Source organism: Aegilops tauschii, chromosome 4 (genome assembly GCF_002575655.3).
Source record: "Aegilops tauschii subsp. strangulata cultivar AL8/78 chromosome 4, Aet v6.0, whole genome shotgun sequence".
Lineage (NCBI taxonomy): Eukaryota > Viridiplantae > Streptophyta > Magnoliopsida > Poales > Poaceae > Aegilops > Aegilops tauschii.
The window spans coordinates 158,147,503-158,219,591 of NC_053038.3; positions in this window are offsets into that span (position 1 = coordinate 158,147,503).

Below are 72,089 nucleotides of genomic sequence, written 5' to 3' on the forward strand. Positions count from 1 at the left end.
CCACTGTCTTGCCGATCTGTTTCTCGAGGCATGTTTGGATCATGTGCTGGTAGGTGGCGCCGGCGTTCTTGAGTCTGAAAGGCATGGTGTTGAAGCAAAATGACCCGTATGGTGTGATGAATGCAGTTGCGGCTTGATCAGACTCCTTCATTTTGATTTGATGGTATCCGGAATATGCATCAAGGAAGCACAGTGAGTCGTGTCCTGCGGTACCATCGATGATTTGATCAATGCGAGGGAGGGGGAAGGTATCCTTAGGGCAAGCCTTGTTAAGGTCTTTGAAATCGACGCACAGGCGCCATGATTTATCCTTCTTTGGTACCATTACCAAGTTTGCCAGCCAGTCCGGATGTTGGATATCTCTGATGAATCCGGCCTCGATGAGTTTGGCTAGCTCTTCCCCCATAGCTTGTCATTTGGGTTCGGAAAAGCGCCGCAGTGTTTGTTTGACCGGTTTGTATCCCATTAGTATGTTGAGGCTGTGTTCGACCAACTCGCGCGGGATTCCTGGCATATTTGAGGGGTGCTAGGCGAATATATCCTAGTTTTCGCGCAAGAAGTCTCGTAGTGTGGCATCAACTGTGGGGCTGAGTTGCGCTCCGATAGATGCTGTCTCCTTCGGGTATGTTGGATGGACCTGAAATTTGACTGTTTCTTCTGCTTGCTTGAAGGAAGTAGATTTGGGTCGTTTTTGCATGAACACATCGTCCCTATCCACAGTGGAGCGTAGAGCGGTTAGTTTTTCGGCCAATGGCCTCAGATAATGCCTCGAGGGCCAAGGAAGCGATTTTGTTCTCGGCGCGGAGTGCTGTATTTGGATCGCTGACGAGGGTGATTATTCCATTAGGCCCGGGCATTTTTAGCTTCATATACCCATAATGAGGTATGGCTTGAAAGCGCACGAAGGCCTCTCGCCCTAACAGGGTGTGGTATCCACTGTTGAAAGGGGCCACCTGGAAAGTTATTTCTTCGGACCGATAGTTCTCCGGCATGCCGAATACCACATCAAGTGTAATTTTTCCCGCACATCGTGCTTCCCGACTTGGAATGATACCTCGAAAGGTTGTGGTGCTTCTCTCGATGCGGCTCCTGTCTATTCCCATCTTGTGGAGCGTGTCCTCATAAATGAGGTTTAGTCCGCTGCCGCCGTCAATGAGGACTTTTGTAAGTCAGAAACCGTCCATGATGGGACTGAGGACTAACGCGGCTGGCGCTCGGTCTGTTCTGTATTTAGGTTCGTCACTGACGTTAAAGGTTATGGCCGTGTCGCTCCAGGGGTCAATTGCGGCGACCTGGCAGACTTCGGCGAGATCGCGTAGTGCCCTTTTATGCTTATTGTTTGAAGCGATTGTCTCGAAGACCGTCAATACTCTTGTGTCGTCGTTTTCTGGAGGGTGCTGTTCTGGGGTATCCTTGATAAGGATGTCCTCGCCGCTCTTGGCTACCTGCCGAAGTATCCAACATGCTCTAAGGCCGTGGGTTGCCACGGTGTCTGGCGTAGCATAATGGGTTTATGTTTTTGGACTGTTGGGCTGGGCGTGCCACGGGAGTGCGTCCTCTTCACTCTTATGAGGAGTTGAGTTGGGACCAACGGTTCCCAGCAAGCTGCCTGAGTTTTCCAGGCGCTTTCCATCGCGCTGTACTTTTGTACAATAGTTGCTAAGTCAGCAAACTTTAGTATGCGATGGTGATTGATGGCGTTGAGGATACCTTCGTCCGCGTAGCTGTTGCAAAACGTTGCTATCGCGTGTTCATTGCGGCAAGCCTTTACCTTATCTTTGACAAGGAGGAATCTGGCCCAGAAGTGGTGGACCGTTTCTTGAGACTGTTGTTGGATGCTCATGAGAGCGTCTATGTCCGGGCGGGTGGGTGGAATTAAATCCGAACCCTGACCCGATTTTGGGTCTAGATTTGAAGATCTACTGGAGCTGACAGTTCGGGCCCCGGTATATCGACTGATTTTTTAGGCTCGTCGTCCGACTCTATGTTCGGAGGACAAGGTATGCCTTTTTGCCGGAGAATATCTGGCCCTTCGAGATCGGAGATCCGAACATAGTTCGTCTTCAATATAGCGGAAGAGTTGTCCCGCTCCTCGACTACTGCTATCTGGTGGGTCATCGGCGGAGTCTTAATTTCTCTCTGGTCGGGTTTGAGCCCAACCTAATTGTAGTCTGTGGCGACCCCCAAGGCGGCCATGCGATCCAGGAGTTCGTTCAACGACGACAACTCTGTCGGATCCATCCGGGCGGAGTATTCGGGATCAATGCAGAGGCGATTTTTGATGACTTGAGAGGTTATTGTTGGCTTAAGGGCCGAACTAGCGGTCATGACGAAGCCGCCCAGCCGGAGAGTTTGGCCTGGGGCCAAGGCTCCTTCGGAGATGATATTATCCTTGACAACACGGCGAGCCATCATCCCTTTTGGCGACGGCATAGTGGAGCTCTCAATGAAAGCACCAATGTCGGTGTCAAAACCGGCGGATCTCGGGTAGGGGGTCCCAAACTGTGCGTCTAGGGTCGATGGTAACAGGAGACGGGGGACACGATGTTTACCCAGGTTCGGGCCCTCTCTATGGAGGTAATACCCTACTTCCTGCTTGATTGATCTTGATGAATATGAGTGTTACAAGAGTTGATCTACCACGAGATCGTAATGGCTAAAACCTAGAAGCCTAGCCTGTATGACTATGGTAATTTGTATCTGTCTATCCGGACTACGCTCTCCAGTTTATATAGGCACCAGAGAGATCTAGGGTTACATGGAGTCAGTTACATTAGAGGGAATCTACATAGTCGGTTGCCAAGCTTGCCTTCCATGCCAAGTAGAGTCTAATCCGGACACGGGTACAGTCTTTGGCCTTCATGTCTTCACAGCCCATCAGTCCGGCCCAATGGATAACAAGTCGGACGCCCGAGGACCCCTTAGTCCAGGACTCCCTCACCCGACGCCCCATCTTCATCGACCGACACCTGCTTCGTCTCGGCCCGATCTTGAGAGAACAACTACTTCTTCTTGGCTGGCGCAGCCGCCGGGACTTCTCGGGCCCCGTCCTCAGCCTGGCGCGCTGCCGCTGCGGACCTGAAGGCGAGCTTGAGGGCCAGCAGTGCGTCCTTGGTATCTCCTGCCATGGTGAGGGCGCCACTGCTTCCCGACATCTTTATGAGGTTGTAGGCAGGGTGAGTCACTGCCATGAACTTGGCCACAACCGCATACCCGAGGATGGCATTGTACGGGAGGCTGATGCGGGCGATGTCGAAGTTGATAAGCTCGGTGGGGTAGTTGTCGCGGGTGCCAAGGGTGACGGGGATCGGATCTGCCCCAGGGGGCAGGTGGAACCGTCGAGGACCCCGGTGAAGGGCTTGGTGGGGCAGAGCCGGCCTTGGGGTACGTGAAGCAAGCCGAAAGCTTCCACGGAGAGCACATTGAGGCCGGCTCCTCCGTCGGTGAGACTCTTGGTAACCGCCACGTTGCAGATGGTGGGTTGTAGAGCATCAGGAGCAAGCCTGCGCCTGCGGTGGTCGTTGGGTGGTCTCGCGAGTCGAACGTGAGGTCGGCCTTGGGCCCTGCCCATCCCGAAGGAGCTCCCTACTGCACGCGGGCGGCACCCACTTGGCGGAAGAACTGCTTGACGTGGCGATCCGAGGGCAGCACCTGCGAACCGCCGAGGAGGGCTCCAACGGCGAGGGGTGCCGGTGCCTTGAAGTGCGCGACGAAGAGGTTGCATAGCTCCTCCAGGAGGCTACAGAAGATCCTGGTAGGCTGAGCAGCTAGGCATGCGGTACGCGAGCGAGGGCCATGGGAAACCAGTTGGCCATGACCGTGTCGTCGCCGCCTACTGCCCAAAGGGCCTCCTCGTACGCCTAGAGAAAACATGTCGGATCCGCCGCGCCGTCGTAGCGATGCGGCATCTCCGACGTGAACTTGGGCGGCCACTGCACTTGCTGTAAGGAGGGAGTGAAGGCCCGGAGACCCACAGCACCTCCATGCGTGCCCGTCAATCCGGCTGGAGGAGCGGTGCCTACCATGAGAGCTGAATGGAGGGGCAAAGCGAATGGAGAGGCAAAACGGACGGAGAAGCGAAGCTTCGACGCACCCCTACCTGGCGCGCCAAATGTCGAATTTTGGGTTCCGCAGACCCTTGAGAGGTTCGAACTCCGGGGTGCATGCGAAGAACTCGTCCTCCCCAGTTTGCCTGCTCGCTAATCTCACGACCTAGCTCGACGGACAGAATGGAAAATAGACACAACAGTTTACCCAGGTTCGGGCCACCTCACGGTCTAATACCCTACTCCTGCTTTGTGGTGGATTAGCCTCGAGGGGCTGAGGATGATCTAGTAAAGTGGGAGAACAGCCTCAGGAGGAGAGGTGTTCTTGGGCTCAAGTTAGATGGTGGGTGAGGTAATGATTCGAATGATCCGTCCCCTATATAGTGGTGGCTAAGTCCTATTTATAGTGGCCTTGGTCCTCTGCCCAAATGTAGGCGGGAAGGGATCCCACAACGGCCAAATTTGAAGGGGGACAGCTGGTACAAGCTATCCTGAAAAAAGTAGTCTTCGCCTGCAAAAGCCTCTGGTCGTGACGCCGTGGTGGGCTCGGCGATGACCTCCGTCCTGGCTTCCTGGCGGTCTTGGTCTTGTTGCACCGGAATGAAAACCTTTGCCTGATTCCTCAGGACTCCACGCATGCGCTTGCCTCCTTAGCACCAAAGAGGAAACTGGTACACTGCGCCCGCTGGCGCCCGCCTTGCCTTGGTCTTCATGGCTCACATCATCAGGACCTCGGGAGCCAGCCTGAGGAGGCTGCCCCTCGTGGGGGTCTTCGTGTCGTCCGCCTCGAGAGGCTTGGCCCCCAACGAGGGTCTTGAGTTGTTGATATTGAAGCTGGGCGATACTAGGCCGTCTATGGAGCCACGTCATGGGCCGCAGGCAAGCAAGTCTGGGTACCCCCGTTCCCAGAATGCTGACAGGTTATCATCAGACAATATCACAAACGGTGCGAGCAAACTAAATGTTTGTGATAGTCACCTTATCATACATGATTTACAATCATGAACTATTTATGATGTGGTATGCATCGTAAACGTTGCACCACGTAATAGCATGTGCGATAGTTATCCTATACGACACTGTTATGATAGTCCAACATTTTGTAATCCCATCCAACACTCGTACGATCATTAGCTAATCTTCTTAATTAGTTATCGCAAACGGTTCAGGAAAAGTGAATGTGTGTGATTGTCTGCTTATTATAAACGTTCTATAATAATGAACTGTTTGTGATGGGTGGCGCATCATAAACATAGCACCACATAATACCGACTGCAATGGTAATTCTAGCACACACGAGTAGCAAGGATGGAGTGTTTGGGATATTAGATATATCCCAAACAGTTGTGTGAAGAATCATGTTTGGGATAGGTGCGGGCATCGCAAACGCTTTGTTCTAGAAAACGTATGCATTCCTACTCCCTATCCCCTACGGTTTCTGGGTCGTGTGGGAAGGACCCCCTATTGCCCACACTAGCAAGGCGACAGTTTAAAATGTCATTGCGGAAAGGGGTTAAAAACCGTTTGTATAGTAGTTCGTTGTACCAGTGTAAGCAAGAAGACATGATGTAGACAAAGTATACCCAAGGAATATGAATAAACCCCATATTTTTATGCTTAATGGCAACAATACTAATACGTGTCATGTCCCTTTCTGTCACTGGGATTGAGCACCGAAAGATTGAATCCATCACAAAGCACCTCTCCCACTCCAAGAAAAATCAATCTAGCTGGCCAAACAAAATGGATAGATCGGAGAGAAATACATTGTTGTAATGATCATGCATAAAAGAATCCAGAGGAGACTTAAGTAATATTCATGAATAATATGATCATAAACCAACAATTCATCAGATCCCAACAAACATACCGCAAAAGAAGATTACATCGAATAGAACTCCAAGAACATCGAGGAGAACATTGTATTGAAGATCAAAGAGTGAGAAGAAGCCATCTAGCTACTAGCTATTGACCCGTAGGTCTATGGTAATCTAATCGCGCATACATGGAAAGGCGGCAACAATGTTGTAGAAGCACTTTCTAATAGATTCCCCCCCGACAGGGTGGTAGAAAAGCCTCCAGATAGGATCACAGAAGAACAGAAACTTGCGACGGCGGAAAAAGTGTTTTGGGTGGCTCTCTAGTGCATTCGTAATATTTAGGAATTTATAAAGGTGTGATACGTCCCCAACGTATCTATAATTTTTTATTATTCTATGATGTTATATTATCATTCTTGTATGTTTTACCATCGTTTTATAGAAACTTTATATCATTTATTGGGACTAATCTATTGACATAGTGCCCAGTGCCAGTTGCTATTTTTTCTTGTTTTTTACTTCGCACAGTCTCAGTACCAAACGGAGTGCAAACGCAGTCAAACTTTTTGGAGATTATTTTTGGACCAGAAGACACCTTGGGGATCAAGAAAGCACCTGGTGGGAGACCCGTGGGGAGCACAACTCACCAGGGGGCGCCCAGGGGGTTGTGGGCCCCACGGAACTCTCCTGCACTGCCTCTTCGCCCTATAAATTCCCAAATATTCTAGAAACCATAGGGGAGTCGACGAAACATAATTCCAGCCACCATAAGTTCCAGAACCACGACATCCAATCTAACACCATCACGAAGGGGTTCATCATCCTCATTGGTGCCTCTCCGATGATGCGTGAGTAGTCCACCATAGACCTATGGATCCGTAAGCAGTAGCTAGATGGCTTCTTCTCTCTCTTTTGATTCTCAATGCAGTGGTCTTTTGGAGATCTATTTGACGAAATGACTTTTTGCTGTGTGTTTGTTGAGATCCGATGAAGTTTGATTTTATGATCAGATCTTTTATCCATGAATATTAATTGATTCTTCTTTGATGTCTTATGTGCATGATTATTTATAGCCTCATATTTCTTCGTCGAATCTTTGGTTTAGTTAGGCCAACTAGATCGATTTTTCTTGCATTGGAAGAGGTGATTTGCGATGGGTTTGATCTTGCGGTGTTCTTTCCCAGTGACAGAGGGCGCAGCAAGACACACATGTATCGTTGCTACTAAGGATAACAAGACGGGGAATCTTCCTACACTAAGAGATTTCGTCTACATCATGGCATCGTTCTTATTGCATTACTCCATTTTTTCGTGAACTTAATACACTAGATACATGCTGGATAGCAGTCGATGTGTGGAGTAATAGTAGTAGATCCAGGCAGGAGTCGGTCTACTAATCTTAGATGTGATGCCTGCATATTGATCATTGCCTTGGATATCGTCAAAATTATTTGATCTTCTATCAATTGCCCAACAGTAATTTGTTTACACATTCTGTGCTCTTTCTCGAGAGAAGCCACTAGTGAAATCTACGGCCCCCGGGTCTATTCGTTATTATATTTGCTTTCCGATCTATTATTTTCCACTTTGATTTTCAGATATATTATTCCAAAAACCCAAAAAATACTTTGATGCACTTTCTATTTGCATATTTTATTTCGCGTTTTATCGAGAGCTATTTATCCAATCTACCACAAAATTGTCTATCTTTTTACCGCGGAGGGATTGACAACCCCTATTACGCGTCGAGATGCAAGTATTTGTTCTTTGTGTGTAGTTACCATTGACATAGTGTTGCTTAGTTCTCCTTCTGGATTGATACCTTTGTTTCACAACTGAGGGAAATACCTACCGTAGCTGTGCTGCATCATCCCTTCCTCTTTGGGGAAATACCGACACATTTTCAAGTGACGTCAGAAGGAATTTCTGGCACCGTTGCCGGGGAGACATCATCAACATCATCACCTTGCAATTACATTATTTGCCATTTGCATCTCATTTTTTCATCTCCCCCACTTCACAAAAAATTTCCTTTTTATTAGCCCTCTTTTCGTTCGCCGTTTTTGTCAGATCTATCTTTTTGTTTGCGTTCTTTTTTGCCTACTTTGTTGTTATGTCTAGTACTTCCTCTATTGCGTGTATCACTGAGAACGAAGTTCTTAATTTTAAACAAAGGGGAGGGGAGAATCTAAAAGATGCTTGGTATAGGATTTGCAATGCTCATAATAGATCTATTCATAAGCAATCTACCGTTATTCTTCTTCGCAGTTCTTATGTGGGCATTACCACTTGGTATAGATTCGTCCTTGATATGATTACCATTGGGAATTTCTTGATGAGTCCACCTTTGGATGTTTTTAATGCCATGGAGATCTAGTGGGTGCTCCTCCTATCATTATTAATGAAACAATCTTAACTCTGGAGCATGTTATGCAAAGATTAGACGCTATTGAAAAGAAGATAGTCACCTTAGAGAAAATTGAAAATTTTGATACAAAGATGCAAAATCTCGCTCATAAATATAGGTCAAAAGCGGGCGATGTTTTCAAACTAAAGGAGAAGGAAACCATAATTAATGAAATAATTGGAGAAAGCCCTTCTCGGATTGATAAGTTGGAAGAAATTTTTAGTAACTTAAGCTCGCCTTTTTCTTCTACTAAAACTATTAAAAAACTCCCTTCAAAATTGGCAAGATTACTAAAGTCACTAAGAAGAAGGGTGCAACTTCTAACAATAACAAAGAACATCTTAAAATGATTAGTATTCACCCTGACTTTGTTGAAGTTGCAAGAATGAATTCTTCAATCTTAATCATAGAAGTATTATTATAAAAAATATGCATGCTAAATCTTTGAAGATATTGGTTGATCGATTGAGGAATTGGAAACTGAGGATTATAATACTTGAATCTATGCTTTATGCCTAGCTAGGGGCATAAAACGATAGCGCTTGTTGGGAGGCAACCCAATGAATAAAATTTATGTTTGTCTTTTTCTTCTGTTTTTTAGTGTTTGCACAACTATGCTACCATTATGATTGTGTTTATGTTTGAATTAGAGTTTGTGCCAAGTAAAGCCTTTCGGATTATGTTTGGTGATAATTGATTTGATCTTGTTGGAAAACAAAATCTTTTTGCATCTAGTAAAACAATTGTTAAAATTCACAGAAGCAACGAAAAATTCTGAATTGTTTACACAAGATTGGATACAAATTGCCTACGTTGTCCAAATATTTCAGAATTTTTGGAGTTATAGAAGAATGGTTGAAGTCCAGATTACTATAGATTGTTCTGTTTTTGACAGATTTTGTTTTCATTGCATTGTGTGCTTATTTTGATGAATATATGGATTGTATCAGGGGGTATAAGCCATTGTAAAGTTCGAATACAATAGATATAATGCAATAATAAAATATGAATGGGTTTACAACAGTACTTAGAGTGGTGATTTGCTTTATTATACTAACAGATCTCATGAAGGTTTTGTTACGTTTAGTGATTGAACTTTTCAAGTTTTGGGTGACATCTCAAGGAATAAGGAGTGAAAAGAGCCTAAGCTTGGGGATGCCCATGGCACCCCTAGTTAATATTCAAGGAGAACCAAGCAGCCTATTTGAGAGAGCCAAAATTAGGCTATGATTTGTTAGAATTTCTCTATGTGCTTCACTTAATTTCTTTGAGCTATGGAATTGCTCTAGTACTTCACTTATATCTGTTTGAGCACGGTGCGCTTTAATATTTTTGAAGAAATTTTCTCATGCTTCACTTAGAATGATTTGAGAGTTAGTAAAACTTTTGAATAAATTATCTCATGCTTCACTTAAATTATTTTAAGAAATGAAATTTTTTATGCTTATGCTCTTCACTTAAATTGGTTTGAGCTTATCAAAAGCAATTGCAACATATGAAATCAGTGCCAATGTGATAGATATTCAAGGGGGCTATAATAAAAACTTTCATGAAGATCATTGGAATAAAGCTTGATTCTTTGTAATAGTTTTGAGATATGATGATAGTGATATGTGAGTCATGTTGGTGAGTAATTATGATTTAGTAAGAATATTGGTGTCAAGGTTTGTGATTCCCTATGAAAGCACGGAAGTCACTAGTTATGCAATGAAATTACATCCTACTTATGGTGCATTATTCGGTTTTAGTTATGCTTCATGCTTGCTTATGTGAATTTTTGTTTCTTGGTTGGATGCTTCTCAATCTATTTGCTAGCCTTCATTTGTTCTAAGTAGAAATACTACTTGTGCATCAAAAATCCTTAAACCCAGTTTTGCCGTATGAGTCCATCATACCTACCTATATGCGGTATTTCCGTGTCGTTCTACGTGAATTTGTATGTGCCATCTCAAACTTTTCAAAATGAATTTCCTTTTTGTATGCTCATACCGCTCATGAAGCGGCAGGGTATGGCCAATATTTTCCATGCTAGATGTGTTAATCTCAAGATGGGTGTTTATTCACTTGTCATTGCACGAGAGTATGGCGGTAAAAGGGATGCCTAGTCCCGAAATGAAAAAGAAATTTACTTTATGTTGTCGAATAATAAATTCCTTGCCAAGTTTTGGTTTGGACGGTACCCGTGGATATGGCTAGCCGTGGAGTGTGAAAGTATGGTGGAAAAGGGAATAAACATTATTTTATGTTTGGGAGCCGCATATGATATATCTAGCATGGAAAGTGTTGGGAATTACTCGGTCATTTTGATTGTCTGGAAAAGTATGCCTCTCAAAAAAAATCTTCAATTTAAGCTTTGAGCTCAGGCACCTCAACAAATCTCTACTTCCCGCTGCGAAGGGCCTATCTATTTACTTTATTCAATTTTTATTTTTATTTGAGTCTGCATCTTCTCTCATAAAGCACCAACTAGGGAGCACTATGATCATACGTGAGCATTGGATGTACCTAATATGTGAGTGTGTTTCGTGAATGGATCAATGTTTGAGCATGATGGTCTAGGGATAACTTTCTTTAGTGTTGATATTTTTAAAGACATGGTTGATTGTTGATATGCTTGAGTATTGAAATCTTCATGTCAAAACTAGACTATTGCCTTGAACCATATAAAAGTCCAAATGTCCATGCTACAAAAATAATAATATGTGATGAACATGTTAGGCAGCATAACACATCAAAAATTCTGTTTTTATCATTTACCTACTCAAGGACGAGGAGGAATTAAGCTTGGGGATGCTGATACGTCTCGAACGTACCTATAATTTTTTATTGTTCCATGTTGTTTATATTATCATTCTTGGGTGTTTTACCTTCATTTTATAGCAACTTTATATCATTTTTTGGGACTAACCTACTGACATAGTTCCTAGTGCCAGTTGTTCTTGCTTGTTTTTTACTTCGTAGAATACCAGTACCAAACGGAGTCCAAACGTAGCGAAACTTTTTGGAGATTTTTTGGGACCAGCAGACATCTTGGGGATCAAGAAAGCACCTGGGGCAGGCCCGTCGGGAGCACAACCCACCAGGGCGCGCCTAGGAGCCCAAGTGCGCACAGGGAGGTTGTGGGCCCCACAGAGCCCTCCTGCACCGCCTCTTCGCCCTATAAATACCCAAATATTCTACAAACCCTTGGGCAGTCGACAAAACACAATTCCAGCACCCGCAAGTTCCAAAACCATGAGATCCAATCTAACACCATCACGGAGGGGTTCATCATCCTCATTGGTGCCTCTCCGATGATGTGTGAGTAGTCCACCATAGACCTACGGGTCCGTAAGCAGTAGCCAGATGGCTTCTTCTCTCTCCTTTGATTCTGAATACAATGGTCTCTTGAAGATCTATTTGATGTACTGATTTTTCCGGTGTGTTTATTGGGATCCGATGAAGTTTGAGTTTATGATCAGATCTTTTATCCATGAATATTATTTGAGTCTTCTTTGATCTCTTATATGCATGATTATTTATAGTGTCGTACTACTTCTTCGAATCTTTGGCATGTATCGTTGGTATTAAGGATAACAAGATGGGGGCTATTCCAACATGAATAGATCTCCTCTACAACATGTCATCATTCTTATTGCATTACTCCATTTCTCCATGTACTTAATACACTAGATGCATGCTGGATAGCGGTCGATGTGTGGAGTAATAGTAGTAGATGCAGGCAGGAGTCGGTCTACTAATCTTGGATGTGATGCCTATATATTGATCATTGCCTTGGATATCACCATAATTATCTGATCTTCTATCAATTGCCCAACAATAATTTGTTTACCCATTGTGCACTACTTCTCGAGAGAAGCGACAAGTGAAATCTACGCCCCCTCGGGTCTATTCGTTATCATATTTGCTTTCCGATCTATTATTTGCCAATTTTATTTTCTGATCTATTATTCCAAAAACCCAAAAATACCTCGCTGCACTTTTTATTTGCATCTTTTATTTCGCGTTTATCGAGAGCTATTTATCCAATCTACCACAAAATTGTCTATCTTTTTATAGTGGAGGGATTGACAACCCCTCTTACGCGTCGGGTTGCAAGTATTTGTTCTTTGTGTGCAGGTACCGTTTACATAGTGTTGTTTGGTTCTCCTACTGGATTGATACCTTGGTTTCACAATTGGGGGAAATACCTACCATAGTTGTGCCACATCATCCCTTCCTCTTTGGGGATTTTCCATATGAAGCTATTGAGCCCGGACCAATGGGGATTTTCCACATGTAAAATTGTCATTGGCCAAAGGAACCACATGTCAGCTCGGCATCATGACATATGTCATTCATCCAATGGACAAGACGGGCCTATGAAAAAGTGACAAGTGGCACGGACCAACAATGGCCCATTTAGGTTAAAAAGGCCGGCCCGTTTGACTTACTCAAAAGTTAGCGGGCCAACCCATGAAAGCCTATTAACGACCTTTTCGCATATAGCCCATTCATGGCCCGGGTACTCACGGCCCGTTATGGCCATTCCAAATTCGGCTCAATAGCTTCATATGGGCCATCCAATATGATTCCAGCCGGTTGTCACTTTCGGTCCATGCATGGCTGATGGCGTCTTTCGGCCCATATGAGGCCTTTTGTATCTATGTGCCTTTTAACGGCCCATGGTGATTCTGGCCCCTAATGAATAGTAAATTACTTTGAACCCATTAAAGGCCCATGAATCAGTTGGGGCGTTTCCATCCCTTGTTATCTTTCGGCCTTCTAAGGGCCCATAAATTCTTGGGCTCATTTCCATCACTCGGTTAGTTACGGTTTGTAACTGGCTTGTTCCGCTAATGGGCCAAATATAGCCCGTGGTTACAATCGGCCCATTTGTGGCCCGTTAATCATTTGGGTTGTTTTCATATCGTCATGTATTATGGCCAATTAACGACCCATTATGCCTATCGATAGAATTAAGCCTATGCTGCATTCCAGCCTGTTACCAGCCCGTTATGGTCTGGGCCCATGAACGGATGCATCCTATTTTGGTCCATTTACGACCCATATTATGGTCCAGTAATGGTATACGAATAGTACAACCCATGTATGGCCCATGGATCCTACGACCTATAGAAGGCCCATGGATCCTACGGTTCGTAGAAGGCCCGTCAGTAATTTGTTTATCCATTGTATGCTTTTTGTTCGAGGAAGAAGCCTCTAGTGAAAACTACGGCCCGCGGGTCTACACATGTCATATATTAAAATCCAAAAAATACTTTTCTGGAATTTAGTTACCGTTCTTTTATTTAGTGTGTTTGTTTATCTATCTACCGTTATCAGACTTGATTCTTGCAATTAACCACCGAGGGGATTGACAACCCCCTTGATCGCGTTGGGTGCAAGTATTTGTTCTTTGGCATGTAGGTGTTGTTCACGAGGTCTTTCATGGTTTTCCTACTTGATTGACAACCTTGGTTCTTAACTGAGGGAAATACTTATCTCTATTGTACTGCATCATCCTGTCCTCATCGAGGAAATACCAAACGCAGCTTAGGAGTAGCAGGAAGAATATCTGGCACCGTTTCCAGGGAGACATCACCAAAACCTATCAAGTACCATCGCATAAACTTTCATCTACTTGCATTTACTTTCATTTTCCATTTGCCTCTCGTTTTCATCTCCCCCACTTCTAAAACGTTTTCACATAAACACCAAAATATTTTTGTTTGCCTTTTTGCTTGATTGCTTGTTGTTTGCTTGAAGTTGCTATCATGTTTGAGTTTGTTATCAAAAAAAGTGAGGATGGTAAAATTCCTAAAGTTGAAATTCCCACAAATTTGGATTCTAATGTTTTGTTGCGGGAAGTGGGAACATCATAGGGAAAGTGTTATTCAAGAATTCGTTAATTGTATGGGGGCATTGGTTTGTGATGACATTCCTATTCTAAAAAGAACTAAGAGTTACACCGAAGCTATTTCATCACATGTTCTTAAACTTGAGAGAATATTTATGCGTACTCACCCCACGTTGCAGAGATTGTTCTATGAATTACCTGATATAAATAAACCTAAGGCTAAAACATAGCTACTCTTGTTCTTATGAATGAATTTGATTATATAGTATGTGAGGCTAGAGAGATCTTTGTTTTTACAATATGAGCCATGAACGTCTTGTTATAGATGAAATTTTATATGATGAAGATTATCTGAGGAGGTATTTGTTTCGCGATAATCATACTTTTGATGGAAGTACCAAAAAGGAAGTTCCTCCCATACATATTATCCAACAAGTTTTCAACGGTATTAATCAACAATATTCTTGGTTAGTAAAGGGAACCAACAAGGGTTTGAGGAAGGTTGCTTTGACAATGCTAAAAAAATTGTCAATGATGTGATCCCCATTTTTTTGGACACCTCCCGATGAACACGTACCCAATGATGCAAAAATTAAGGATGACACTACTTGAAACTATGCATTACGCCTAGCTAGTGGTATAAAACAATAGCGCTCGTTGGGAGGCAACCCAGTATTTATCTTTATTTTTCTTGTTTCTTTTATGTATTTGTGTTTTAAATCAGTGTTTGTGCCAAGTAAAGCCTTTGGGATGATTCGGTTGATAGTTGATTGATTCTGTGAAAAAACAGAAACTTTCGAGCCTAGTAGCAGAATTGCTTAAATTCACTGAAACGTGATAAAATTCTGAATTTTTTACACATGATTGATATACAAATTGCTCACGCTGTCCTAAACTTTCAGAATTTTTTGGATTTACATAAGTATGGTCTTTTCCAGGTCATTACAGAATGTTCTCTTTTTGAGAGATTCTGTTTTTTGTTGCATTGTTTGCTTGTTTTAATGAATCTATGGATTGTATCATGGGGTATAATTCATGGTGAAGTTAGAATACAGTAGCTATTATGAAATAATTAAATATTAATGGGTTTATAAAAGTACCTAAAGTTTAGATTAGCTTGTTATACTAATGGATCTCATGAGTCTGCGGTTGAGTTTTGTGTGCTAAAGTTTTCAAGTTTTGAGTAAGATCGCGATGGACGAGGGAATAAGGAGTAGCAAGACCCTAAGCTTGGGGTTGCCCAAGGCACCCCCAACGTAATATTCAAGGAAACCCAAGACTCTAATCTTGGGGATACCCCGGATGGCATCCCCACTTTCTTCTACCAACCATCGGTATATTACTTTGAGCTATATTGTTATTCATCACATGATATGAGTTTTGTCTGGAGCATTGTGTATTATATGAATCTTTGATTTGTTAGGTTTTTAGTTTGCCACAGTCATCTTTGCTGGACACACTTTTTTGAGACGGGCACACATTTATTCATGATTTGATAGAATAATATTTGTGCTTCACTTATATCTTTCGAGCTAGGCGGTTGCTTTAGTACTTCACTTATATCTTTGAGAGCACCACGGTGGTTATATTTTAAAGAAATAAATACACTCTCATGCTTCACTTATATAATTTTGAGATTTTGATAATAGTAAAGGAAATATGCATGGGTTATGAAATTGGTCCTAATATGATAGGTATTCAAGAGGGATATAGTAAAACCTTTCATGTAGATCACTGAATATGACAAGTTTGATTCCTTGCAATAGTTGTGCGATATAAAGATGGTAATATGTGGGAGGTACTAGTGAATGATTGTGGTTTAGTAAGATTATTGGTGTTAAGGTTTATGATTCCTGAAGCATGCACATACAGTCTCTCGTTATGCTAAGAAGTTGGAGCACGTCTTATTATTGAGTGTCTTCCTTTGTGTGAAGGTCGGGAGCGCGCGATGGTTAAATCCTACCAGCCTCTCCCCTAGGGGCATGCGTAGTAGTACTTTGCTTCGAGGGCTAACAAACTTTCACAATAAGTATGTGAATTCTTTATGACTAATGTGAGTCCATGGATTATACACACTCTCACTTCTCCGCCATTTGCTAGCCTCTCCAGTATCGTGCATTACCTTTATCACCTCGAGATTGGTGCAAATTTCGCCGGTGCATCCAAACCCCATGATATGATGCGCTCTATCACACATATGCCTCCTTATATCCTCCTCAAAATAGCCACCATACCTACCTATCATGGTATTTCCATAGCCAATCCGAGATATATTACCATGCAACTTCCGCCATTCGGTTATTATGACACACATCATCATTGTCGTATTGCTTTGCATGATCATATAGCTGACATAGTATTTGTGGCTCAACAACCATTCATCATTTTTATACATTTTACGCTAGATCACCGCACATCCTGGTACACTACCAGAGGCACTCATATAGAGTCATATTTTGCTTTAGTATCGACTTGTAATTTTGAGTTGTAAGTATATAGAAGTGTGATGATCATCATTATTCAAGGAGGAAATAATTAAGAGAAGGCCAAAAAGAGCCCAGAAGAAAAGAGGCCAAAAAGAGCCCACCAAAAAAAGAAAAAAAGAGAGAAAAAGAGAGAAAAAGAGAGAAGGTGCAATGTTACTATCTTTTTCCATACTTGTGCTTAAAAGTAGCACCATGTTTTTCATATAGAGAGTCTCCTTTGTAGTCACTTTCATATAACTAGTGAGAATTCTTCAGTATAGAACTTGGCTTGTATATTCCAATGATGGGTTTTCTCAACTGCCTGCGGTCTTCTATAGCAAGCAAGTTGAATGCACACCCACTTAGTTTTCTTTTTTGGGCTTTCATACACTTATAGCTCCTAGTGCATCCGTTGCATGGCAGTCCCTACTCCTTGCATTGACATCAATTGATGGGCATCTCCATAGCCTATTTATTAGCCTTGTCCATGTGAGACTTTCTCCTTTTTTGTCTTATCCATATAATCACTACCACCATACTCTACTCCACCCATAGTGCTATATCCATGGCTTGCGCTCATGTATTGCGTGGGGGTTGAAAAATCTGAAGCGCGTTAAAAATTATGAACCAATTGCTTGGCTGACACTGGGTAGTGCATGATTTATACTTTGTGTTAAGATGGAGCATGACAAGGTTATATGATTTTGTGGGGATAGCGGCCTTTGGCATTGATATTTTGAAAGGCAATATTTTTTGTTGGTATGCATGTGTATTTATGTCTTTATTTCAAATTATAGACTATTGCTTTGAATCATTCGGATCTAAGTATTCATACCATAAAACAAAGAATACATGAACATGTTAGGTAGCATTCCACATAATTTTTTTATCATTTACCTACTGATGACCCACAAGTATAGGGGATCAATTGTAGCTCTTTTTGATAAGTAAGTGTGTCAAACCCAACGAGGAGCGGAAGGAAATGACAAGTAGTTTTCAGCAAGGTAAAGTCTGCAAGTGCTGAAACTGTAAGTGGCGAGTAGTTTGATAGCAAGATAATGTAACGCCCACGATGCGGCTATATCTCCCACGTGTCGAGGCACGACATAGAGGCATAACCGCATTGTGGTTTTGTCGCAAGAAGGGTCATCTTCACACAATCCCATGTAATGAACAACAATGGTATAAAGAGTTGGCTTACACTCGCCACTTCACACAATACATAAATAAAACATACATCATTCAGAGATACACACATGGGTCCGACTATGGAACCAAAATAAAAGAAGACAACCCAACTGCCAGATCCTTGATCGTCCCAACTGGGCTCCACTACTGATCAACAGGAAACGAAACAACACAAGGAACAAGAGCTTCATCGAGCTCCCAATTGAGCTCAATTGCGTCACCTGCACTGGTATCATCGGCACCTGCAACTGTTTTGGAAGTATCTGTGAGTCACGAGGACTCAGCAATCTCACACCCGCGAGATCAAGACTATTTAAGCTTATAGGAAAGGATGGTGTAAATGAGGTGGAGCTGCAGGAAGCACTAAGCATGTATGGTGGCTAACACACGCAAATAAGAGCGAGAAGAGAAGCAACGAAACGGTAGTCAACTAGTAATGATCAAGAAGTGATCCCGAACTCCTACTTACGTCAAACATAACCGAGAAACCGTGTTCACTTCCCGGACTCCGTCGAGAAGAGACCATCACGGCTACACACGCGGTTGATGTATTTTAATTAAGTCGAGTGTCAAGTTCTCTACTACTGGATATTAACAAATTCCCATCTGTCACATAACTGCTGGCACGGCTTTCGAAAGATAATACCCTGCAGGGGTGTCCCAACTTAGCCCATCATAAGCTCTCACGGTCAACGAAGGATAAACCTTCTCCCGGGAAGACCCGATCAGTCTCGGAATCCCAGTTTACAAGACATTTCGACAATGGTAAAACAAAACCAGCAAAGCCGCCCGAATGTGCCGGCAAATCCTGATAGGAGCTGCACATATCTCGTTCTCACGGCACACCGGATGAACACTACGTACAACTAAAACCAGACCTCGAGTTTCCCCGAGGTGGCGCTGCAAGTGGCTCTAGTTTGGACCAGCACTCAGAGGAACACTGGCCCAGGGGTTTAAAATAAAGATGACCCTTGAGTCTACAGAACCCAAGGGAAAAAGGCTTAGGAGGCAAATGGTAAAACCAAGGTTGGGCCTTGCTAGAGGAGTTTTATTCAAAGCGAACGGTCAAGGGGGGTCCCACAAATCACCCAACCGCGTAAGGGACGCAAAAATCAAGGAACATAACACCGGTATGACGGAAACTAGGGCGGCAAGAGTGGAACAAAACACCAGGCATAAGGCCGAGCCTTCCACCCTTTACCAAGTATATAGATGCATTAATTAAATAAGAGATATTGTGATATCCCAACATAAATATGTTCCAACAAGGAGCAGTCTTCAACTTCACCTGCAACTAGCAATGCTATAAGAAGGGGCTGAGCAAAGCGGTAACATAGCCAAACAACGGTTTGCTAGGAAGGGTGAAAAGGTTAGAGGTTCATGGCAATTTGGGAGGCTTGATAAGCAAGTGGTAGGTATCGCGACATAGCAATAGAGCGAACAACTAGCAAGCAAAGATAGAAGTGATTTCGAGGGTATGGTCATCTTGCCTGAGATCCCGCAAGGAAGAAGAACGAGTCCATGAAGAAGACAAACGGATGTAGTCGAACGAATCCTCACAACTCCGGAACGAAACCGAAGCTAACGAGAGAAGCAACCCAGAAAGAAACAAACAACATAGTGAACAACCACCACATACACATGGCATGATGCACAATCAAGTATGATGCATGTCCGGTTTAATGGGGCATGGCATGGCAAAGTGCAACAAACAACACTACAAATTAAGTGGAGGTCAATATGCAACGAGTTGCATATTGACGAAACACCACATTTAATTATTTATTTCTCTCTCATTTATGTAAACAACAATATTAAATGTTGATTAACATGGCAAGAGGTGAAGCATAAGTAAACTAACTATCTAGGCAATTTAAATGAGGCCGGAAATAACAAACGACAATACCGGAAAATCCTCTTGTCCATATTTTTTATTTGGTACTGTTCTGCCATAAACACAATTTTAATGTTGTTAAACAGCAAGATAAAATGCAGCAAGTTAATCTATGCATTTTTCTACCCCATTTACATATGAAGTTTATTAACATCCGAGTTACGGTTATTTAGTTATGAATTAAAGCATTTTAGCATGGCATTTTAGCAAATTTAACCAAACAGCATGTTTAAGCATTTTAAACATGGATGAGAGTGGCATATTGTTAAAGAACATGAAAATATGAACAAAATGCATATATGACATGTTTCATTTGAATGCATGGATCTTTAGTTATTAACATACCAAAATAATGGCATTTTCTGTAAATAAGAATGCATTGGATAATTCTGAAATACAGCCTGGAAAAAAATATGCACGGGCCCGAAGAATTACGGTGCAGCGGCCCAAATGAGGATTCGGCCCAAGCGGCTGTGGGTGTGTGCAAAAGAAATAAAAGAACAGAGCAAAATAGGGGCGCCCGGGATTTGATCCCCAGACCCCTCGGTTGGAGCAGCGTGGTGCAAACCACTGCACTGCCGCGGCTGCTGTTGATAGGATAGGGCGCGGCCTTCTAAGAGATAACCCAGGGTCGAGCTTCTCTGTTTAGACAGAGAAGACGACGGCTGCCACGACGGCGCCGGCGAGGGCAGCCGTGGCGACGGTGGGGCTTGAGAGGCAGCGGCGGGCGTGCGGAATAGGCTAAGGAGGTGCGCGTGCGTGCGGAGGGCTGCGGGAGGAGTCCACAGCGTGAGCCTCGAGAAGAAACTCGTCTCAGGCCACGGCGAAGCGCGGCGATGCAGGGGCGAAGCCGGGTGCAGCGAGGCGAAACAGAGGGGCTGCGGGGGAGTGCGTGAGCGTGTGCAGCAAGATGGAGTGCGTGTGAGGAGCTCGAGCACCTCATCCATGGCGGTCATAGAGCTTCAGCTCGTACGAGGAGGCATTCCAACGCTCGGATCGACGAAGTAACTGAGGTAGGAGGAGCGGGGAAGGGCAGCTGCTCACCGGGCTCTCGTGGAACACGAAGAGAGGGCCGGAGATGTGATGCAGATGCGAGGTGGGACGCTGATCGGGGCGGCGTCCTCGAGTCCGTGAGGAAGATGGAGCAGAGGAGGAAAACGAGGGTGCAAGCGACACCGTCTTGACGTCCCGCGGCGCCGTAGTGGTCGGAGGCGATGCAGACGACGTCAGGGAAGACGACGCACACGGCGGAGGCGGATGGTTCTGGCTGGAGGCTTGGCGGCGACGAGCTCGCTCTCGCGAACTCGCTCGGGACCAAAGAGGTGATGGCTATGGTGGGCGACTCACCTGCGGCGGCGGTGGAGGGAGGAGAGCGATAGAAGGGAAACCCTAGGGGACGAGGCGCTGGCTTTATAGGGGCGCGAGCGTGGCTGGCCTCGACGTCCGTGAGCTCACGGGGCGACGGCGCGAGCGCTCTGTGTCTGGAGAGAGGGAGACGGAGGGGAAACGGAGCAGGTGTCCGTTTGGGGCACTGGGCTGGGCCGGCTGGGGAGAGAAACATGTGGGCTGCGGGGTCTGCTGCTCGGCTGCTCTTCCTTTCTCTCCTCATTTCTTTTACTTAATTCTTGAGGCAGAATAACAAGAGCAGAAATGCACAGGGAGATTAGGAAGGAAGTAGGCTGAGACGGAAATATTTATAAGATCCTGGATTTATGCACAATTTGAATAAAATGGTCTGGACATTTTTAGAGATAGAAAAAAATAATTCAAATTTGAATTAAATTCAAACTTGAGCCATTTTTGAACCCAACCAAAACATCTTCCAATGAGCTGAAAATTGTCAGAGAGGGTTTAGGCATGGTGAGTTAGCTTCAGGAAAAGAATGAACATTAATGAAGGAGGGAATAATGTCGCTTGCAACAACATGAAGGAAGAAGGAAGGGAGAGGTGATGATACATGGCATGGCTTGAGAGAGAGATAGCAAGGGCTGATGCACCCACAACATGAAAGTAACATGTAACATAAGGATGAGTGCAATGCACATGATGCTCATGGAAACAACATGAATGACCAAAAGCAATATGACAAGAGATAGGCATGGAAATTATTTTGCAAGTGTGTTCCGGCTAATTCCAAACTAATGGATTATTTATAATAGCTCCATAAATATTAGGAGGATATGTTATAAAGAGAAATCACCATGTGAATTCCCGCGATTTAAATGGACCGAAGATCCATGCAATTTATTTAGGTGTGTTTTTATGCAAATATTAATGACATGATGCAATGCAAAAATAAAAGAGCAAGCACCGAAAGAAACACGCGGTGATCACGAAAATAAGGAAGTCTTCTGAAGCGTCGGTCTCGGGGCGTTACAGATAATTTGTAACGAGCAAGTAACGAAAGTTGCAATAAGTATGCAGCAAGGTAGCCCAATCCTTTTGAGGCAAAGGAGGCCAAAACGGTCTCTTATGATAAGCAAAGCGTTCTTGAGGGTACACGGGAATTTCATCTAGTCACTTTCATCATGTTGGTTTGATTTGTGTTTGCTTCTTTGATAATTTGATATGTGGGTGGACTGGTGCTTATGTGCTATTCTTACTTGAACAAACCTCCTACTTATGATTAAGCCTCCCGCGAACATCCGCAACTACGAGAAAAGTATTAAGAATAAATTCTAACCATAGCATTAAACTGTAGGATCCAATCGGCCCCTTACGGAATAGTGCATAAACTGGGGTTTATGTTTCCGTCACTCTCACAACCCACCATCTATTTACTACTCCACAATGCATTCCCTTAGGGCCAAACATGGTGAAGTGTCATGTAGTCGACGTTCACATGACACCACTAAGGGAATCACAACATACATACTATCAAAATATCGAACACATATCAAGTTCACATGATTAATTGCAACATGATTTCTCCCATGACCTCAAGAACAAAAGTAACTACTCACAAACAACAAACATGCTCATGATCAGAGGGGTATTAATATGCATAATGGATCTGAACATATAATCTTCCACCAAATAAACCATATAGTAATCAACTACAAGATGTAATCAACACTACTAGTCACTCCCGAGCAACAATCTATAGTTCCGGTAACAAGATTGAATACAAGAGATGAACTAGGATTTGAGATCAGATGGTGCTGGTGAAGATGTTGATGGAGATTGCCCTCCCCAAGATGGGAGAGTTGTTGGTGATGATGAAGACGATGATTTCCCCCTCCGGGAGGGATGTTCCCCTGGCAGAATCGCTCCGCCGGAGGGCTAAAGTGCTCCTGCCCAAGTTCCGCCTCGAGAAGGCGGCGCTCCGTACCGAAAGTATTATTCTTATATTTTCTAGGTCAAAACCACTTATATACCAGAAGATGGGCACCGGAGGTGGGCCGACGAGGCCACAACCCACTAGGGCATCAGGGGGTCCTGGCACGCCCAAGTGGGTTGAGCCCACCTGGTGGCTCCCCTCTGGTACTTATTGGCTCCAATATTTCTTATATATTCCATAAAAAATCTTCGTGAAGTTTCAGCCCATTTGGAGTTGTGCAGAATAGGTGGCCTGACGTAGCTTTTTCAGGTCCAGATTTCCAGCTATCGGAATTCTCCCTCTTGGTGTGTACCTTGCAAATTATGAGAGAAAAGGCATTAGAATTACTCCAAAAAGCATTATTCTGGATAAAAACATTATAAATAACAGTAAGAAAACATGATGCAAAATGGACGTATCAACTCCCCCAAGCTTAGACCTCGCTTGTCTTGAAGCGAAAACCGAAATCGAGAAACATGTCCACATGCTTTGAGAGAGAGGTGTCGATAAAAACAAAATACAGACATAGAAGCATCATCTTGATTATTATAACAGCCACAAATTTAAACATAGGACTTTTATCATAGAACTTTCATCATATACATCCCATGAATAAGTAATAGTTCATCACACAATCGAAGTATAAAGAAAAAACTATATTAGAAACCAACAAACTATGTTCTCAGTCAACTTTGCAACTACAATTCATCATCTTTTCAGGAAGGGTCACGTATCGGAGCTCTTAAGCAAGTCCACATACTCAACCATCATATAGCCTTTTATGATTACTAACACTCACCTTGTACCCATGAGCAAAATGTTTCAACCGGACACATAGAAAGATAGGGGCTTATAGTTTCACCTCCCAATTTACTCACCTCAAGGGTGATGTCAACAACAATAACTCATGCTATCAACTGGACATATGTGCCTAGATCTTTCCTCACCACATGATGCTTGCCAAAAGAATAAATAGAAAGGAAAATAAGGAAAACTTTGACTCTTTGCATAAAAGTAAATACATAAAAGTAAAAGATAGGCCCTTCGCAGAGGGAAGTAGAGGTTGCCATGCGCTTATTTGTTTGCATGCTCAATCCCTTAGTGCAAGAGAACGTCACATTGTATTGCCCCTTAAGATGACAACGTTTATTATGCAGTTTGTTGCTTTTATTCTTTGTCATCCAAGTTCGTACAACGCTCAATTTTCTCTTACACTAAATGATCTTCCATATTTAGAAGCATTTTTATTGCCTTTTTGCACCGATGACAACTTACTCGAGGGATCTTGTTCAATCCCCAGGTAGGTATGGTAGACACTTGAAAATATTTGGGTTTAAGGGTTTTTGGATGCACAAGTAGTATCCCTACTTAGTGCGGATTTTTGGCTAGCAAAGATAGGGGCAAGCATCACATGTTGAATGATCTATGACAATATGACTTCTATGTGAATATAAACATACATAAACCATTACGTTGTCTTCCTTGTCCAACGTCAACAATTTTGGCATATAATATTTTGATGCGGGCTCACAATCACAAAAGATTTCTAGGATAGTGTAACGCCCACGATGCGGCTATATCTCCCACGTGTCGAGGCACGACTTAGAGGCATAACCGCATAGTGGTTTTGTCGCAAGAAGGGTCATCTTCACACAATCCCATGTAATGAACAAGAATGGGATAAAGAGTTGGCTTACAATCGCCACTTCACACAATACATAAATACGATCCATACATCATCCAAAATACAATCATATAGACCGGCTACGGTCAAAATCCAGCTGAAAATAAGACAACCCCAAATGCTAGATCCCCGATCGTCCCAACTGGGCTGCACTACTGATCATCAGGAAAAGACACATAATAACGACCACGTTCCTCGTCGAACTCCCACTTGAGATCGACGCCATCATCTGCACTGGCATCGTCGGCACCTGCAACTGTTTTGGAAGTATCTGTGAGTCACGGGGACTCAGCAATCTCGCACCCGCGAGATCAAGACTATTTAAGCTTAAAGGGGGGAATGGTGCAAGGAGGTGGAGCTGCAGCGGCAAAAGCATATATGGTGGCTAACTTGCGCAAATGAGAGCGAGAAGAGAAGCAAAGGCACGGACGTCATCTAGCAATGACCAAGAAGAGGTCCTGAACACCTACTTACGTCATTCATAACACAGACCGTGTTCGCTTCCCGGACTCCGCCGAGAAGAGACCATCACGGTTACACACGCACTTGGTGTATTTTAATTGGGTCAAGTGACAAGTTATCTACAACCGGACATTAACAAATTCCCATCTGCCTCATAACCGCGGGCACGGCTTTCGAAAGATAATACCCTGCAGGGGTGTCCCAACTTAGCCCATCATAAGCTCTCATGGTCAACGAAGGATAAACCTTCTCCCGGAAAGACCCGATCAGTCTCGGAATCCCGGTTTACAAGACATCTCGACAATGGTAAAACAAGACCAGCAAAGCCGCCCGAATGTGCCGACAAATCCCGATAGGAGCTGCACATATCTCGTTCTCAGGGCACACCGGATAAGTCAAGCTACGAGTAAAACCAGACCTCGAGTTTCCCCGAGGTGGCCCCGCAGGCTGTTCGGTTCGGACCAACACTCGAAGGAGCACTGGCCCGGGGGGGTTAAAATAAGATGACCCTCGGGCTCGCGAAAACCCGGGGGAAAAGGCTGAGGCGGCAAATAGTAAAACCAAAGTTGGGCCTTGCTGGAGGAGTTTTATTCAAGGCGAACTGTCAAGGGGGTCCCATAAATCACCCGACCGTGTAAGGAACGCAAACTCAAGGAACATAATCCCGGTATAACAGTAACTAGTGCGGCAAGAGTGGAACAAATCACCAGGCATAAGGCCGAGCCTTCCACCCTTTACCAAAATATATAGATGCATTAATTAAATAAGAGATATCGTGATATCCCAACATGTCCATGTTCCGACATGGAACAAACTTGAACTTCACCTGCAACTAGCAACGCTATAAGAGGGGCTGAGCAAAAGCGGTAACAAAGCCAAACAATGGTTTGCTAGGACAGGATGGTTAGAGGCTGACATGGCTAAAATGGGAGACATGATATAGCAAGAGATAGGTAGCGAGCATGGGAATAGAGCGAACAACTAGCATAGCAAAGATAGAAGTGATTTCGAGGGGTGGTCATCTTGCCTGCAAGATTCTCAGAGTTGTCCAAAGCTTGATCCTCGTAAGCGTACTCGACAGGTTCCTCGTTCACGAACTCGTCTCTCGGCTCTACCCAAGACAAGAACACAAACAAACGGAACCACAATGAACAACGAGAAATGCACAAGCAACATGATGCAAAATATGTATGATATGCAAGATATGATATGCGATGCCTATGCGTGCTCCGGAAGGAAAATGATGAACATGGCAGTAACTTGGCAAACCAAGCATGCCACTGGACAGATGAGATGATTTCGGTCGAAATCGATATAAAGATCACCGGAATCGGATGCACGGTTTGCAAATGGCAAGCAAAACAAAAATGACACTAATCTGCGATAAACAGCAAGATAGCACTTAAAATGCAACAAGTAACAATGCTACAGGACCCCAACATAGCAACAAAGCATATGGCAGCAATCTACAGGAGATGCTTGACAAAAGATGAACACTGAGCTACTGCTAGTTCACAACATATCAAGCTCAAACAAGCATGGCAAAAGTGCAAAAGATTACAGGTTCACAGACTTGGTGAAAAACTGGACATGGCAGAAATCATCATCAGGTAGCAATGTTCAGAGCACGAAATCAACATGCTACAGGAACTTAACATAGCAACACAAGGCATGGTAGTGTTCTACTAAATGCACATGACAAAAGTCCCTTCCTGACCATAAGCCAAAAAGGAACAGAAGATATGGTGGCAACCATGTAAACATAGCAAGTTTCGTTATCAGGTTTCAGACTTGGCAGAAAACAGAGCATGGCAGAAATATTAATATGTAGGCCTCTTTGTGAGCTTGATGCACTCACTACAGAGGAAAGCATGACAAACCAAGCATACCTACAGCAATATGGCATGTTTATGAAGTTATCCATGGCAAGAACAATTGCATAATATGTATGGACCAACTACAATAAGCTTGGCAAGATGGCAAGTCATGTTAAGAATCTGCCAGAAATATTTTATAGCAAAAAATAGAGCAAGATTCAGTCATGCTATGGTACTCTAAAATTGCAAACAATTGCAGTAATGGATCAACTACAACTATATCTACAAAACATCCCTATTGAACATCTCCAAAATATGCATGGATCTCTCTGTAGCATCAAGTTTACATGGCAACAAAGTTACAGCAGACATAGACTTAGAGAAATCACAAAGTCCCTGAAATCAGAATTATTACGGGACCTAATTTGCATGCTTGTGCTAATCACCACAGAGCTCACAAAAATACATGGACTATACCACTGGAAAGATGGCATGGCATACTTCAAAACATATGTAGAGCTCATGCTCAAAAAATGCACAGAATAAATGATACAAAAATGACAAATCTCCAAGTTCTGATAAGAACGAGAGATTAACAGCAACTAGCCCTCTTGCAACGAAGATTTGGGCATCAAGATGACCTATAAAGAAAATGGTGCAATTGAACAAAATGAAGATCATCATGAGGCGAACAATTTGACATATTATAAGCGCGAATCGGAGCTACATGCACAAAGTTATCGCAATACGAACAGGAGCACATGCTGATGGAAATTAGGACTTAGAAGAAATTAGGGCGAGAAAAAGTCAACGGGTACCGAACTGGATCGGATCTGGCTCGTCGCTCGAGCCCGAGCTCGACGGCCGGAGTTGCTCGGGCCGGCCGGAGGCGAGGCAGGGGCCGGCGGGCGAGGGGGCCGGAGGCCGGAGGCGAGGCGGCGGCGCCGGAGAAGGGGGCCGCCGGCGGGGGCGGCGAGCACCGGCGGTGAGGCGCGGCGGCGGGGCTCGGTGGCGATGGCGGCCGGCGGTGATGGCGCGGCGGCGGCCGGCGGAGATGGCGGCGGCGGCGCCTGGCGGCGCGGGCACGGGGCCCGAGGCGGCGGCGGCGGGAGGAGGCGGGCCGGAGGGCCGGCGATGGGCCTGCGGGCTGGCGGCGCGGTGGAGAGGCCGGCGGGACACGTGTCGCGCTCTGACTGGTCGGGGCGCGGCGGCGGACGTTGTCCGGCGGCGGCTGGACGCGTCCGCCCGCGGAGAGGGGAAAATTAGGGTTTCGTCTGAGATTTCGTTTTTCGGGATGCCCACTTATAAATAGGTAGAGGGAGCTAGGAGGCTCCAAATGAGGTGCGGTTTTTGCCCACACGATCGTGATCGAACGACCTAGAGCATGGAAGAGAGTTTGGTGGGTTTTGGGCTGGTTTTGGAGGGGGTTTTTGCTGGATACTCAAATGGACATTGCGGAGGCCCGGTTAACCGTTGGAGTACCAAACGACCTCCGAATGGAACGAAACTTGACCGGTAGTCTCCGGGTGGTATATTAAGACCACTTGACAAGCCTCGGTCCATTCCGAGAAAGTTTGCCACACGCACACGAAAGAAAACAAGAGGGGTGCACCGGAGTAGATAGGAGCGCCGGATTGGAAAACGGACAACGGGGAAAATGCTCGGATGCATGAGACGAACACGTATGCGAATGCAATGCACATGATGACATGATATAAAAATGCATGACATAACAAAATACAAAACGCAAAACAAAACCCAACAACGGAGGGAAAAACATATCACATAGCCGGAAATGGCAAGAGTCGGAGTTACAAATATGGCAAGTTACATGCGGGGTGTTACAACACTCCACCACTACGAGAGGATCTCGTCCCGAGATCTAGGACTGAAAGAACTCCGGATATTCGGAACGGAGATGGTCCTCGCGTTCCCAGGTGGCTTCCCGGTCGGAATGGTGCGACCACTTCACTTTCAGGAATTTGATAGACTTGTTGCAAGTCTTGCGCTCAGTTTCTTCGAGAATAGCAACGGGGTGCTCATCGTAAGACAAATCTTCTTGGAGGTCAATCTCTTCGAAGTCGATAGTGTGCTCAGGCGTCTTGAAGCACTTGCGGAGCTGTGACACGTGGAACACATCGTGCACGTTCGCGAAGTTGGAAGGAAGTTCAAGTTGATAGGCGAGGTCGCCTCTTTTGCCAATGATCTTGAAAGGACCCACGTATCTAGGGGCAAGCTTCCCTTTGATACCGAAGCGACGAGTGCCTTTCATTGGAGAGACGCGGAGGTAGACATGGTATCCGATCTCGAAAGCCAAATCACGATGCTTACTATCATAGTAACTCTTCTGACGCGATTGCGCGGCTTTGAGATTATCACGGATGACTTTACACCTTTCTTCAGCTTCAGCGATTAAGTCATTGGCAAGAAGTTGGCGTTCACCAGTCTCTGACCAATTAAGAGGGGTACGGCATTTTCTGCCATAGAGAATCTCGAATGGGGCCTTGCCCGAACTCGCTTGGAAGCTGTTGTTGTAGGAGAATTCAGCATATGGGAGACAATCTTCCCATTTCATGCCAAAACAAATGACACAAGCCCTGAGCATATCTTCAAGAATTTGATTGACTCGCTCGACTTGGCCACTAGTTTGAGGGTGAAAAGTTGTGCTGAAGCGAATGTTAGTGCCCATGGCCTTCTGGAAGGAGTCCCAGAACTTAGAGGTGAAGATGCTTCCACGATCAGAAGAAATCAATTGTGGGATGCCGTGCAAGGAGACAATTCTGGAGGTGTAGAGCTCTGCCAGCTGAGCTGCTGTGATGGATTCTTTGATAGGAAGGAAATGAGCCACTTTAGAAAGCTTGTCGATGACAACGAAGATAGCGTCATTTCCGCGCTTGGACTTGGGAAATCCAGTCACGAAGTCCATTTCAATATGATCAAACTTCCATACTGGGATAGCGAGAGGTTGGAGGAGACCAGCTGGTCGTTGGTGTTCTGCTTTCACTCTTCGGCAGACATCACATTCATTCACGAATTGAGCAATTTCTCGCTTCATTCGAGTCCACCAATACGACTGCTTGAGGTCATGATACATCTTCGTACTTCCAGGATGAATGGAAAGGAGAGAATTGTGCGCCTCGTTCATTATGACTTTCCTTAGATCACCTTTCGGAACCACAATCCGGTCCTCGAAGAACAAAGTGTCTCTGTCATCAATGCGATAGCACTTGTATTTGGAAAGACCCTTGTTGATACCACGTTTCACCTTCTTCACCATGGCATCAAGGAGTTGTGCCTCACGAATTTGATCTTCCAAAGTAGGAGAGACTATGAGGTTGGCAAGAAAGCCTTGAGGAACAACTTGGAGATTCAGCTTGTGGAAAGCTTCACAAAGATCCGGTTGGAAAGGCTTGAGAATTAAGCTGTTGCAATAAGCTTTCCTGCTTAAAGCATCTGCAATGACATTAACCTTGCCTGGAGTATATTCGATACTCGGATTGTACTCTTGAATCATTTCGACCCATCGAGTCTGCCTGAGGTTGAGGTTGGGCTGAGTGAAGATATACTTGAGACTCTTGTGATCAGTGAAAATGTCCACTTGTCTTCCCAACAAGAGATGTCCCCACGTAACCAAAGCATGGACAACTACCGCCAACTCAAGATCGTGAGTGGGGTAGTTCTTCTCGTTGGGCTTCAACTGCCGAGAGGTATAAGCCACAACTTTCTTCTCTTGCATTAACACAGCACCGAGACCTTGGAGAGAAGCATCACAGAAAACTTCATACGGCTTGGATTCATCAGGAGGAGTCAAGACAGGAGCTGTGACTAGTTTCTGTTTGAGAGTGTTGAAAGCAACTTCACACTCAGGAGACCAGAAATATTTCACATGCTTCTGTAGGAGGTTGGAAAGAGGTTTTGCAATTTTGGAGAAATTCTCAACGAATCTTCGGCAATAGCTTGCAAGACCCAGAAAATTGCGGAGCTGCTTGACATTTTGAGGAGGTTCCCAATCCAGAACTGCGGACACCTTCTCGGGGTTAACAGCGATGCCTTTGGCAGAGATGATGTGACCAAGGAAAAGAACTTCATTGAGCCAAAACTCACATTTGGAGAACTTCGCATAGAATTGATACTCTCTGAGCTTGTCGAGCACCAATCGCAAATGTTTGGCATGATCCTGCTTATTCTTGGAGAAGACCAAGATATCATCGAGATACACCAGAACGAATTCGTTGGTATAGGGGTTGAAGATGAAATTCATCATCCGAGAGAACACCGGAGGAGCATTGACAAGGCCGAAAGACACGACAGTATATTCATAAGAACCAAAGCGTGTTCTGAATGCTGTCTTGGGAATATCTTCTTCACGAATGCGAATCTGATGATAACCCATACGAAGGTCAAGCTTCAAGAATACTTTAGCACCTTTGAGTTGCTCGAATAGCTCATTGATGTTGGGAAGTGGATACTTGTTCTTGATTGTCTTCTTGTTCAATGGACGGTAGTCGACACAAAGTCGGTCCGTGCCATCCTTCTTCTTGACAAAAAGAACACCACAACCCCATGGAGAAGAACTCGGTCTGATCAAACCCAGACGTTTTTGTTCATCGAGCTGCTTCTTCAATTCCTTCAGCTCGTTTGGTCCAAGCTTGTATGGACGCTTGCAAACAGGTACAGTACCAGGCTCTAGTTCGATAACGAACTCAACTGGCCGGTGCGGAGGCATACCCGGAAGCTCTTCTGGAAAAACATCTTGATACTCACAAACGACTGGAATTTGAGAGATGGCATCCAATTCGCCCTTCTCATTGAGAGAGAAAAACCGAATGGTTTCATCACGAGCGGCAAAAATAATCATATCCTCAGACGAGTGTGTCAATTGAATTTCCCTGGCGGCACAATCAAGTTGAGCCTTGTGCTTAGAAAGCCAGTCCATCCCGAGAATAAGATCAATATCCGAGTCACCAAGAACAATTGGAGAAGACTGAAATTTATAGTCACCCATCTTGATGGAAACATCCGGAACCATCATGCTAGAACTCAAACGTTTACCCGGAGAAACGACATCCATGGGTTTACTCAGATGAGAACAAGTGAATTCATGCTTGGCAAAGAACGGTCTTGACATGAAACAAAGCGATGCACTAGAATCAAAAAGAACTTTAGCAGGAATATCGTTAACAGGAAGATTACCCATTATCACATCAGTAGATTCCTCCGCTTGAGCTGCATTCATCATGTTCACCTTGGCAGACTTTGGATTATACTTGACCACTGCATTGCTGGAAGATCTGACAGGAGGAGGAGGAGGAAGACGCCTCTGGTTGAAGCACTTGTTAGCATAGTGACCTTTCTGCTGACATTTGTTGCAAGTCACCTCTGAGAGTGGACGGTGATAAGGAGCATTGGACTTTGGAGCTTGATTCTGAGACTTGTTCTGATAACCAGAGTTGGAAGAGTTTGAAGAACCATGGCCACCTTTGTTCTTCTGCTGGTAAGGCTGACCAAACGGAGGAGGAGGAGGAGGCAACCAGAACTTCTGTTGCTTAGCTGTCACAAGTGAGGAAGAAGAAGACTGAACTGCGTCCCTGACTCTTTTCTTAGAAGCCTCACACTTGAGCTGAGCAGCCTCTTGCTTGAGTGCCATATTGTAGAATTGATCAAACTGAGTAGGATCAACAAGAATGAGAGCTAACTGCAGATCCTCTTTAAGGCCACCTCTGAAATGATAGATCATGCTCTTCTCATCAGGAACGTCTTGTTTAGTGAAGCGAGCAAGTTTCTGAAACTGAATGTTGTATTGATACACAGACATGTTTCCTTGCTTGAGATTGTGGAACTCCTCACGCTTGCTCTCGACAACACTTTGTGGAATGTGGTGCGCTTTGAAGTCCCGACAGAAGTCAGTCCAAGTGATCACACGACCTCCTCTGGAATCTTTGTATTGCTGAAACCAATCAGCAGCTTGGTCCTTGAGCTGGAAAGAAGCGAACTTGACATAGTCCTCAGGCCTGACATTGCTACATTCAAAATGCTTGTTGATGTCCACGAGCCAATCATCGGCATCCGTGGCCTCGGCACAGTAGCTGAAAGACTTAGGCTGATTTGCGAGAAACTGGTTGAGAGTGGCAAAGTGAAACTGATTGTTGCCTTGACCTTGATTGCCTTGATTGCCTTGCCCTTGAGTACGTTCTTGCAAGAGTTGCAGAATCATCTGAGCATTGGCGTTGGTGGCTGCCATGATTGCTTGCCATGCCTCCGGAGGTGGAGGTGGTGGCGGAGGGTTCGCTTGACTCCCTTCATTGCGATCCGGATTCTGACGCGTTGGCGGAGCCATCCTGAAGAGGGTGACATCCGTTAGCATCTTGATAGACAAAAGATAAGTAGAATCAACGGATAGAAATTGCAACATATAGTCTTCACAATAAGCATTCGCACGAAGATGAACGAATGAATTCCGTAGTAAATCATCACACTTCCATAAGTTGAGAAGCCACTTGCAAAAGATATGGAATGAACAAAATAAAACAAAGTATTGGCTTGCAGAATAAGCCGGAACAAACATATGATAGAGGTTTCGTCCGAAGTTTTCGTGGTGGGGCCCACACGGGCTCAATCGTATAGCACCATCATGTACAAGGCTGTGCACATGACATACGAAGCGTCCCCGAGTCGGCAAAGCCATGGACTCTTTAAGACTCAACGAGACCACTGTAAAATCAACCGCATACAGGCGGACCACTAGACGTCGAACCCCAATCTCATATCATGCATCTGTCGGAAAGAAATCCTAAGGCTACTTGAATTCCCACTTATAAACTCCCGAAACTTTCTGGTTATGCAATCTGGTGTAGGGGATACAGGGGACACAAAATATATATCACCCAAACTAGCAATCCCTAGATCCAGCTGTATCCATCCGTCAACACATAACCAAGAAACCTTCGGAAATCGTTTACCTCAACCTTCGAAAAACATCCGTTATACAAGTTATGGCAATACTCCCGAACTCCCGCCCTAGTACTGGGTGGCGTCGAGGTGATCTCACCAACAACTGCATAAAAGAGATTTCGATGTCGGCGAAACTCAGGTATTCCAGAACTGCAACGATAAAATTGTGACGACAACACCTCGGAGCTCAACTCCCCGGGACACTGCCACAACCCCTAAATGACAGGAGGCACCAAGAACAATGTTCTCGTCACAAATCGATCGGAACGATTCCAAGATACCCGCGTGATCCTAAATTTTTTTTAGTGAAATTTGAGGAGAGCGTAGTCAAAACTCTACGTCAGGAGACCTCACCAGAGCGACGAAGGGACTGAGGAGTAACAAGAATCCTACTCTCCGATGTATATAATCCTAAGACTCAAAACATTTTTGTTCTAGACTCAACAACGTCAGCGATTCGATCAAGCAGGGGGCTCCTAAGTCGGGGATGGCTCCGATTACCAACTTGTAACGCCCACGATGCGGCTATATCTCCCACGTGTCGAGGCACGACTTAGAGGCAAAACCGCATAGTGGTTTTGTCGCAAGAAGGGTCATCTTCACACAATCCCATGTAATGAACAAGAATGGGATAAAGAGTTGGCTTACAATCGCCACATCACACAATACATAAATACGATCCATACATCATCCAAAATACAATCATATAGACCGGCTACGGTCAAAATCCAGCTGAAAATAAGACAACCCCAAATGCTAGATCCCCGATCGTCCCAACTGGGCTCCACTACTGATCATCAGGAAAAGACACATAATAACGACCACGTTCCTCGTCGAACTCCCACTTGAGATCGACGCCATCATCTGCACTGGCATCGTCGGCACCTCCAACTGTTTTGGAAGTATCTGTGAGTCACGGTGACTCAGCAATCTCACACCCGCGAGATCAAGACTATTTAAGCTTAAAGGGGGGAATGGTGCAAGGTGGTGGAGCTGCAGCGGCAAAAGCATATATGGTGGCTAACTTGCGCAAATGAGAGCGAGAAGAGAAGCAAAGGAACGGACGTCATCTAGCAATGACCAAGAAGAGGTCCTGAACACCTACTTACGTCATTCATAACACAGACCATGTTCACTTCCCGGACTCCGCCGAGAAGAGACCATCACGGTTACACACGCACTTGGTGTATTTTAATTGGGTCAAGTGACAAGTTATCTACAACCGGACATTAACAAATTCCCATCTGCCTCATAACCACGGGCACGGCTTTCGAAAGATAATACCCTGCAGGGGTGTCCCAACTTAGCCCATCATAAGCTCTCACGGTCAACGAAGGATAAACCTTCTCCCAGAAAGACCCGATCAGTCTCGGAATCCCGGTTTACAAGACATCTCGACAATGGTAAAACAAGACCAGCAAAGCCGCCCGAATGTGCCGACAAATCCCGATAGGAGCTGCACATATCTCGTTCTCAGGGCACACCGGATAAGTCAAGCTACGAGTAAAACCAGACCTCGAGTTTCCCCGAGGTGGCCCCGCAGGCTGCTCGGTTCGGACCAACACTCGAAGGAGCACTGGCCCGGGGGGGGTTAAAATAAGATGACCCTCGGGCTCGCGAAAACCCGGGGGAAAAGGCTTAGGCGGCAAATAGTAAAACCGAAGTTGGACCTTGCTGGAGGAGTTTTATTCAAGGCGAACTGTCAAAGGGGTCCCATAAATCACCCGACCGTGTAAGGAAGGCAAACTCAAGGAAAATAATCCCGGTATAACAGTAACTAGTGCGGCAAGAGTGGAACAAATCACCAGGCATAAGGCCGAGCATTCCACCCTTTACCAAAATATATAGATGCATTAATTAAATAAGAGATATCGTGATATCCCAACATGTCCATGTTCCGACATGGAACAAACTTCAACTTCACCTGCAACTAGCAACGCTATAAGAGGGGCTGAGCAAAAGCGTTAACAAAGCCAAACAATGGTTTGCTAGGACAGGATGGTTAGAGGCTGACATGGCTAAAATGGGAGACATGATATAGCAAGAGATAGGTAGCGAGCATGGCAATAGAGCGAACAACTAGCATAGCAAAGATAGAAGTGATTTCGAGGGGTGGTCATCTTGCCTGCAAGATTCTCAGAGTTGTCGAAAACTTGATCCTCGTAAGCATACTCGACAGGTTCCTCGTTCACGAACTCGTCTCCCGGCTCTACCCATGACAGGAACACAAACAAACGGAACCACAATGAACAACGAGAAATGCACAAGCAACATGATGCAAAATATGTATGATATGCAAGATATGATATGCGATGCCTATGCGTGCTCCGGAAGGAAAATGATGAACATGGCAGTAACTTGGCAAACCAAGCATGCCACTGGACAGATGAGATGATTTCGGTCGAAATCGATATAAAGATCACCGGAATCGGATGCACGGTTTGCAAATGGCAAGCAAAACAAGAATGACACTAATCTGCGATAAACAGCAAGATAGCACTTAAAATGCAACAAGTAACAATGATACAGGACCCCAACATAGCAACAAAGCATATGGCAGTAATCTACAGGAGATTCTTGACAAAAGATGGACACTGAGCTACTGCTAGTTCACAACATATCAAGCTCAAACAAGCATGGCAAAAGTGCAAAAGATTACAGGTTCACAGACTTAGTGAAAAACTGGACATGGCAGAATCATCATCAGGTAGCAATGTTCAGGGCACGAAATCAACATGCTACAGGAACTTAACATAGCAACTCAAGGCATGGTAGTGTTCTACTAAATGCACATGACAAAAGTCCCTTCCTGACCATAAGCCAAAAAGTACCAGAAGATATTGTGGCAAGCATGTAAACATAGCAAGTTTCGTTATCAGGTTTCAGACTTGGCAGAAATATTAATATGTAGGCCTCTTTGTGAGCTTGATTCACTCACTACAGAGCAAAGCATGACAAACCAAGCATACCTACAGCAATATGGCATGTTTATGAAGCTATCCATGGCAAGAACAATTGCATAATATGTATGGACCAACTACAATAAGCTTGGCAAGATGGCAAATCATGTTAAGAATCTGCCAGAAATATTTTATAGCAAAAATAGAGCAAGATTCAGTGATTCTATGCTACTCTAAAATTTCAAACAATTGCAGTAATGGATCAATTACAACTATATCTACAAAACATCCTTAGTGAACATCTCCAAAATATGCATGGATCTCTCTGTAGCATCAAGTTTACATGGCAACAAAGTTACAGCAGCCATAGACATAGAAATCACTAAGTCCCTGAAATCAGAATTATTACGGGACCTACTTTGCATGCTTGTGCTAGTCACCACAGAGCTCACAAAAATACATGGACTATACCACTGGAACGATGGCATGGCATACCTCAAAACACATGTAGAGCTCATGCTCAAAAGATGCACAGAATAAATGATACAAAAATGACAAATCTCCAAGTTCTGATAAGAACCAGAGATTAACAGCAACTAGCTCTCTTCCAACGAAGATTTGGGCATCAAGATGACCTCTAAAGAAAATGGTGCAATTGAACAAAATGAAGAGCATCACGAGACGAACAATTTGACATATTAAAAGGGCGAATCGGAGCTACATGCACAAAGTTATCACAATACGAACAGGAGCACATGCTGATGGAAATTAGGACTTGGAAGAAATTAGGGCGAGAAAAAGTCAACGGGTACCGAACTGGATCGGATCTGGCTCGTCGCTCGAGCCCGAGCTCGACGGCCGGAGTTGCTCGGGCCGGCCGGAGGCGAGGCAGGGGCCGGCGGGCGAGGGGGCCGGAGGCCGGAGGCGAGGCGGCGGCGCCGGAGAAGGGGGCCGCCGGCGGGGGCGGCGAGCACCGGCGGTGAGGCTCGGTGGCGATGGCGGCCGGCGGAGATGGCGGCGGCGGCGCCGGGCGGCGCGGGCACGGGGCCCGAGGCGGCGGCGGCGGGAGGAGGCGGGCCGGAGGGCCGGCGATGGGCCTGCGGGCCGGCGGCGCGGTGGAGAGGCCGGCGGGACACGTGTCGCGCTCTGACTGGTCGGGGCGCGGCGGCGGACGTTGTCCGGCGGCGGCGGGACGCATCCGCCCGCGGAGAGGGGAAAATTAGGGTTTCGTCTGAGATTTCGTTTTTCGGGATGCCCAGTTATAAATAGGTAGAGGGAGCTAGGAGGCTCCAAATGAGGTGCGGTTTTTGCCCACACGATCGTGATCGAACGACCTAGAGCATGGAGGAGAGTTTGGTGGGTTTTGGGCTGGTTTTGGAGGGGTTTTTTGCTGGATACTCAAATGGACATTGCGGAGGCCCGGTTAACCGTTGGAGTAACAAACGACCTCCGAATGGAACGAAACTTGACCGGTAGTCTCCGGGTGGTATATTAAGACCACTTGACAAGCCTCGGTCCATTCCGAGAAAGTTTGCCACACGCACACGAAAGAAAACAAGAGGGGTGCACCGGAGGAGATAGGATCGCCGGATTGGAAAACGGACAACGGGGAAAATGCTCGAATGCATGAGACGAACACGTATGCGAATGCAATGGACATGATGACATGATATGAAAATGCATGACATAAGAAAATACAAAACGCAAAACAAAACTCGACAACGAAGGGAAAAACATATCACATAGCCGGAAATGGCAAGAGTCGGAGTTACAAATATGGCAAGTTACATGCGGGGTGTTACAAATAGTATATTTATATGTGAATCTTCCCTTCCCTTATTAATTATTTCATGAGTTGCATCACTGACTAATGCTATGTTTTTCAATCTCTAATAAATTTTTCTTTCTTATACATTTCCTTATGTAGTGCTATCACCTACCATAGGATTAGTATATGATCTTATTGACTTACTTCCTTTCTCTTTTTCTTTCTTTCTTATTTCTTTTATTTATTTTCAACCTGAAAGTAAAGAAAGTAAAAACTAAACTAACTTTATTATATAACTTGCACATGATTATAATGATAGATTACTACGCAAACTTCTAAAAGAAGAAAAGACCAAACTAAACTTTATTCATCTAAGCAAAAGATTGAACTAAGATAAGTAAAAGTAAAAAGAGCCCATACCCGATGCTTAGTTCTCCTTTGGTGGAAGCCAAGGGGAGTGCCCATACCCGATACTTAGTTCTCCTTTGGTGGTGAAGAAGCGATCTCGTCTTTGGTGGTCAAGAGATCCTGCAGCCGACGGATGACGCTCCGGAGATAGGTGATATGCTCTTGATGCAGAATATTTTCGTGAGTGAGATACTTATTTTGTATGCGAACTGCTTCAAAGGCACGAAAAGCTTCAATCTTAGCAGGAGTAAGGTGAGTAAGATAGGGTTTAAGGATATCTTCCTCCTCCTCCTCGGCCAACAGTGTTTGTGTTGCTACCGGGGATGAATCCACGGTAATTTCCTTGCCCTTGTCTCCCTTGATAGCATCCGTGGGCTCCTCCCTCTTCGTCTCGATCTTCGTCAGGCAACCATCTTCTTCCAGGTGGTTGGAGGAGCGGGAAGAAATGATGCCTAGCTTGACAAGTCTGACCAGAAACAGCAAGAAAAGAGAACAGAGGATTTTCTCCACGATATGGTGATTAACAGGTTCGGGAAGTATATATAGATTTCTTATCTTGGAGGACAAGCATCTGGAAGAAAACCCAGAGTACGGGAGTTGCCCTAGGTGGGCACAACCCACCTGCGCGCCAGGCTTGCCCACCAGGGGACGCTTCCTGGGAGTTTCTTTATTTCCAAAATTTTGAAATATTCCAAAACTGATAAAAAGTATTTTTGCAGATTTTTCGGAGTCCGTTTACTTACCGTATCATGTACCTCCTTATTTTGACGATTCTGGAGTGTTCCGGAAGGACTCTTCTATGTGTTCTTCCTGTGTCAAAGTTTGGATAATATTGCTTTCAACATTAATAGGCATACCTAAGATATAATGCTTTATTCATTGCCCGTTGACAACCTTGGGGTTAGTGCCTTCGAAATTATTTATTTTGATGGCACATGACCAACAAACCTCCTCGATGACATATGGGCCTTCCCATTTCGAGAGGAGCTTCCCTACAAAGAATCTAAAACGAGAGTCGTACAAAAGAACATATTCTCTGACTTTAAACTCACGTTTTTGAATTCTTTTGTCATGCCATCTTTTAACTTTTTCTTTGAATAACTTTGCATTTTCATAAGCTTGGGTTCTCCATTCATCTAATGAGCTTATATCAAATAACCTCTTTTCACCAGCAAGTTTGAAGTCATAGTTGAGTTCTTTAACTGCCCAATATGCTTTATGTTCTAACTCAAGAGGTAAATGACAAGCTTTTCCATAAACCATTTTATAAGGAGACATACCCATAGGATTTTTTATATACAGTTCTATAAGCCCGAAGTGCATCATCTAATTTCTAAGACCAATTCTTTCGGGACCTATTAAAAGTCTTTTGCAAAAGTCATTTTATTTCTCAATTCCTAAGTTCAACTTGACCACTAGACTGAGGATGATTGGGTGATGCAATTCTATGGTTAACATCATACTTGGCAAGCATTTTATGGAAAGCACCATGAATAAAGTGTGAACCACCATCAGTCATTAAATATCTAGGGACTCCAAACCTTGGGAAAATAACTTCCTTCAGCATTTTAATAGAGGTTTTGTGATCAGCACTACTAGTTGGAATAGCTTCTACCCATTTAGAAACATAATCAACAGCAACCAAAATATGTGTATACCCATTAGAGGAAGGAAAAGGTCCTATGTAATCAAATCCCCAAACATCAAATGGTTCAACAGCAAGAGAATAGTTCATAGGCATTTCTTAATGCTTACCAATATTACCTATTCTTTGGTATTCATCACGAGATGAGACATACTTACGAGCATCCTTGAAGAGAGTAGGCCAATAAAATCCATACTGCAATACCTTGTGAGCAGTTCTATCTCCAGCATGATGCCCTCCATAAGCTTCGGAGTGACATTTCGGTAGGATTTGTCCCAGTTCATGCTCCGGTACACAATGTCTAATAATATCATCTAGCCCTTCTTTATAAAGATGTGGGTTATCCCAAAAGTAATGTCTTAAATCATAGAAGAATTTTTCTTTTGTTGGTAAGTAAAGCTAGGTTGTAAATATTTAGCAATAATGTAATTAGCATAGTAAGCATACCAAGGAGTCCCATTAACAACATTTATTGCAGCTAACTGCTCATCAGGAAAACTATCATCAATAGGAAGTGGGTCATCAAGCTCATTTTCAAGCCTAGACAAGTTATCAGCTACGGGGTTCTCATCTCCTTTTCTATCAATAATATGCAAATCAAATTCTTCTAACAAGAGAACCCAACGAATAAGTCTAGGTTTAGCATCTTTCTTTTCCATAAGAATTTAATAGAAGCATGGTCTATGTGAACAGTTACTTTAGAATCAACAATATAAGGTCTAAACTTATCACAAGCAAACACCACTGCTAAGAATGTTTTTCAGTAGTAGCATAATTTCTTTGAGCACTATCTAGAGTTTTACTAGCATAATGAATAACAATCAATTTATTATCAACTCTTTGTCCAAGAACAGCACCAACAACATAATCACTAGCATCACACATAATTTCAAAAGGAAAATTCCAATCAGGTGGTTGAACTATGGGTGCAGTGATTAAAGCTTTCTTGAGTGTTTCAAAGGCTTCAAGATAGTCATCATCAAAGACAAAAGGAATATCCTTTTGCAAAAGATTAGTAAGAGGCCTAGAAATTTTAGAAAAGTCTTTGATAAATCTCCTATAGAAACCAGCATGACCTAAGAAACTATGAATACCTTTGATGTCCTTGGGACATGGCATTTTCTCAATTACATCAACTTTAGCTTGGTCCAGTTCAATACCTTTTTCAGAACTTTTATGACCCAAGAAAATGCCTTCATTAACCATAAAGTGGCACTTCTCCCAATTCAAGACAAGATTTGTTTGTTCACGTCCCTGCAAAACTCGATCAAGATTGCTTAAACAATCATCGAAAGACTTCCCATAAATAGAGAAGTCATCCATGAAAACCTCAACAATCTTTTCACAAAAGTCAGAGAATATAGCCATCATGCATCTTTGAAAGGTAGCAGGTTCATTACATAAACCAAAAGGCATACGCCCATAAGCATAGGTTCCAAAAGGACAAGTAAAAGTAATATTTTCTTGATCAAGTTGAGAAACAGGTATTTGTAAAAAGCCAGAGTATCCATCAAGGAAGCAAAAGTGTGTGTGCTTAGCTAATCTTTCAAGCATTTGATCAATAAAAGGCAAAGGGTAATGATCTTTTCTAGTAGCTTTATTTAATTTTCTGAAATCAATTACCATTTTGTAGCCTCTAACAATTCCTTGTGGAATAAGTTCATTCTTATCATTAGGAACAACAGTAATACCTCCTTTCTTAGGGACACAATGAACAGGACTTACCCATCTAATATCAGCTATAGGATAAATTATACCTACTTCCAGAAGTTTTAATAGTTCCGTTCTTACCACCTCTTTCATCTTCGGATTTAGTCGACGTTGATGATCAACAACTGGTTTAGCATCAAGTTCCATATTAATTTTATGCTGACATCGACTGTGACTAATGCCCTTTAAATCATCAAGAGTAATCCAATAGCAGCTCGGTGCTTCATTAGAACTTTCAATAATCTTTCTTCTTCATGTTCTGAAAGGTTAGCACTGATAATAACAGGATATATCTTCTTTTCATCAAGATAAGCATATTTCAAAGTGTCTGGCAATTGTTTTAATTCAAACACAGGATCACCTTTAGGTGGAGGAGGACCTCCGAGAGTTTCAATAGGCAAATTGTGTTTAAGCCGAGGGCATTGTTCAAAGAAAATACTATCTATTTCATTTCTTTCATGCATATGTAAATTATTTTCATGGTCTAGCGAGTATTGTTCTAAAGGATCAGTAGGTGGCACAGCAATAGAAGCAAGACCAACTAATTCATCCTTACTAGCACTGGTGTGCGTCGGTCCTAAACAAACGGTTTTTAACCCCTTTCCGCGATGGCATTTGGAACCGTCGCCAAGTGAGTGTGGGCGATAGGGGGGGTCCTTCCCACATGACCCAGAAACCGTCGGGGATATGGCCCCTACAGTACTCCTACTCATTTCTGCTTGCATTGCCATCGCAATCGGTATTCTGTGGTGCTACGTTTACGATGCGCGGCCCATCACAAACGGTTCACTACTATAGAACGTGTATGATGCGTGGCCCATCACAAACGGTTCACCGTTAAGAAGATTAGCTAACCATCGTTACGAGTGTCGGACAGGATTACGAAACGTCAGACTGTCGTAAGATCATCGTACATGACAACTATCGCACATGCTATTCTGCGGTGCAACGTTTATGATGCATACTTCATCAGAAACAGTTCATGGTTGTGAATCGTGTATGCTAAGGCAACTAACACAAACGTTTAGTTTGCCCGCACCGTTTGTGATATTGTCTGACATCGCACACGCTTTGCAAACAACAACTGTGTGCATGCTTGCACATGTTTCCTCTCTGTGAACCGTCTCTGATTATGGTGCATAACACAAACGTTTGTGTTTTACCAACCGTGTGTGCCGTAACAACCTGGAGAGCTTAATTTCACCGTAATTTAATTGCTGCTTTTCCAAATTGCACCGTATTTGGATTTGGATTTGAATGTATGCTACAACTTTATTCATATCCATCAGGTTCAAACAACCAATGCATTATTCGATTCCTAGGTACATATGTTCAAGAATTGCATAAGAACCAAATAAAGAATGATGAACCACAGTTGTATACTTCTACTATTAAAGACGGTAAAGAAAGAGGTGAAATATATTCTGGTTGCTGAACAAGGTGAAGCGGAATGCCCATATTGTGCCCTCCTCCATGTAGAAGGCACGCACGACTCTAGTCCAACCCCTTGTGATGGCCGACCGCCCATCCTTCACGGTCTTCATGAAAACATCTAGATAATCATCGTGTTCCGGTAGAAATACTTTGAACGTGGGAATTCGAGGTCTCATGAACGAGTTTTTTTTCGTGGACAAACATACTTTCCGGTCTTTTTTATGGATCCGTAGATACTTGCTTTTCTAATGAGGTAGACACTTTTGCATGTTAAGGTTTCCACTTCAACCTTTGCATGCCTACCAATCATGTAGTTTGAGAGGTAATCTTGAGTAAACTGCTTTGGCAACCATTGCAAAGGAAAAAGATTCAGACATTCTCATCTAACACAACTCATTATGGGCAGTAAAAAGGAGGCTGCAGAGTTCTTACTTACCATACTGCAGTTCGCTGTTGTATTGGATAAAGTGTAAACATATAGTTTAATTGCCATCTTTGGACCCATTTTACTAACAATCTTTATCATCTTCCTCACTTGATGCTGGTTCACTGATATCTCATTGCCCCATACGCAGAAAGGGTCGAAACACGGATCTTTACCAATGACATATGTACCTAAAAGCACCAAGTTAATATTAGAAGCTAAACATCAATTGCAGCATGATGTAGTACAACACTCTTTTATAATATGTCTATATACATCCGTATGTGGTAGTCAACTTGAAATCTCTAAAAAGACAAATATTTAGGAACGGAGGGAGTATCTTATAACAACCAATATACTCACATATTAGATGAATTAACATCTTATATTATGGGCCGGAAGGAGTTTAGTTCATTCTTACAAATTATCTGCTATTGTATCCACGGGTTATAGTTAGTTTGAGCTAGTTCGGGCTCAAATAGCCCTAAAGTATATCTAAACATGAGGGCTTGTTTGAGCTAGTTGCATCTATAACCCACCCAAAAAACTAGTATCCAACCCAAGAGGTTCTAATTGGAGCTAGTTCTCCTAGTGCATTTATTGTCAATCTAACCCTGCCATCCAAACAACTCTTTGGATGGAGTTAGTTCAGGGTTAGTAATGAGCTAGAAACTAACTCTAACCTCTAGCTAAGTTGAGTATCCAAACAGGGCTGTGTTGTTGCTATTGTTGCTGCTGCTCTTCTACGTATATCTAGACAACATTAGAACATTAATGTAACACTCTTCCTTGTTGCTATGTAGCCTAGGATTGCATATTTAGACATTAAGTACAGTGCATGTTGTTATGTAGCCTCAGATATATTACATATGGCCCTAGTTAACCTAAGGAAAATGGGTTGCAGATATATTCAGTTAATAGTCCGATTCACCGATTAGTCCCTTATCAGCCACCGCCCTATATGGTACCAGCTACCGATATCCTGAACAGTGAGCAGATATAAGCCATGGGATGAAACTAACCTCGATGGAAAACAACATTCGTTCCCAAAATTGTCCTATGTAGGTACATCATGAAGCATGTTAAGCACAACAGGCTAAACATCAACCAAAATTACACATGGCAGACAAAATAATCTCCAAAAGATAGCTTCAGTGTGCAGGTTTAAGCATGCTAGTAAAGAAAAACAAGTGGAAAGGTGTGCTAACTGCAACAGGCCTAACATTTAACAACAAGCAAACATGGTCATTCAAACTGGTATTGTGCCGGTCTAAGTACACTGGTTATGGTTAAATAAAAATGAAAATGCGCGTTAACTACAAGATGCAACAATCAAATGTAGTCATTCATAATGGTATTGTTGAAACTGGTACTAATGAATGAACTGCACAGTTCATACTTGCACATATAGAACATCAGGTTGTGAATAGCTGGAATAAATAAGGCATACAATGAACAACCAAAGATAGCATTTGAAACTGAACATATGCTAACCACAAACAACCGAATAATCAAAAAACTTTAAAAGAGGCATATGCTAGCTATAACATGCTTAACAACAAGCAAATATATGCATTCCTATCGGTATGTTTAAAACTGGATTGATGAAATGTACTGCACATTAAATAATTGCACATATAGAGCATCAGATTGTGAACAGCTGAAATAAACAAGGTAAATTTTTTTTGGTACATCAGAATGTGAAGAAACTAATTCTGTATGGAGAAACAAAAAATCTCTCATTTCCAACGCGAATAGATTTTTTTTATTTTGACTACAAACAACCAGATATAGACATTAAAACTGGATATATTCTCACTACACTACAAAAGGGACTCGACAAAACAAATCATGGGTTCCCCCCTGTGAAGAGGCATGACAAAACAAATCATGTGTTTCCTCACTTGTCACGGATGGGCTCGTTCCCGTGGGAAGAGCACGGACCCTGGAAGCACTCCATGTTGTCGCAGATGGGCTCCTTCCCCTTGGAAGAGCACGGATGTAGGGTTCCCTCCCTGATGTCGCAGACAGGCGCTTTCCCCTTGGAAGAGCAGACGGGCTCTTTCCCCTTGGAAGAGCCAGAGAGGGTGCCCTCCTCATGGTCGCCGTTGATGAGGTCTAACTTGGAAGCTGTGGATCCCAAGCCAGTGTCGCACAATGTGTCCTTCAGAAATGACAAAAGGGGCTCGATGGCGATGTAGAATGGCAAATTGTTGACAGTGAGCCAGAGGAGATCGGAGGCGGGGCCATGGATGACATCGACGGCGGTTGAACCCGAGGGGTTGGGGGTGGGCCACTTAACCTGTGACACAGCTCGCCTCAGGGCGTCGCTGTTGATGACCTTGATGTCGTAGCCGGCGGATGAGACATGCCGACATAATCTATCCCGCTGCTTGATTGCCTGCCCCCAGTAATGGTCGTCAGCTTCCTCGGCGACGTCGGGCGAAGAGACCGCTATACACCTCTTTTCGGCCAGTCGCTCCTCGAGCTCCACGGGAAGCGTAGCCGGGCTTAGGCTGCAACGCTCTGGAGTGGGGGATGGGGATGGGGATGGGGATCTTTGGGAAAGGGGGCGTTTGGCAGGCGTCATGTAAGAAACTCAGGGTGGCCTGGGTATGGAGATCGGTGGGTGAGCTGCACGGGCAAACTGGCAAATGTTAACAATGGAGGCCTTGCGGCGGCGGCGGCTTTGCTAGGGTTTTGAGTGAGGGAGGGTGTGTGTATGTGTGGAGGGGGGTGTTTGAGGAAATGACACGGGTTATCAAAACTTTACTACGTGGGAGTGAAATGCTGGGCTATTTAAAATTTTGATGATAGTGCATCGCACACGGTTCGGAGATAACAACCATGTGTTATGAAACAGGAAAACCCTCAAGGTGGGCAGATATTTTCTAGGGATGCAGTCGGGATTGGGAACAAGAAACATCCCACACGGTCCAGAGATAACAACCTTGTGTTATGAAATAGAAAAACCTTCGAGGCGGGCATATATTTTTGAGATGGGGAGCCTCATGGAGCCCAATGTACTGTGCGGATGTGTGCGTGACAGGTGCACCGGCGTGGCACATGGTTAGTTTGTGTGAACCGTGTTTGTTGCGTCATCTGACTTGTCTAATGTTCATAAATTTGGCGAAAAATGACGCGGGGGAGGGTCAGAACACGAACACACTTGCATGTGGACCAAATTTATGTATCAAAAGGGTGGTTTGATTTTCAAATACCAAATGCAACTTCGATGTGGCACCTCTCTCGCAAAGCGCACGGTATTGCTTGCCCCCCTCGTGCAGGCACAAAGGGAATCCTAAGATATGAATGCATGCCCCCTCCCCCTCAACCGTGGTTCACCAAGAAAAGTGCGATGTCGCTAGCATCCCCGCTCCTCCCTTGTGTCGGCACGAAGAGAATCCTAAGCTATGAATGCATGACCCCCCAACCGAGGTTCACTGTAGCAAAGTGCAAAGTAGCTAGCATCCCCCCTCCCTCGTGTCGGCACGAAGGGAATCAAAAGCTATGAATGCATGCCCCCCCAACCGAGGTTCACCTAGCAAAGTGTGAAGTAGAGCTAGCAGCACCCCTCCCTCATGTCGGCATTAAGGGATTCCTAAGCTATGAATGCATGCCCCCAACTGAGGTTCACCTAGCAAAGAGCAAAGTAGCTACCAGCCCCCCTCCCTCGTGTCGGCACGAAGGGAATCCTAGCTAAGCTATGAATACATGCCCTCCCTGTCGGTGTCAAAACAGGCGGATCTCGGGTAGGGGGTTCCGAACTGTGCGTCTAAGGCGGATGGTAACAGGAGGCGGGGAACACAATGTTTACCCAGGTTCGGGCCCTCTCGATGGAGGTAATACCCTACTTCCTGCTTGATTGATCTTGATGATATGAGTATTACAAGAGTTGATCTACCACAAGATCGTAGAGGCTAAACCCTAGAAGCTAGCCTATGATTATGATTGTTGTTATCCTGTGGACTAAACCCTCCGGTTTATATAGACACCGGAGGGGGCTAGGGTTACACAGAGTCGGTTACAAGGGAGGAGATCTACATATCCGAATTGCCAAGCTTTCCTTCCACACAAAGGAGAGTCCCATCCGGACACGGGACGAAGTCTTCAATCTTGTATCTTCATAGTCCAACAGTCCGGCCAAAGTATATAGTCTGGTAGTCCGAGGACCCCCGAATCCAGGACTCCCTCAGTAGCCCCTGAACCAGGCTTCAATGACGATAAGTCCGCCACGCAGATTGTATTCGACATTGCAAGGCGGGTTCCTGCTCTGAATACTCCATAGAAGATTTTGAACACAAGGATCGTGTCCGGCTCTGCAAAACAAATTCCAAATACCACCGTAGAGAGTATAATATTCCACAAATCTAATCTGCTAACAAATTTCATAGCGTGACACCACGCCACGGCCCGGTCATTATTCGAACCGTTTTCCTCAACTAGCTACTGCACATATTGCGAGGCGGTTTTCTTGGCACGTCTTGTCGAAGGAGAGATCGTGTCCCACACGGGATTCTCATCAACACAGGTGTGGGTAACCCAACCGCGCCATCAATCATGGCGGTTGGGGAATAAGCGAGTTTACTAGGCAAGTGGGGAGGCGCAGAATCCCTGCTGCCTTTATAAGGTGATATGGACTCCCTTTCGCATCCACGCTTTCTTCTTCCCGATCCATTCCCGTTCGCTCGAGCTCCAGCGCCCGAGCATTCGTCTTCTCCGCCCCCAAAGGCCTTACGAAAATGTCCAGATCCGGAGCAGGAGGCAAGTGGATGGCCTCTACCGTCCGGGAGAAGGATATCAAAAAGCTTCGGGAGGCCGGGTACCTGGTCAAGAAAATCAGCCACCGTCTGCCGACGGCGGGACAGATCGTTCCTACTCCAGAACCCCACGAGAGGGTTGTATTCCTCCCTCATTTTGTCCGCGGGCTAGGGTTTCCCCTCCACCCGTTCGTTCGCGGCATCATGTATTATTACGGGATCGATTTTCATGATCTATCCCCCAATTCCTTCCTCAACATCTCGATATTCATCGTCGTGTGCGAGGCTTTTCTCTGCATCTCGCCCCACTTCGGCTTATGGCTGAAGATCTTTAATGTGAAGCCCAAGGTAGTGAGCGGCGAGCACGCCGAGTGCGGGGGCGCTATGGTGAGCAAGATGCCCAACGTCACATGGCCAACAGGTACTTTTAATGATTCCGTCAAAGAGTGGCAACAGCAGTGGTTTTACATCACTGAGCCGCACGGCAAGGAATGGGCCGCTGCTCCCTAGTTCCGATCTGGAGCCCCTCTGCGGCTTACGTCCTGGCCCAACAAGGGCCTGAACTGGTCTTCGTCTGACGAACTGTCGGTGCTCCAGACGTGCATTAAAGATATGGAAGACAAGAACATCGAACTTGTCAATGTAGTCAAGGTGATGTTAGTTCGCCGGATCCTGCCTTGTCAACACCGGACTTGCAATCTATGGGAATTCGAGCCAGCCAAGCACCAGACCCTGCGAGAGCTCTTTGGCGCCTCGCACAAAGACATCTGGAAGGTGCTTTTCAAGTCCGGCAAATCATGGCCGGACTCGGCCGAGGACCGCGGGTACCAACTATCCTGCCCTGCAAGCTTGATAAGTCATCATACGTTTTATCCGCTTAACCCAAGGGAAATGCTAAATGTGTTTTCCATAACTCTCCTAGGGCTGGACGAAGAAGGCGGCGCGGATCCACTGTCCGGCCCCGCTGCCAGAAGAACCAGCCGACCCACTTCTGACGAAGATGCTGGTCCCGGCGCCTTACAAGGCGCCTAAGAAGAAGACCGAGAAGGAGGCTAAAAAGACCCGAGGCGGCCTTCGTCGCCGCGGCATTTCGGACACAATATCCAAAGGCTCCAATGCCCGTTCTGCCTCCGAAGAGGACGAGGAGGAGGAGGAAGATGAATCCCCAGTGGGGGAAGAAAGGAGAGGACGGCCTCCATACACTTGGAGGCCGAGTTGCCTAAAAGGGGAAAAACTCCTCTTCCAGAAGAGTCCACTGCCGCCGCCGACAGCAGCCCGGCGTGGGATCCCAGGGCCCAGCCCCTGGTGAACTCGTGAGTATATAAAATCCGAACACGTTTATGCGTCCAAACTCATCATGGCATAATATTTTAACCCTAGCCATATTTTTGTAGTCCGGCGAGGTCCCGCACAGAACAATCCTCATTAGAGGATTTGCTGAGCTCAGATGCTATGGAGAGCGGGACGCCCCCGAAGGCCCCTTCCCCCAAATATGTGAATAACACCGAGGCTTTGTCCCAGAAGGACCCCGGCCAAGGAGGGGGGAAAGATCGTGAAGGCGGTGCCTGGAGGTCAAACTTCAGGGGCCGGAGACATGGGGGAGAAGATTCCCATGGGAGTCGACGGCGGGGGCCATCTTGAATTCGGCCCCCAGCCGGACGCAATTCCGGAGACCAATACGGCTCCAGAATCAAGCAGGCGGCCACCGTCGGCTGGAGGGGGCGTGTCTGTTCCACCGGCAACCTCTGTCCAACCAGAGGAGCCAAATGCTTTGTTGGCGGCGCTGAAGAGCGCCTCCATCATCGATGAACACCGTGCCCTTATGGGTGCGGTGATTGAGAAGATTTAGTCTGCTGAGAGTGGACTGAATGAAGCCTGTATCAGCCTTATAAGAGGCTTTGAGGTATGTTTTATGAGGTTTCGAAGAGTTTCATAGTATGGATAGTAGCCCCTGATACACTGTTCCGTGAAAGAAAGAACCGGACAGAGGATCAAATTTATGTTTGCAGGAAGACTTTGTTGATGACATCTATCTCTCTTCTTTTATAAGCAGACGTCTGTAGCGACTGCTACCTATCATACGGCAGAAGTCTCCAAACTGAATCAAGTCTGGAGCGGGCCAAAGAAGAACTTGGCCAGTTGAAAAGGCAGTTAGAAGATAAACAAGGTATGCACAAGCCCTGTTCGCGTTCATTACGAATGAATTTCCAGTATGATAAAATATGTTTCATGATTTGCGCTAGGGACGATGACCGAAGTCAAGGCTCTTAAGAAGGCTGTGGCCGAGGCCGAGAAAAAGGCAGCCACAGAGCAGGCTCTTTGTGAGAAGCACGAGGCCAGGGTTATGGAAGCTGAGCAGGAGCTTCAAGAGGCCGTGAAGAAATGCGAGACCTTGGAGCAGAATTTAACGGAGAAAGAATCCGAACTCGCCAGGGCTCATCAGGCCGCACGCGATGCCTGGGGGGAAACCCAAGGCGCCCTACAGGAGATCCAAGAGGCGAGGAAGATTGCGGCGGGTAAGACTTTTTTCCATGTAAAGCAAGTATTTGAGGAGAAAATCATATTTCTAATTTTGAATTCGGATTTCTCCAGGGGTATTTGTGGAGCTGCCCCGCAGCATATCGGATGCCGCCCAATTCTACCGAGGCGAAGAAAGGGAAACTGCGGATAAGCTAATTTGGGCTCGTGAAGCGGCTTGTAAGTGCCTGCCCTCGACTTGATGTCATCAAGCGGTCGGTCTGTATAGAGGGTGTGCGAATGGCCTTCGCCTGCGCAAAGGTGCACTAGGGGAAGATGGATGCTGCAAAGCTGATGACCGAGGGACCGCCAGAGGGGAAGAAGCACTGCAAGCCCGAATTATATTATGAAAGTGTCCTGAAAGGATCCTGCCTTGCGGCGGAGCAATGCACCAAGGACGTTATATTTCCATGAATACAATCATGTTGTCCATTGTAATGTTGAACAAGGTCATTTCTTTTATTTATTGCCTGTTGTATAAAAAGTTTATCCTCCTGCGCGGCCGTTTTATATATTAATCCTGAGAGTTGGCCAGTCGTCGACTTCTGCCCCCATGTAGGAAGTACGGGGGTGTTCAGGATAAACCTGATCACTCTTTATCTCAGTTTTGGGTCCTTCGAAGGAGGTGTTCAGCACAACGAACGAGGCAATCGTACTATAGGGCTTTATCACTCTCACTTAGCCATAGGAGCTTTAGGAAAGGAAGGTAGGCTTAGCCCCTGTTGTTTGGAAGACCGCACGAGGGGCTCTATAAGCACCTGATCGGAAGAAAAACCGATCCATCACACGCTGCATTGGTTATGGCATTATGCAGGAGGAATCCTTAAAGATTTTACAACCTCTCGAACAGCTGACCAGCTCTCACTGTATCATGACAGTCAGTTTTCGGCTTTCTCTACTGAGGTGCTCGTCCGGAAGAACCGGGACACAATCGCAGTAGTTCTCCCTGTGCTGCCTTAGCCGATATAGCGGAACGTAAGGCAGCAAAACATGGGAGCCGGGCAAACCCAACATTTGACCCAAGACATGATTCGGAGCTGATGCATATAATGATATAAGTTTGGGGTGCCGAACTTCCATGAAGGTGTTCGGACTTTATTGCCGTATTATGGGTAAAATGAAGCCCCTGGCATATTTAAGGCATATCGCGGTGTACGGATGCCACTTGACAAAAGAATTTCAATAAGAAATAACAGCAGATAAGCGTCATATAAATCCACATGTTGTATTTGAATAGTACGTCGATGCGTATGAGTACAGGTAATCTGATAAAAAAGAAATATGAATATGGAACCTGCTGAGACCTAGGGGGAAGAATCTGTGTGCGGATCCGGAGTATGGTCATTGTGGGGAATATCTAAGGATTCCCTTGCGCGTTCGAGCTGCTTCCATATCACCAGTCCTGGTCTGCGCAAAGGTGAACCTGCCAAGAAAATGTAAGAAATGTTTGTGTGCCGCAGAGCGGTTGAGCCGCGATATGTCGCCTGTCCTGGCCTTTGCCGGAGTGTTTAATTGAGCTCTGGACGAGCTAGGCTATCTTGCCGCGAAGTAGTTCGGAGTCCTTTGGTGGTGTCCGGGAGCCTGGTCATCGACTCGAGGTTCGATTGAAGGGTGCCACTTGTTGCTCCTGCTATGAAAGCAGCGGTATACTCTTTGGTACTGAGGGAAAGTTCGGCCTTGCCATTAACCGTGATGACGCCGCGCGGACCGGGCATCTTGAGCTTTCGGTAGGCATAATGTGGCACCACGTTGAATCAAGCAAACGCGGTTCGTCCGAGCAGTGCCTGATAATCACTGCGAAACAGGACGATGTCAAAGATTAACTCTTCGAAACAGTAATTGTTTGGTGATCCGAAGACTACCTCAAGGGCGATGGAGCCTGTACAACTGGCCTCCACACCTGGTATAATACCTCTAAAGGTGGCATTAGTGGGCTTGATCACCGAATGATCGATGCCCATCTTGCGCACTGTGTCCTGGTAAAGCAGGTTTAGACTGCTGCCTCCGTCCATAAGGACTCGTGTGAGGTGGAACCCGTTAATTATTGGGTCGAGGACTAGTGCGGCTGAATTGCCCTAATTGGTGTTAACCGGACGATCCGTGCGGTTGAAGGTGATCGGCCCTAGTTTCTATTGTGGGACGACTGGTTCCGTTAAGTCGACATCCCTAAGGGTGCGCATCTGGTCCGGGTTGGGAATGTGGGTGCCGTTTACCACGTTCACCGTTTGGATTTGCGGGGGAAATTTCTTTTGCCCTCCTGTATTCAGTGATCTGGGTTCCTCGTCGGCATCATCGGTTTGAGACCCCTTATCCTTGTTTTTGGCGCCTGTCATGCCGGCTTGTTTGAAGACCCAGCATTCTCTATTGGTATGATTGGCTGGTGTTCCTGGGGTGCCGTGAATTTGGCATGGACGATCGAGTATGCGGTCCAGACAGGACGGACCCGAATTGTCATTTTTGAGTGGCCCATTCCGCTGTCCGGACTTAGAGCCGCTAAATCCGGCATTGACTGCCGTATCTTCGGCTTTTTCACCATTTTTGCGGCACTTGTGTTTGTTGCGTCGGGGTTTGCCATTGCTATCTCTGGCCTCTGATGTGCCAGGGTTGCTTGCTGTGTTGTTGCTACGGGCCAACCAGCTATCTTCGCCCGCGCTAAAGCGTGTCATGAGTGTCGTGAGGGCTGCCATGGATTTTTGCTTCTCTTGGCCGAGATGTCGGGTGAGCCACTCCTCACGGATGTTATGTTTAAAGGCCGCTAGGCTTCGGCATCCGGACGGTCGACAATTTGGTTCTTTTTAGTTAGGAACCAAGTCCAGAATTTCCTGGCTGACTCTCCGGGCTTTTGTGTTATGTGACTTAAATCATCAGCATCCGGTGGTCGCACATAAGTGCACTGGAAATTGTCCAGGAATGCGTCTGCCAGGTTCTCCCAACTTCCGATGGAGTGTGCCGGCAAGCTATTCTGCCAATGCCGAGCTGGCCCTTTGAGTTTTAGCGGGAGATACTTGATAGCGTGTAGATCATCCCCGTGGGCCATGTGAATGTGGAGGAAGAAATCCTCTATCAATACCGCGGGGTCTATAGTGCCATCATATGATTCAATGTTCACGGGTTTAAACCCTTCTGGGAATTCATGATCCATTACTTCATGAGTGAAGCATAGGGGGTGTCCAGCGCTTCTGTGCCTGGCTATATCATGACGCAGTTCATAGGAGTCTTGTCTGCTGTGTTCGGCCCGGCCGGATTTTCTTTTAGTATATCCGGCGTGACGGTCGTCGTCACGCGTTGGGGCGCACCCCCGTGATCCGTAGATCGATCTTGTATGTCCTACTTTGTTTTCCAATACGTCTCGTAGGTCTTGCGTGTTACCCCGGGCCTTGGTATTTTTGCTTAACTGGCGACGGGGTGCGGGCTGGACTTCGGCCTGATATGCCGCTTTGTCTCGGCCACGAGGTGGCTGGTCAGCCGCATCATACGCTGGAAGCGTAGGCTTTAATGCTTTCTCCTCGAGTTGGGGTAGCAACCTGCGCTTTGGGTAACTTTTGGTTGGGTGCTCGAGTTCATATTCCTCGGCCGCCAGGACCTCAGTCCATCTATTTGCTAGCAGATCTTGGTCAGCTTGAAGCTGTTGTTGCTTTTTCTTCAGGCTTTTTGCTGTGGCTATAAGCCGGTGCTTGAAGCGCTCCTGCTCGACGGGATCCTCATGCACGATAAATTCTTCATCGCTGAGGCTCACCTTGTCTTCGAAGAGAGGCATGTAATTGTTATCCTCTGATTCTCCGTCTGCTGCCTGTTCCATAGGGCTAGCTTGCCCATCCTCCCGCTCGAAGCCCGGCTGGAGGGGATTGTCTTCATCTTCGGCACTATCCGTAGCGTTATTGTCTCTTGTGCCGGTATCGCTACTTTTGCTATGGCGGGGCTTAGAGCGGCGCCGATGACGCTGGTGCTTAGATTGCTTCTCGAGGGGATTATCCTCCGTTTCCTTATTGCCATCGCTTTCTTTGGGGGTGTCCACCATGTATATATCATATGATGAGGTCGCAGTCCAACGCCCTGTGGGCGGTGGTTCCTGTTCTTCTCCTGCATTGTCGTCCATACCGTCGATGTGTTCGAAGCCGAAATCGAGCATGTCGGTTAAGTCGTCGACAGTGGCTATCAAGTGGGTGGTGGGTGGGGAACGAATTTCTTCGTCATCCGCTTCCCACTCAAGCCGGACATAGTTCGGCCAAGGGCCTCCTGACAAGGATAGAGACCTTAATGAATTCAGCACGTCTCCCAAGGGCGAGTGCTGAAAGATATCCACGGAGGAAAACTACATGATCGACGCCCAATCAGATTCGATAGGCACAGACGCAGGCGGTTTGGAGCCCGTGGCCGGGGACGAATCCAAGGGTCCGGCAACACAGGTCTCATAGGAGGTGAAGTCAGTATTCGGCTCTATCGCCGCTGAGTGTGCGGCCGCCGTGGCGGGGTCCATCCACCCGTCCTCGGACGGCGCAATCTGCTCCGGATTGAGTGCCGGAGTAGCCACATGTGTGATCTCCCGAACACCATCCGACGGCAGAGTGAAGTCATGCTCGTCGTGACTGTGCAGCGCACCTGGCATGGGCACGAATCCGTCGAAGATCAAGTCTCCGCGGATGACGGCAGTATAGTTTAAGCTTCCAAACCTGACCTAACGGCCAGGGGCGTAGCTCTCGATCTTCTCCAGATGGCCAAGAGAATTGGCCTGTAGTACGAAGCCGCTGAATACGAAGATCTGTCCGGGGAGGAAAACCTCACCCTGGATCGCATCGTTGCCGATGATCGAAGGAGCCATCAAGCCTTTATCGTGACGGCACAGTGGAACTCTCAATGAAAGCACCAATGTCGGTGTCAAAACCAGCGGATCTCGGGTAGGGGGTCCCGAACTGTGCGTCTAAGGCGGATGGTAACTAGAGGCGGGGGACACAATGTTTACCCAGGTTCGGGCCCTCTCGATGGAGGTAATACCCTACTTCCTCCTTGATTGATCTTGATGATATGAGTATTACAAGAGTTGATCTACCACGAGATCGTAGAGGCTAAACCCTAGAAGCTAGCCTATGATTATGATTGTTGTTGTCCTATGGACTAAACCCTCCGGTTTATATAGTCACCGGAGGGGGCTAGGGTTACACAGAGTCGGTTACAAGGGAGGAGATCTACATATCCGAATTGCCAAGCTTGCCTTCCACGCACAGGAGAGTCCCATCCGGACATGGGACGAAGTCTTCAATCTTGTATCTTCATCGTCCAATAGTCCGGCCAAAGTATATAGTCCTGCAGTCCGAGGACCCCCTAATCGAGGACTCCCTCACTCCCCCCCCCCAACCGAGGTTCACCCTAGCAAAGTGCAAAGTAGCTAGCAACCACCCCTCCCTCGTGTCGGCCCGAGGGGAATCCTAAGCTATGAATGCACATGCCCCCCCAACCGAGGTTCACCTAGCAAAGTGCGAAGTAGCTAGCAGACCCCCTCCCTCGTATCGGCATGGAGGGAATCCTAAGCTATGAATGCATGCCCTCCCACCAACCGAGGTTCACCCTAGCAAAGTGCAAAGTAGCTAGCAGCCACCACTCCCATGTGTCGGCACGAAGGGAATCCTAAGCTATGAATGCACATGCCACCCCCCCAACCGAGGTTCACCTAGCATAGTGCGAAGTAGCTAGCAGCCCCCCTCGTGTCGGCATGAAGGGAATCCTAAGCTATGAGCAGGCCCCCCCAAACCGAGGTTCACCTAGCAAAGTGCGAAGTAGCTAGCAACCCCCACCCCCCTCGTGTTGCCATGAAGGGAATCCTAATTAAGCTATGAATGCCTGCCCCCAACCAAGGTTCACCTAGCAAAGTGCGATATAGCAACCCCCCCCCCCCCACACACACTTTCCGTCGACGGGCCAGAGAGGCATATATCTCACCAAGATGGATCGTAAAATGGACCAAGAATAATCCACCTTGGTCATACAACCTCTCTCTTGTTGTTGGTCAAAGTGATGGCCGTCCATGCGACCCTGGAGATTGGCTAGCTCACCAATAATCACGCAAGTAGCTAGTCCCCGAAGACAACCACTACATGCGTGTGGCCGAAACATATGTATGGAGAGGTGTGTTTTTGAGTACCAATGGAACAACTTTGATGTGGCACCATGATTTTGAACTAGAAATCCCCACACTGAGTGAGGGTTCGGTTGACGATGCATATGTATGTTACACCACACTTCAAGCCAACGACGGGGATTGACGATGCATGAATGTGTGCATAGTATATGCGCTCAAACTTGATTAGTTCTGAATCTCACCATGACCTATACTATGATAACATGAACCAACTGAAGAATCCGCCATGGTAACTTATCTTGTTGTTGCTCAAGGTGATCATGGATGTCCATGCGGGCCCACGAATATATAGGCTTGTCGCCGATAACCACGCGACGGAGTGTATCGTTCGAAGGCAACCACTACATGCATATGTATGGAGGTGATGCGTGCATGCATGTTTGAATACACAATATTGATCTGGCGCGTGTGTCAAAAATCTTACACTACTTCCCCACACAGAGCGAGACCGGTTCATGATGGTGTCATTATACTAGCCACTTCGACTAGATGGGAGGGATTCATGTGTACACATGCATGTGTGTGTGCTCAAAGTGTATCATGCATGTCATCCCAGAGAAAAAATAATAATCCCCTCCTAAGTCAAATTAACCTCTCTTGATGTCAGGCAAAAAGAAGTGATGGACCAAGCGGGCCCACAGATGAAAAGCATCGATATCGCTGATAACCGCTTAAGTGGGTTCGAGAGGACAACCACTACCGCTTTGCATGTAGGCTAAACATATATATGTTGAATACCCAAAATGCACCACTTTGATGTGCCACATGCCTCACAAACTATAAACCATGCACCCACACAGAGCGAGGTTCATATCAAGCGTACTACATATTATGGTCCCCTTCCCCCCTCTTCACCCCATACTATATGCTCCTACCGTAATATATGTACAACCCAAAAGAATCCTCGTCGTTGGTGAAATTAATTAACCTCTCCCGATGTAGGTCAAAGTGATGCATGCATGCATGCATCGACGATGGCCTCGTGGGCCCACAGATGGAAGTGTCACACGTGAGTGTCCTAGCTAGGATATATATGCATGTGGCCCAAAAAGGTGTAGTGTGATGTTTGAATAACCAATTTCACAATTTTGATGTGGCACGTGCCTCGGTAACAAAAAACTCCTGACACTGAGTGAGGTGTACTTGTTCACGGACGCATACGTATAGTATATATGCTAGTCCCCTCCCACCTCTTCGACGCGTACTATATACCACCCTAACACAAACGAAAATGATTATACCTTGCTAGTCAAATTAACCTCACTACCGGTTGTTCGTCAAAGTGATGGACGACGACCTCGCGGGCCCACAGAAAGCGTCACACGCGAGTATCGAGTGTCGTGTAGGACAACAATCGACGGCATGTGGCCAAAACATTTATGTATGAAAGGGTTGTGTAATGTTTTAAATAACGATTTCACGACTCTGATGTGGCACCAGCCTGCCTAACAAAACGGCCAACCCACACGGTGGCTCACAACTCGTAGTGTACTGCGAGCCACCCGCCACCCCCCAGACGCACACCCACACACACACACCGCGAATCACCGCAACTACGATGCATGTTAAATTAATTATCCCGCGGTGAACATACATGTTACCAAAGGAGGGACGTTTTAATTTAAAAAATCACAGAGATCATTAAGACATTTTAGTACATTGATTGATTGATTTTCTATGGTTATAATGTGCAAAAAACAAATTTGAGCAACATGCACACGTGACAGTGCACCTAAATGGATTGCAAAAACACATGTGTCTCACTGGGTGCATGTTTACTCCCCGTGCAACAAATTTCAAACATTGAGAATCTTGATTTTTAAATTCTAGTACATCCAAAACTTATATGAAGTTCATGAAACTTATCATGTTGTCATATGGACACCAATACAAAGTGGCATTGTACTTTTTTTTGTCAAATTTGAGACCAGTTTTGATGTAATATGTATCTAATTACAGACGGGAGATTATTAATAATTGGGAACCAATATCCCAAACGGATTATTTATTCGAACCGTGAGCGTTAGACCAACAATGGATACGTGCCATGCTTTGGTTAAGCAATAAAGCGGCAGCATTAATCATCCAAATAGAAAAACAATATATGTGCCGCCGGGCGACCCGTGTAGCATGCGAGAAGGCGTGAGTTGATGGGATGCATGCGAGCAGTCCGCTGCCCAAGCAGACGAGGAGGCATGCGCGCAGTTGTGTGAATTGACGGAGGCGTGCTCGCAGCGCACTGTCATCGGGAGGCATGCAGGTAGCTGTGTGAAACTTTGGTAGGCATGCCAGCAGTCCGTTGCGCCGGCTCACCGGGAGGCGAGCCATCGGTTTGACAGTCGCCCGCCTCTCTCCCACAACTCCATATTAATGGTGCACCCAAGCGGCCGCACCCCCATCCTCGCTACGCACACACAATCCTCTCTCTCCTCTTGCATCCTCGACGCCGCTCTCAGTCCTCAAAGCCGTCAGCGTATGAGGATGCCGCCGAAGCGCCCCATCGGAGGGAGTGGCGACGCCGGGGCTGCTAAAGCACCGAAGCATGGCGTGGAGATGGAGACAGAGGTTGTCGTCACCGTCGGTGTGTTATCGCTGCACCCTGACGTCATCGATGGCGTCGAGCATCCACAGCCGAAGGCGGAGTTCCACACCGACTCCGACGACCACTCCGGCGATGACTCCGATGACCACTCCGACGACCACTCCGGCGACAAATCCGATGACGACGGATAGCTGGTTAGTCATCTATACCCATTTATGTGTCAAATAGATCATAGGGTTTATCTGGTTACTCTTGCCTCCCCCTTTTTGGAATAGAAATCATGTAGTTATGTTCTCCCAATCCATGAAATCCGAGTAAGTTTTGTTAGATCCATGTAGTGTATTGATTGTTTGAATGGTACAAGTGATAAGTGATTAGTTGTTTCATCTGTGCAAATGATTTCTGCTAGTAATCCAACTAGGGTTAGTGCTCATGCTAATAATTCCTAGCCAGGACTTGACAATTGATTTTGAAGGACCTACATATGTTTGTGCCATTATTTTCTTCAAGATTCGTCTGTACATAGATGACTGTGCTTAAAAACCGAAACATAATATCTGGATATGTATAAATAAATAGCCATAAATTCCTAATCCTACTTCACGGCATGTAATCAGTGATTTGATGCCAAATTTGTTTTACTATTCATATAGGTGTTGTCTGACGATGTGGACAGCGAGGATGAAGATGCCCAGAGGAGGTACAAGAGGTGAATCCTGAGGGGGCTTTATGCGGGAATGCATAACAAGCGTATTAGGACCTAGAACGATGGCTATGTATGCCCATTTTGCAACCACAAGATGCATGACGCGTATCTAAGTGTTCTGGCGCATGCAAGAGGACGGGTCGTTGGCTCCTTCTTGTAGGGTGGCGCACGGCGCGTACGCCGTGTACCTGGAGAAGCTTCAGGATCATGTCGGCCGCATGTGAGATGAGATGCGGGATGGATCAAACTATGTACGCTTGAGTATTTTTAATGACTGTTGAACTATGTACTTATGGTTGAACTGAGCTTATGTACGTGTACGCTTATTATCTATGTCTGAGTATGTTAAATATTTCACCAAATTTTGGTAAAAGTTACAACGGGGGACCAATAAACTAGGACGGAGGTAGTACGTCAATCGCAAACGGCTCCCAAAATTGGAACCGTGTGCAATGACTTTCATTTTGCCTGCTGCGTCAATCACACATGGTTCGCTCTAGCAAACCGTCGCCCCCAAAATTCTTCGTGGGATAGAAAACCCTCACCACCCAATTCAAAAAAGAAAAAAGAAAACACTCACCATCCCCACGTCACAAAAACCCTCACCCCACCCACCACCCACTCGGCCCCTCCGGTACGTTCCTCATTCACACCTGCACAAGCTCCTCCGCGTCTATGCCATGGCACCGCCTATCGCGACGGTAAACACTTAGCTCGACTCCTGCCGCCGCTGCCAGGCTGCCGGCAAAGCCCACCGCATTTCGCCACTTCCGCTTGCCGCTGCCTATCACCATCGACTTTCTCAACACTGCTCGCGGTCGACCCAGCTCCGCTCGGTTGGGGAATCTGCCGTACTGAGCGTTGTTTCTCATGGAAGACGAGGTAACTAATTTAACAAGATATTATCTCATCTCTTATCCCAGTTCATCTGCCTCCTTTAATCACCCGGCGGAAATCGCCGTGAATTCATTTTTATTCGAGCTGATTTGAGGGTTTTCTTTCATTCATAGAATGTACAATGCGCCGACACTTCAGGACTTGGCGACCGCCGCCAGAGATTCCATCTCATCGTACCAGATGACTTGAGGACGCGCGCGGTATGTTCAATCTCACCCTAAATCGGTTGGCATGGCCTACTTTCCTGAACATATTCTAAATATTGCTACATTTGGATAAAAGGTGCCACATGCACCATATACGTCAAAGGGGATTTTCCCCTCTTCTTTCTATATTAGGCAAATTAATGATGTATTGTTCTTTCGATTACTCTCATTTTTCCATGACATCATGTTTACCCTATCTATTTAATTATAGATTTTTGTCCTTCGATTTCAATTGTTGTACAGTTCTTTCAATTTGGGCCTATATTTGCATGTTACCATATTTTCTTTAACAATCCTACCATTTTATACAGGACATCCCTTGCTATGCAACATATTATGTAGCGCAAATTTTTCCCTTTACATAGATCAAGGCTCCATGGATGTCATACTGCACACAAACCATGGATATACAATCGTTGCTACTGTAAGACTTGATGAATGTGGTCACTCCTATTTTGCCACTGGCTTTTGGACAGAAATTGCAACGTTTTATCTACTGAAAGTTGGCACTAAAATTGCACTGCACATAGAAGACTACTAGAAAAAAGGCTGTTAGTGGCGCACCAGTTTTTGCTATTAATGGCGCACTATAGGTGCGCCACTAGTAACAAATAATAATGGCGCACCTCTGGTGTGCCATTAGTATCCCAGATAATAGTGGCGCACCACATAGTGTGCCATTACTATGTACAGTGTGCCATTACTATGCCTCCTAGGGGGCTATATTTACCTTCACGTATGCCCCCAAGTGCGCCATTACTATGCCCCATAATGCGCCACTAATGTTCAATATGGTGCGCCACAACTATCAATATTAGGAATTATTATTTTTTGCTTTTCTGGTATTTGCATAGGTAAAAAAATACGTTACAACATAGAATATAAAGATCACACAATAGAATTCATCATATTAGTCTCCAAATTCGAAATAGCGAACAAAGTTCAAACATTAGCCAAGTTTAGGTCTCGAGACATTAGCAAAGTTCATCATATTAGCCGAGTTTGTCGTCACATTACAAAGTCGATATCGATCATCTAAACTACCATCACATAGAAGAGAGATGCGGTCACGATGAGCATCATCGCGATGAAACTGGTCTTCATCTGGTTCCTCCTCCGCTCCCTCCTCTCTCCCGCTAGATAGCGCGCGTATCTAGCTTCCGCCTCCGCCCTAGTGGTGTACCCTTTGTAACTGTTACCGCTGAAACGGTGAACCTGTCTCCGACACTCCTCCCAGTCGTCGTAGACTCCGGGAACCTTACCCTTGTACATGACATACGACGGCATCTCTATGCACTAGACAAACAAAACGTAGTAGCAATTCACAGATAATATATAAGCAATATATAAGTATGCAACAAAAGGATCAAAAGAGAAAAGCAACACATTAATAGCACAATTCATGGTCCTACTAATAAATAACATCGATTACATATAAGTTGAACGGCTGTCCAAACTAAAGAGACATACAAGTTCATTAAAGTTTAATTACAATATGAGCTAATCGATATTTCAGAACTACATAGCATCATTACTTTCGACTCGACTCAGGGACCGGAGCGTGGATGAAGCCGCCGTCTTTCGTGATGGTCATGAATGTGCGGTCGTTGTCAGCCTGCATTTGTAGCGTTGTTTCTATTTCACTGTTGGACGGTTGATATTTGAGGTAGAACTGCCCCGAGGTACGAAGGACATCTTGATAGATGATTTCTGCAAACTCCGACTGGATGCGAAAGCATTCTTGTGTGATGTCCTCGTCCTGGATTGCCGACAAGCGTGCGGCCCAATCTTTGAGATTATTTGGTAGCATAAGGTGATTATGGTCCCGTACGATCGCCCGCATGTGATGGAGGGCGTAGTAGGCATCCTTCTGACTGCCAGGCGGATGGTTGACGCATGGGAACGTCGTTACGTGGGTGAACACGTGCTTGCCGTACCTACAAATTGGCCTCCTCAAGGTGCCTCCAGATTTGGCGTAGCCAGGGATAGCATCATCATGAACTTTCTTGATATTTGTGTAGTCTTTCTTCGACTGATGGTCTGAGTTGAAATACGTGGCCATGGAATATTTCGGGCTTAAGAGGATGAGTGTGCAATGTGTGTCACTGCACAAAACACGGAATGTTAGAAAAAAAGAACGATCGAAATCTAAGAAATCATATGTTACGGGGCGGTGAGGGGATGACTTACTCGGAAAAGTAAGGCACGAGGAAGTTATCCTTATCTGGGTTCGCCAGAATGACGTCTTCGAGGTATGAACTCGGGACTTGCCGGTACCCAGCGCTGCCCAAGATCTTGGCACGCATGTAGAAGGGGTCGCCTATCATGATGTCCGGGGTCTTGTCTCTAATGATCCGCATCTCCATACTGAGCGAAAATAGCCGAATGAAGGTGTAGTGCAATGGATGAAGGTTAAACATAGCGAAGATGTCATCAAACTGCAGGACGATCATTCGCCCGAGGGTGCTATTGACAAAGCCCTTGCCCTCTGGCACCTTGGCCACGAAAGCCGGGTATGCCACATCATTCTCGGAGAGATGCCGCTTCTCCATAGAAAGAACACTGTCATGCAGACTCCGCATAGCACCGGTTGCAGCATTGAGCAGATTAGTCGGTAGCATCGGCCTACCCGCCACATGCACCCTCCTCGAGATATCCTTAGGTGAAGGTGGCCCGTCCTGAGCACGGATCGTACTCGGTGCCGGCTGGCTCGCACCCTTGTTATTTTTTCTTTTCTGTCCCTTCTGCTTGTTCTGTTATAGTGGGATCGAGTTCTACCCAGAGACCACCTTCTTGAGTGTGTTGGGGCTGATAATATTTTGCACCTCGGCTATTTGAGTCTCGGTGAAGGCGGCAGCTGGAGGCGTCTCCTGAGAACTGAACGCCAGACGACGCTTGTTGCAATTGGGTTTCTCCGCAGTACCAGCTAGATCGCGATCGTCTTTTGCAGGGTTGGGTTCTCGAGAAGGAGGCCCCAAGAATTCGTCACCGTACCCATGTTCATTGAAGTACTTATCGACGTTGGAAAATGTACCATCGTCGTCATCCGGATCCTGTGCCATATGCATGTCTGGATCAGCTCACGACAGTAGTGTTGCGGCGGTCTTGCCATGGCTTGACGCCGGCACGACTGGCGGTGTTGTCTGTGGGGTGGTGTCCCCCGCCCCCAAACGGATCTGGCACTTCGACCAAAGCATGGACCAGCTTATGCAGGCGCTGAGGGTCATCACATCATCTTCGTCGGCCCTAGCGGGTCGATACGAAGGTAACAAGTCGTCGCAGCCCCGCTGCACCCGAACCAGTTGAACCCTATACACGGTGGATGGCATCGGATTACCGTGGAACACGCGGGTGCCCGGTTGAACGATTTTGGCCTTGGCGACATCGATCAACTCGCCGTCCATGAAGTGCAGGAGAGTGCATGGAACGTCGGTGGTGCCTTGCGAAAACATGTAGGGCGTCAGGGATGCCCAGTCAAAGGCAAGGAGATGAAGTCATCGGCCGAGGCTTAGTTACCGTGATGGCGTCGAGCTCGGCTAATGTGGAGGCACCGCCAACGGCGGGCATGCAAGTGACAGAGGGGTCGCTTGCTGCCGAGGTGCCGGCCGGTGTATTCTTCCCACACCCGGGTGCATTAAGCTCCAATGCCGGCGCCGACGCCGGAGACACCAATGCCGCCTCCGCTGGAGACACCAATGGCGCCGGCGCATTGTGCGAGTTGCTGCCAATGAAGCTGGGAACCGGGGGCGGCCCCTGTTGGCTGCCCGCAATCCACGCCTGCAGCCCCTCAAGCAAGGTAGGCATGGCGGTGATGGTCGCTCCCAGTTGGTCTCACACTTGCTCTTGGACTATCTCCGGAATCCGCGCCACTTGTGCCTTGAGTTCTTTAACTTCGCGCTCCTGGCTTTTCGAGCTGGTCTTTCTCTCCTTTCGCCCAGCCTTATAGTATTCTGACCATTTCGTGGACAAGCCTTTGCCGGCCACACGACCAGCTGACGACGGCTTACTGAACTTATCCTTGTGTTTCATTACGTTCAACGCCCTATTTAAAGTGGTGCCCCAAGGGGAGCTCTGAGACCCCGCGCTACTGCTTTCAGTTTCCTGCGGAAGGAACGTGAACCATTTAGAAATTTGGCTTCATTAATTAGAATGCAACCATATGGAGCTAATTATGCTGGGGTGTATTCCTTACCAGAACAAGCTCAAGCGCCTTGGTCTTCGGATCCGTGGTAAGCTCCTTTGTTACTGGGTCCACCTTGTACCAGGCCCTGACATAGTTCCTGGTCTGCTTGTCACGATATTTATCGAAGAGGGGCGGTAGGCCTTGCTCGGCACGCTCCGCGTCCTCCTTGTCCCATATAGGTTCCACCACTCTGTAACCACCGGGACCGAGTGTGTGGTGTCCTAAGTTCAAGTCCCGCATATCTTTCCCCCACTGACTTGATTCTGCGGATGCGTTGCTCTCGCACTTGATCTTTGTCTGACTACAGACAACTACAAATGAAAAAGGCTGAGAAGCCTGACTATCTACATGCCCCTGCCGAGGGCACAAGATCGTAGCTGAGGTAACAAGCTAAACGTCGAAGTCTACGCGGAACTACTAGTGAGACAGAAGTCTCTCTGCAAAAACATAAATTAAGCAAACGTGAGTACAAATGTACGCAACAAGACTTACATCAGAACTAGCTACATATGCATCGGTATCAACAAAGGGGGTGGTGGAGTTTAACTGCAGCAAGCCAGCTTTGACTCGGTGGCTATCCTGAACTACGACTGCAAGTAACTCTTTTGGGGTGGCGCACACGAGTCCACATATTCATTAATCAATACACCACTATGGATCCGCTCCCGTTTCCCTACGAGAATGCCATCCATAGCACTCAGTATCAACTTTCACTTGTCTATGAACTGTATAGGCAACCCGGAGGTCCTTTACCGCGGAAGCGGCTATTCGAATAGATGATGTTAACCCTGCAAGGACGTACTTCTTCACACGTGCTCTCGCCACTTACCGCCATGTACACATTATGTATCTTGGCAACCTACAAGCGGAAGCCTAGCGAGGGTGTCGGCCACGACCTTACTAACCACACAAGTCCCTAGTCCAGGTTTATCGCCTATTCAGGTTCCATCCGCAGGGAGTCCGGCCGAGGTTTCCACATACGGTCCCGAACGATGTGTGCAGGGTTCCCGAGGCACCAAACAGGCATCCCGGTACACCATGCCACATGCCTACCGCATCATAGCCCACCCCTCGGGTCAGCGCTGTGCACGGCCTCCAGCATACTACAAACACCAGAAACTACTTGCAACTCCCGGACAGAGGACATGGGCGGTTAATAAATCGAGAGGGTCCAATGGTTTCGGGCCCAACGCGTGGTAGTAGCTGTTCATGGATCACAAACACAGAACTCAGTTCCTGAGGACGGTTTCAGTGAGACAACCCACCATGTACTCCTACATGGCCTCTCACCGCTACCTTTACCAAATCGTGTTCACACACTCAGGTCACACACAGTAGGACATGATCATCACCATTCCAATTCATACCCATTGAATCAGACCTGACTCAACTCTAAGAAGTAGCAGGTATGACAAACAAGCATGAATGAGTAGGCACATTAGGGCTCAGACAACTCCTACTCATGCTAGTGGGTTTCATCTATTTACTATGGCAATGACAGGTCAAGCAGAGGAAAGGGGTTCAACTACCGCAGCATGTAACAGTTGAATCGTTGTTGTCCTAATGCAGTAACAGAGAGCAGGAGCGAGAGGGTGGGATTGTATTGGAATGAACAAGGGGGTTTTGCTTGCTTGGCACTTGTGAAGAGAGTATAGCTCTTCATCGGTGTCATCGAACTCATCATCGGAACCACGTCTACTGAGAGGGGTCGAATACTGGCGACAGAGAAGGAACACAATCAATGCAATGTGCAATATGGTGCATGATCATGAGATGTCAACATGCTGTGATTTGAGCTAATGCAACTAGAATAGAAGGGTTTGAGCTTATTTGAACCAAGGGTTCAAATTCAAACTCATATAATGCATTATCATGTTTTGATCTAGACAGCAGGGTTAAGTTTCTTTATCATGCATGAAACCAGTACAGATGGATAGATTGGATTTTTCTGCTCATTTTTCATATATAAATAATTTCATTTGGAGTTATGGTTCAATTTCTATGAATTTTAGAAGTTTTAAACATTTTTTGGAATTTCCTCGTTATTCCAATTTAAACTAAATCCAGAAAATGACTTATTGCGTCAGCATGGCATCGGTGGGATGTCAGCAAGTCAATAGGCGCGGTCCAGTCAAAGCTGACCAGTGGGACCCGCGTGTCAGTGGCTAACTAAGCTAACCTAGTTTAATTAGCACTAACCTAGGTTAACACTAATTAAGGTCAACCTAAACTAGTTGAATTAGCTGGGCGTGGCCCGCATGTCATTCGCCCAGGGGAGGTCAAACAGTGGTCAATCCCGGGTCAACTCGCCGGGGTTGACCCGCGGCTCATCGCCGGCAGAGCCAGACACGGCGGAGGGCATTGGGTTTCGCCCTCCGGTGACCAAACGAGCGGCGGTTTGGCTTGGCGTGATGCTGGTCCTCGTCCGCATCCAACGGAGCCATCAGCTCGCGATGGAGAGGACCAAAGTGACGGCAGCGAAGGGAAGTGCGGTGGATGGAGTTTGGCTGGCAATGGCTTGGGCGATGCGGGGCAAGGGAGGAGCCGTGGTTAGTCGTGTTCGACTCACGGGAGTGCGGTGAGTACATCGGTGAGCTCAGACGCAAGCTATGGTGGTTGCGGCCATGGTGATGACTTGGGCGGTGGAGCCGAGCTCGCCGCTCCGGTGGAAATGGCGGCTACAGGACAGGAACGAGCTCAGGGAAGAGGGGGAAAGAGGCAGCAGCTCACAGCGAGTTGAATGGAGGCCTCGGCGTGCTCGGGGAGGGGCTGGTGATGATGGGAGGTCGCCGGCGATCTCGGTGGCCCGAGGAGGAAGAAGACATCGGGAACGACGCTCCAGGGCTCTTCCCGTCGCGTAGCTCGGTGGAGACGGCATAGAGGTCGACGGCGGAGCATCCTGGCGCATCGGAGGGGCGAGGGGTGGACGGTGTCCGTGGCTACGGCGAGCGGCGGCGATGGTAGCGCTCGGTGGAGAGAGCAGGGGAGGGGGGAGGATCACGGGGAGGGTGCGAGGCGGTTGGGGTGTGCGTGTTGACGTCCAGGGCGTCCAGAGGGAGAAGGGGGGCAGCCAGGCACGGAGGAGGTGGCTCTGCTCGTGCCAGCGCGTGGCGACCACGCGCCCCTGCCTTCTGGCGCGAGGTAGGGGTGACTGGCGCTGGCCAGTCGGCTGGGCCGGCACAGTGCCAGGCCAGCAAGTGGCCTAGGTAGGTTTCCCCATTTCTAATTTGTTTGTGTTTTCTATTTATTTTGTTTTGTTTTGATTTAGTAAAAATACTAAACCATTTGATAAAATCCTGGAAATAATTATGGGTGCTTTCTGAATTATTCGAGTGACCCTTAACAATTTCCAACATTCTTGGAGCACCTAAAAAATATATAGCATTTAAATAGCTCATATTCAAATATGTTTGAATTAATTCAAAGTCCAAATATGTCCTGTAGAAATGTGAACCATTTTTGGTAGATGCTTCCACCTTGATCCAGAAATGATGAACATTTTTAAAGGGCATTTTGAAATCATTGGAAAAGATTTTAGTTGAAACTATTTGAATTCCTTTTGATGCTAGGGTTTGAACATCCCCATTTCAAAATTCCATGAAAGTTAAACATGATGCAAGGAAGATGCAAACACTAGGCAGTACCATGGGCTAGGGATGTGACAACTGGGTGCACTCGAAATTTTACTATTTCATCCGTTGGCTTGGATGATGTGGATTTTTGTCCTTTACTGAGAACCACATTGTCCCTGTCGACTGTAGTGCGTAGCGCTGTCTACTCTTCGGCTGCTAAGGCTTTGGATAGTGCCTCTAGGGCGAAGGTTTCCGTCTTGTTTTTGGCTTGCAAGGCTTTTCTCGGGTCGCTTTTAAGCGAGATTACCCCGTTGGGCCATGGCATCTTGAGTCTCATATACCCATAATTGGTATGGCCTGAAATCTTGAAAATGCCTCATGTCCTAGAAGGGCATGGTATCTGCTACGGAAGGGCACAATTTGAAATAGCAAGGGTTCTGATATGTAGTTGTCGGGTGTGCCGAACACAACGTCCAGGGTTCCGCATCCCGAGCAGTGTGCCTCCCTACCGGGTATTATACCTTGGAATGTGGTATGACTGCGTTCGATGCGAGATCTGTTGAATTGCATCTTATCCAGAGTATCCTCATAAATGAGGTTGAGGGTGCTGCCTCTGTCCATTAGCAATTTAGTTAGTTGGAAACTGTCGACAATGGGGTCGAGGACTAGTGCGGCCGGTGCGTGGCTGTTACGGGGGCTTGGCTCGTCCTTCTTGTTGAAGGTGACAGGCATGGCTGCCCATGGTTGTGTGGCTGTTACCTGATATATCTGGCTGAGCTCGCGAAGAATCTTTTTGTTGTTTGAGGCGAATGTCTCGTATACTGTGAGGACGTTATGATCCGGTGGTGAGGACGCGGACTGCTTACCTGGAAGTGTAAGGCCCAAGATTGGTTTCCCGTATTTGGCAACTTGTCTTACCACTCAACAGGCTCGAAGTCTATGGGTTGGGTTCGTGTCTAGCAAGACTGAGTGTACTGGGCATGGTTTATCCAGGAACTCATCCAACACTGATCTGGGCCTAATCTTCTTTTCGTCCGGCTCGCATTCTAGCGACCGATCTGTATATGCCCGTTTAGAGCTGGACCTTCCGTGCTACGAGGCGGGCAATGGCCCCGTGTTGCGCCCTCCACGTGTTCTCCATGTCGCTATATCTGTGTACCATGTCTGATAGTTCAGTGAAGTTTTGAATTCGGCGATGTGGGAGGGCGTTTAAGAGGCCCTCGTCCTGGAAGTTAAATTGCAAGGCTTTAATTATCTCGTTGCCACAACAGGGCGCCATCCTATTCTTTACTAGGAGGAACCTAGCCCAATAATGATGGATTGTCTCATTTGGCAGCTGTTTGATATACATGAGGTCCCATATGTCCGGGTTTCCCGGATCTAAAGAGTATTCGGTGTGGTGGGTGGGTGGGGAAAATTCGATAATTCCCTCCTGCAGTGGACCCGGACTATCCTTGATGGGTGGCTGAGTCAGGTCTGGCTCTAATATTGCGAGGTTCGGATCCAGAATAGTGCGTGTCTGGATCGGCTCGAGGCCGGATCTAGCGTTGGGGTCCGGGCGTTTCTCCAGGCTGGTGCCTGACTCTGAACTAGAGGCTCGAGTGTACACCGTTCTTAGCTTGGGTGGATGCGGCCATTCCTGGACATCTTCGACAGTGGCAACGAGATGAGTGATCGGAGGGACGCTGATTTCTCGGTCGTCAGGTTTAAGCCCGATCTGATCATAAGCCATGGGTCTGGTGATAGAGATTCCCATTGCACAGAATAGACTTACCAAGTGGTCCACAGACTAGACATATGGGAGTGTCGGACACTCTGGCGATTCGGTGGGAGATCTTGCGAGCGGTTTGTCAGAGCTAGGCTTCAAAGCCAGACTCTGAGTGATACACAATTCTTCAAAGTCTGCTGGCCCTGGGGTTGATGCCCCCGAACCGGCGAGTTCCTCTATGGGGACAAAGCCTTCAATCTGGTCGAAGCGACCAGCCGGATCAGCACGCACCAATATGCCGCCAAAGACGAGGAGACGTCAAGCAGCGGGGGCACCCTCAATACGGGCGTGGTCTCCAACGACCGGTTGAGCCATCGATTCCTCTGGCGATCCAACAGCAGAACTCTCCATGAAAGCAGCAATGTCAGTGTTAGAGCCGGCAGACCTCGGGGTAGGGGCTCCCAAGCTATGGATCTAGGATCGATGGGGAAGAAGGGCCGACAAACACAGTGTTTACCCAGGTTCGGGCCCTCTCGAAGAGGTAAAACCCTACGTCATGCTTGGTTATATTGGGTGTATAATATGGTTTACAGAGTAGATCTACCTCGAGATCAGCATGAGCTAAACCCTAAGGTGATTGGTGATGAATGTAGCTCTAGCCCTAAAGACTAAAAACGCTCGGTT